This window comes from Xenopus laevis, chromosome 7L (genome assembly GCF_017654675.1).
Source record: "Xenopus laevis strain J_2021 chromosome 7L, Xenopus_laevis_v10.1, whole genome shotgun sequence".
Lineage (NCBI taxonomy): Eukaryota > Metazoa > Chordata > Amphibia > Anura > Pipidae > Xenopus > Xenopus laevis.
Genome location: NC_054383.1, coordinates 28702426 through 28774514, shown reverse-complemented (window position 1 = coordinate 28774514; position 72089 = coordinate 28702426). Strand labels below are relative to the sequence as shown.

The 72089-nt window shown below is 38.3% G+C and overlaps 2 protein-coding genes across 2 annotated transcripts in view; one reads left to right on the top strand and one right to left on the bottom strand.

Annotated features, from left to right (window-relative positions):
• Window positions 1-21547, bottom strand: part of XB5832479.L (provisional ortholog of cell division cycle 25C L homeolog) — a 22008-nt gene extending 461 nt beyond the window's left edge. The window contains exons 1-12 of the mRNA XM_018225258.2: window positions 21132-21547; window positions 16461-16567; window positions 14039-14090; window positions 11544-11574; window positions 11216-11284; window positions 9719-9874; window positions 7902-7973; window positions 6802-6864; window positions 5953-6051; window positions 4094-4218; window positions 2390-2501; window positions 1-493 (exon numbers count right to left, since the gene is read on the bottom strand). The exon at window positions 1-493 is cut by the window's left edge and continues 461 nt beyond it. Of these exons, the coding sequence (XP_018080747.1) occupies window positions 320-493; window positions 2390-2501; window positions 4094-4218; window positions 5953-6051; window positions 6802-6864; window positions 7902-7973; window positions 9719-9874; window positions 11216-11284; window positions 11544-11574; window positions 14039-14090; window positions 16461-16567; window positions 21132-21316 (1245 nt within the window). The 5' untranslated portion in view covers window positions 21317-21547 and the 3' untranslated portion in view covers window positions 1-319. The remainder of the gene's footprint in view (window positions 494-2389; window positions 2502-4093; window positions 4219-5952; window positions 6052-6801; window positions 6865-7901; window positions 7974-9718; window positions 9875-11215; window positions 11285-11543; window positions 11575-14038; window positions 14091-16460; window positions 16568-21131) is intronic.
• Window positions 21548-32390: 10843 nt separating this feature from the next.
• On the top strand, window positions 32391-68449 carry LOC108695759 (RRP12-like protein). Its single transcript, XM_018224730.2, is given in 30 exon segments — window positions 32391-32775; window positions 34504-34688; window positions 34690-34737; window positions 35797-35880; window positions 36191-36267; window positions 36747-36852; window positions 37005-37121; window positions 37268-37406; window positions 38261-38388; window positions 38580-38614; window positions 39205-39326; window positions 41117-41181; window positions 42302-42531; window positions 42709-42730; window positions 43838-43905; window positions 44956-45049; window positions 45136-45294; window positions 49784-49864; window positions 51594-51699; window positions 52060-52167; window positions 54801-54958; window positions 56799-56890; window positions 57897-58055; window positions 58194-58360; window positions 59678-59788; window positions 60074-60126; window positions 63755-63830; window positions 65598-65665; window positions 67567-67649; window positions 68084-68449. Coding segments are annotated over 30 exon segments (3180 nt in total). The 5' UTR covers window positions 32391-32636; the 3' UTR covers window positions 68184-68449.
• The last annotated feature ends 3640 nt before the right edge of the window (window positions 68450-72089 follow it).

Here is a 72089-nt window from a genome sequence, read left to right as displayed (position 1 = left end):
TTCCTTGCCAGCATTTTGCTGGTTAACATTTCCAGAAACTTTTCCCTTGCATTATTATTATTATTTATAATTCTTGTCCCTCGTTTTTCCGTCCACATAAAAATGAATCCTTCAGCTACTGCCCATGAAGGTAGCCACTACCATCGTCTCTTGTGTCACAAAGCTGCTTTTGTTCCAATAAGTCCAAATTATGTACCATCGCTTGAAGATGAATGTCTGCTATTATATCTGCTAATATTTATATTTAAGCGATGCTTTTATTTACAGCACTCTGTCCTCCTTTGTCTCTGTAGGATTCCTTGAGTGACATCATTTTCTCCTAGTCTTTTGCTGGATCTTTTTTTAAGACAGTACATTTGTTTGAATACAAAGGCTTAAACAGCTCTTTCCGGACAGTACGGACGTGGCAAGTTTTGTTCTGATGGTATTGCCTTAGCTGATCACTAAAGTCCTTATGTAACATATTCACATATCCTTGTGGTTCACAGAGACCCTGAGGAAAAAAAAGCAAACATGCAGGGGGTTATGTACTAATCTCCGAATTCAAAAATCCCAAAATATTTGTGATTTTTTTTAGTATAAAATCTGACTTTTAAAAAATCACGAATTTTTCGGAATTTATTATACCCCGCGGATGGAAAAAGTCAGAATCAGAAAATCCGGCATCTCAGACCTGTCGAGGTTGCATATAAGTCAATGGGAGAAGTGCCAAATTTTTTTTAATGTGTGCTGGGTTTCGAGCAATACCCCGAAGTTTTCGGGCAAAAAGCATAAGATATCTGAGTTTTCAAGTGAAAAATACAATAAAATCGTGAAAATCTGATTTTTTCCCGCAAAGCAAATTTTCAGGAAAATGTAATAATAAATAAGCGTAAAAAACCAGAGCGGATTTGATTGGAGTTTGTAGCAGAAAATTTTGAGATAAAATCGGACTTTGATAAATAACCCCCCTCCCTTAACTCAGGAGTGCCCATACTTTACTGATGTGGGGGGGTCTACATTTTTAGTGATGTTGTCCCATTATGATCTACATCCATAAAATTATTGTTAGCATTGGTTCCATGAAAAATATTACTTAAATATTAGATTGATTTATGAGAAAATGTATATTGCTATATTTAACAGACAGCTATTTCTTATGTAACCGTAACAGAATAAATATCTGAATGAAAAGCATGAAACAGGAGGGTGATTTGGACAAGCTGTTTCTTGACAGTGTCTTGAGATCTTCTGAGCACCAGCAAAAGGTCTACTGGTAGATCCCAATCTACCTTTTGAGCACCCCTGCCTTAACTGCTTTTACAAGTCCGACTCCTAACCAATAAAGGGGTTAAATACTGAGTAGAAATAACATTGGTGGTTCATGTGTAGACTGAAGACAAAACAAAACCTTGGCATTTTAAGCTGTGGCTGTACTCCAGAATTTAAAGGGGACCTGTCACTCTAAGAAATTATTCCAAATCCTATGTTATGATGTTAGTCAAGCAAAATAAACTTCACTTACACTTTATAAACTATTTAAATCTTATTTCTTTTAGTCTTGGAATGAAAAAATTACATGAAGCAGGCAGGCGCCATTTTGTGAATATTGTTATTAAGGCAAGCTTTTCATCATGCCAAAATCTTGTTTATGCATCAGAATGGCGCACCTGATGTCCATTTTCTTGCACTGGCTAACCAATTAGATGGTGAGGAATGTGACGAGTGCAGTGACATCAAGGAAGTGCAGAATGGAAAGTGAAAGTAATTGCCTCTGGCATTCAGTATATGATTGACAGCTAAGATTTTTAAATGAGTTCATAACGGGTATGGATTTTTAAATATAAAAAAAGATTTTGGGTTTTATGCTTAATTTGAAAATTTATTATACAGCTTTTTATGTCTGGGTGATAGGTCCCCTTTAAGGGCCAGGGTGGGGGAACATGTTGAAATTAACCCTGTCTTTGTTTTGGGAAGTCTCCTAGGCCCTGGTGTAGTGGCTTAAAAGTAGCACACTCTACCCATTTATCCTGCTTTTATAATGCTGCCTATGGTATGGTTTCAGGAGGGGCCACTACAGTTGGATCATGCAGTGTAGAACAGCCTCTGCTGCTTCTTCCTACAGGGAACTTTGCATACTGCATCCTGCATTGTAATTGAGCCCTAATAAGTGACCTCTCATATCTCATCTTATCTACCTTATGGAGAGTCAGAAAAAGGGCTAATATAAAGCACATACACAGGTACAAGTTGAAATATAAAGGAGCCCAAGAACTTCAGAGGCAGCTAAAGGGACAAGAATAAAAGAGAAAACAGAATTGAATCCCAGACGGGGATGAAACATAAAGGAAGGGGGCTATGCACAGGTAAGCGAGAAAGGGGAACATGGGGATTAGTGTCAAGGTTGTACCTTAAACTTTTCAAAGAATTCCTTGTATCCTCCCTTTAAAATATATAGTTCTGGATAGTGTAGGTGAGGATATCTGTTTGCATTTCTGTCCAAATTTCTTAGTAAGCGGCACCTTTAAAGACAAAGAAAGCAAATGGCTTAAAAAATATATGGTCAGCATTCAGAGGATGTACATTTTAAATACTATATGCAAACAGAGGAATAATGCAACCTGTGTATATAACTCTTACTTTAAAGTAGAAAAGGTACCCTGCTACTCTGCAGTAGGCTGGCACAAGCCTGGACCCACAAAATAGTAGATCCGGAGTCAGATTGTAAAAGGTTAAAATGCTTACATATTATTCTCCATAATTAAGAACCAGGGCCTGACGCATTTCATGTCTAGCGACACTTAGGGCCTGACGCATTTCATGTCTAGCGACACTTAGTCACAAATGCTCTGTAAGGCTACATCCACATTTATTGTTATTGTTACTTTTTAATATTCATCGTTCTATTCAGACCCTCTCATATTAATAGTTATCTTATTCAAATCAATGCATAGTTGCTAGGGTAATTTTGACCCTGGCAACCCGAATGCTCAAACTACAAACCGAAGAGCTGCTGAAGAAAAAGCTAAATAACTAAAAAAAAAAAAACACCAATAAAAAAAAATGAAAACCAATTGAAAATTGCCTCAGAATATCACTCTCTACATCATAAGTTAATTTAAAGGTGAACAACTCTTTAAAGGGGTTGTTCACCTTTGTGTTAACTGTTGGTTTGATGTAGAGAGGGATATTCTGAGACTAATTGCAATTGGTTTTCATTTTTTATTATTTGTGTTTTTTGAGTTATTTAGCTTTTTATTCTGCAGCTCTCTAGTTTGCAATTTCAACAGTCTGGTTGCTAGGTTGCAAATTCCCCTAGCAACCATACACAGATTTGAATAAGAGACTGGGATATGAATAGGAGAGGCCTGAATAGAAAGATTAGTAATAGAAGTAGCAATAAACAATAAATGCGTGGCATTACAGAGCATTTGTCTCTTAGATGGGTCAGTGATCCCCATTTGAAAACTGGAAAGAATCAGAAGAAAAAGGCAAATAATTCCAAAACTATAAAAAAATAAAATAATGAAGACCAATTGAAAAGTTGCTTTGAATTGGCCATTCTATAACATACTAAAAGTCAATTTGAAGGTGAACCACCCCTTTAATTTGATAAAAATACTGGCAAGATTAAGAGAGATTTTAAAAGTTACAGGGTAATTTATTACAGGGCATTTATTGAAACATTGATAACAGGCATATGTAATGAAAGGTTTGCTAGATGTCATCATCTATTGCACGTAACATACAGACAGTTTGCTATTGTCCCTTTATTGATTTTGAAACTTTCACTTTCACTGATTTTTATTTACCCAAGCAACCAGGCTATGGTTTAAATAGCAGATTGGAAAATGAATAGCAAAGGAATTGAATAGAGTAATAAGTGATTTATATGAAGGATGTAAAAGGAGGAATAATCTCGTTTCTGGGGTCAGTGACCCCCGACATCCAGATATGAATTTTTGGATGAATTATGGCAAATTAAAAAGAATAAAATGGAAAGTAGTTAAAAAACAAAAAAAGAAAATCACACGGCAGCAAACAGTTTCATGATTACAGTAAGCAAAGGGATATACAGTATTTTATTTTAGAAAAATGTATCTAGTTTACACACAGTTTTGGAGCTCTCTCGGAAGAGAATTCACAGTGAAAGATCAGGAGGGTCGTGCTTTTGGGAAGAGTGTCATTCTTCAGAAAGGTGTTGGATATATGATCTTCTTTGTGCAAATTGAAGGCTCCCTGCGAAAGATACAGAAATGAAATCAGGTTTTTGCAGAAGGTAATGAAGGATGGGTACATTACAATATTGTTGCTATTCATACTCAATACTTATGTCTATGTTTATATACAAATACTGTGACTGGCAGTAGTTAGTGCAAGGTAAAAGATAAGTACCTTTGTGATTCCTGCGTATAAGTTACCATGTGAACACTATAGGGCTGATTGACTTACACTTGTATCTTTTTGTTTCCCTGAATCAAACTTTTTTGCACTAAAAATCATGTATTTAACTCTAATTACTCTAAACCATGAAAAATTCTATATTTATTAAGTGTAAAACCCACAATAAATTCTAAAACAAAACTTCTCCATCTAAAAGCTGGTGGTGCACATTTACTAAGGGGCGAAGTGACTAACGCTGGTAATGATTCGCCAGCGTGATGTCATTTCATTACTTCGCCGATTAACTAACGGGCGCAGTCGTCACTTCGTTAACCAAGGAGATAGACCCTAACTTTACTTCGCACTCCAAGCCAGGTGAATTTTTGCTCTGGCGAATGGATGTAACTCTGCAAATTCAGTAAGATGGGGATTTTACTGAACATTACTTCTTTCGCCAGACTTGCCTTCACCAGTTCAGACCAAGCGTTTTTGGGACCGCCGGCGACCGTTAGTAAATCGGGGAAGTTCCGAAATGACGCCACGCTGGTGAATTTTCGCCAGTGTTAGTCACTTCTCCCTTTAGTAAATTTGCCCCTATGAGAGGTGTCCTTTGCAAATTTTAAAATATTTCTCTGCTTTAAGCTTTTAGGCTTTTTTTCTTGTTTGCAATCACACGAAAATTCTTATGAAAACAAGGATTTTGAGGTTTTCATATTCTTAATCATATTGCTTCTATGATTTTATTTGTTCAAGCTTTTTATATTTGGATCTTTTTTAACTCTTTTTTTTATTGATGTTTTAATACAAGTAAAATCATAAGCAAGTTAATTAAAGGAAAAGAAAAAGAACAAAAGCATGGAAAAAATGATGCAGTGCAATGGAAAATTGCAAAGTAACACAGGATTAGTGATGGGTGTTTTTCTTCGTCAGCCATGGATTTGCGGCGAATTCGCCACAAAATTGTCACGCCACAAAATTATTCGGATGGCTATTGCCTTTAATGCATTTGGACAAAAGAGTTGTGCCTATAAAAATTGTCGCTTGCCTCAAAATTGTCACGCGTCAAAATTATTTTGATGCCCATTGACTTCAATGTGTTTTGCTCAAGTTCAGGCTAGTAATGCAACTTTTGCTAAAACAGCATTTATGAAGCTAATTTGGACATTTCTATTCTCTGTTGTCACTGAACAGTTAAGGATCCATTTTGTACTACATACATTTTATTGTCTTCCTTAGCTTTTGCTGTACTTTTAATTCCGTTTTTCGGAAACCTGTTATCCAGAAAGCTCTGAATTATGGAAGTATATCTCCCATAGACTCCATTATAATCAAATAACTCATATTTAAAAAAAAAATATTACTGTAATAATAAAACAGTAGATTGTACTTGAGCCCAACTCAGGTTTTATTAATCCTTATTGGAGGCAAAACAATTTTATTGGGATTATTTAATGTTTAAATTATTTTTAAGTAGACAAGGTATGGAGATCCAAATAACGGAAAGATCCCTTATCCAGAAAACCCCAGGTCCCGAGCATTCTGGATAACCGGCCCTATACCTGTAATATAATAACTGTACTTATTATATACCTTAATGTGCCCTCCAGCATATTCATATGGATATCGACAATCCACAATATGGTATTGCTGCACCGCATCTTGATATCCACCTCTGAGAAGCTGGGCAAGCTGATGGTAGGGCAGTAAAGGCAAGAGTTACAATAGAGATATTCAAAGCTGCATCTTGGGATAAATATATTTTTTTTAAAGCTGTAATCACAATTTATTTCTTGAACTAATATTGATACAATTATTTATACATAATGGAGTTATCAAACAGGAATAAGAATAAAGCACTGAGGTTCGGGTACATTGCCTTGCAATGTAACACAAAATTATTGGGGGTTAGAAAAGAAGATACAAATATTTGATCGGTAAAATGGAAGAACAAATATATGAATTGGAACACTGCCTGTTCCCAAACATCGGTGCCTGAGCTCACTAATACTTTTGTGGCTAAGTGGAATCAAATCCCAGCACCAATATTCAAACATCTAGTGGAAAGCTTTTCCAGAAAAATAGAGGCTTTTATAGCTGCAAAAAGTGGACCAAATTCATATGAATATTCTTGATTTCAGATTGAGATGATGGAGAGGAAGATATCCACATTCATTTGGTAATATAGTGCATTGAGTGCTCTGTGATCTGCACACAAGAACATCTCACCATCAGTTACCCATAAAGCAGTATTGGTCAAAAGTCATAAACAGACCAGTTTTGTTTATGTTTATAACTTAATTAAAAGTGATAGTTTTAAATCAAAATATTGAGCAGATAAAGAGTGACAACGTGCAATATACAGTGATGAGTATGGGAAATATGGCTACCATGGTATTTGCTTATTAATAGAATGTGAATATCATGGCAGCTTTTACTTACAGTGGTGCAGCTAATATATTTAAGGTCCTGGTGTTTTCCTGTTTCCAAAGGTAAGCAATAAGCCTAGAAGGAGTTACAAAATCAAAAAACACAAGATATATAAATATATCTATAGATACAGAGATTTAATATAATCAAGAAAACTTGTAAGAACTTCAGTCCATTCATCCCTCGGCCTGACTGTTTGCCTTTTAACCCTTTGCATTATCATACTTCCCATTATTCACTGCTATTGTAGCATGCCTCTTAATTGCATTAAAGGGATGATTCTAAAGCTGGCAATACACATACCCATAATATGTTAGAATCTGAATTCTTGCCTGATTTTTGGGTATGCGTGGTGGCCCAACAATCCCGACTGACATCCATGTACTATGGAAAATGGCCAGTTCATGGATCAGCCATGTTTAATTTTCTAATCTGGCAGTGAACCATATCTGGCAGTGTATGGTGTATCGGCAGATTAGAAACTGAAGCCCTTTGTCATTTCCTGCTGTTCTGTTCAAACAGTCTGCCAAAATGATTGATGCTGTGCATTCCTCCTCATAATGTAAGCATTTGGTGGGATATCAATAAATATGGGAAGGATAAAGAATAGTAGGGCAGATGTTAGAAATATCTTTTCATATTTATCAGACTATCTCTGAGTGCCACTGTGCCCTTCCCTCTTAGGGGCAGATTTATCAAAATGTGAGTTTAGAGATTAATAAATAATAACATACCCATGTTCTAATCATTCCTATGGGATTTTTTGAACCTTATTTCTCAAATTGTGAGTTGTAACTTTTACCCATTGGTAAATACATTTAAAAAATGTTGGATACGTTTTTATTTAGTAAGTCTGTCCCCAAGTGTGGCTGCAAACTGCATTTGTGCACTGCAACTGTACATTCCATCTGGCTGTGTCAAACAGATTAAAGAGGTTTATTAACAGTTGTAAACATGCAGGCACTGCTCCTTGTATTTCAAATAAAACAAAGTTACTTTCGTAAGGAGAGTCTGGGCAGCAGTCCAGTCTGGTTCATGATCCATTCTGATCCATGTGTTTTATTCATACTAAGCATGTTTTTAACCTAATGTTTTTTAATTGGTTAACGTACTTTAGAAAAGTCTCCAATAAGATGTTCATCTTCAATTTCAGCAGCATGAAACTGAGGGCTAATACCATTCACCTAAATTAAGCAGAATTACAAATTATGTCACCATATCCACATATATAACAGCAATAAGGAAAAAGTTTGTATTTATCATTGTTGTAAGACAATGGCATCAATTTCACTTTCCTCACATTTGATTAAAAAGGTACTTTGTCTAGAAGTCTGATAGTTAGGGGGTTATTTATTAAAGGTCGAATTTTAGAGTTTTTTTTATACCTTGAATTAACTCACAACTCAAATGGTATCTAATTTAAGAAAAAACTCGGATGGAAAAAACTCAAATCAGCAAGATGGAGGTTAACAACCCGAAAACTCAATTAAGTTTTCAGCAAAAAAAATTTTTAAGACCCTGAAAATAGCTAGAATCTGAAAAATAGCTAGATCTGAAAATACACCATCTAAAACCTCTCAAGGTCATGTAGAAGTCAATGGCAGAGGTCCCTTGAAGATTTGAAAATGTTAATAGTCTTCATGATGTTTGAGCTTTTTTTAGGAGGTTTTGCCTGAAAACTCCATCAATTGAAGCAATTTGAGTTTTTTTTTTACTCCAAATAACCTCGAAAACTTGATTTTTTTTCGTGGAAAACACAACTCGAATCTTAATAAATCTGCCCCTTAGAGTTAACTCACACGTGTTAATGATACTCTTATTCTCAGGGGCGATCCTGGCCCCTCCGCCACCTGAGGCAGCAGCAGTTGCTGCTGCCCCCTCTCCCCCGGAAATTCGCTTTTAAAGTACCAGGAGCAGCATTTTTGCTGCCCCTGGTACCTAGTGGGGCACTGCCGCCTGAGGCGACAGCCTCAACTCGCCTCATTGGTGGAGCACCCCTGCTTATTCTAATGTTACTGTGGGACCTATATATAAATTAGAATTCCCATTCTTACAAAATGTTGACAGTATTTCTCCCAAGGGACATGACTTTAAGATGCACTTTAAGTAACAAAAAATACCACCTTTAAATTAAACAAACGTTAGAAACGCGTAGAAAGGCTAATTTTAAGCAACTTTTCAATTGGTCTTAATTTTTTCTTTTTTATATTTTTTGAATTATTTGCCTTCTTCTTCTGACTCTTTCCAGCTTTCAAATGGGGGGTCACTGACCCCATCTAAAAACAAATGCTCTGTAAGAATACAAATTTATTGTTACTGCTACTTTTCATTACTCATCTTACTATTAAGGCCCTCTGCTATTCATATTCCAGTCTCTTATTTAAATCTATGCATGGTTGCTAGGGAAATTTGTACCCTAGCATCCAAATTGCTGAAATAAACGGAAGAGCTGATAAATAGCTCAAAAAACACAAAAAAATAAAACCAATTGCAAATATTACTCTCTACTTTATAATAAGTCAATTTAAATGCCCCCCCCACTGCACATGGAGCAGGGTATCAAAGGCAGTAGTGATAGTAATAAATAAAATGCAAATGACACAATGAGATTATGAGAGCACTCCAAAGATAACTGAAACATGGAGGTGTCATTGAAATGCTGCTGTTCTGCATAAACTTGCACAAAAAGTGGTTTGGTCCCATCTTCCTAAACTGTTTACATGCATCCTTGTCAAAACAAATACTTTGCATAGGCCTACTGCCCAAGGAACATGCTTTACTATGACCAGCTTTCACTCTGAGTCTCTTCCCCCTTAGTTATATTGTAATACAGCAGCATAAGCAGAAGAGGCAGGTAGATTACTTATTAAATAGGGCCCCTCTGGTATGATAACACGGTAGGTAAATTCTGAAATCCTTCTCTACTTACAAACGGTCTCTTGTTTTCTGGTCCTTTCTTCCCTTGTCTTTTGTCGTTGCCCTGCTTGGCTAATTGCTTCACTTTGGCTTTCTCAGTCCGTTGCCTGGGTTGCTCAATAATGTGTTCCACTCTATCAAACAGGTCTGAGAGCTTCATCCGGGATTTCTTTTTGGGATTGAAACAGAAATAGAAGCAGTTCTACAGGATTCTTGTGTAATTACTAAGGCATTGCATCCTATGAAATAAATGTATCCAACGTAATATACTGGAGGATCCTAGATTAAAAACAGAAAATGTACATTTGCCATTACTGTTAGTACAGGTATGGGGGCTGTAATCCAGAATCCTCGGGACTTGGGGTTTTCCGGATAAGGGGTCTTTCCGTAATTTGGATTTCCTTTAAATCTATTAAACAAATCATTTAAACATTTGTGAGGTTTTTTCTACCTCGAATAAACTCACAACTCGAATGTTTGCTTATTTATGAAAGAACTCAATGAATGCAATCGGGGAGGGGGAAACTTGAATACTCTATGGGGCACATTTACTAATGGTCGAATATCGAGGGTTAATTAACCCTCGATATTCGACCGTCGAAGTGAAATCCTTCAAATATCGAAGTATTTACCACATTTCCTGCGATCGATTGATCAAAGGAAAAATCCATCGATCGAACGATTTTCCTTCGATCAGAAATTTGTTACAAAGCCTATCGGGACCTTCCCCATAGGCTAACATTCATGCTCGGTAGGTTTTAGGTGGCGAAGTAGGGGGTCCAAGTTTTTTTTAAAGAGACAGTACTTTGACTATCGAATGGTCGAATAGTCGAACGATTTTTAGTTCGAATCGTTTGATTCGAAGTCGAAGGTCGAAGTAGCCAATTCGATGGTCGAAGTAGCCAAAAAAATACTTCGAAATTCAAAGTATTTTTTATTCTAATCCATCACTCGAGCTAAGTAAATGTGCTCCTAATTGATCGAGTTGTCTGCAAAAATACCTCGAAATACCTTGAATTGATTGAGTTTTCAAAGGCAAACCAACAAAAAAAAACCCCCCCCCCCAAAAATGATGAAGGCTAAAAACATCTTCAAATGGTTCAAAGGACCTCTGCCATTGACTTCTACATGACCTCGACAGGTTTTAACTGGAGTATTTTCGGATTCAAGCTTTTTGCAGCTTCAGGGGCATAATAAATCATGAAAAATGTAAATTTTTTAACCCAGTTTTTACTGAAACTACCCTCAAAAATTAAAATTTTCAAGAAAAACACAACTCAACCTTTAATAAATAAACCTCTAAAACAATAGGACTGGTTTGCTTCTAATAAAGTTTAATTATCTATTAGTTAGGATCAATTACAGAGAAAAAAGGAAGTCATTTTTAAAAATCTGAATTGTTGGATTAAAATGGAGTCCATGGGAGACGGCCTTCCTGTTATTCTGATCTTATATTAAACAGGAAGAAAACCACACATCAGCTCTTTCCATTATATTATAAATACTTTACCTTCTGTATTCCTGGCTGAGATGCATTTTCCTCACGTTCTCTCATTTGTAATCTTCTAGTTGATTTTTTCTTAAACCCAAAAAAATGCATTCGATTATACGTTTTTTGTTTTTAAAAAGCCCCCAAACAGATATGAATTGCCATATTGCATAAACTTCCTTAATTTTTTTTATCTATTCCCATAGTTGCAAATGATTCATATATGCAACAAAATGTATCTCATAGTAGAAATAGCATTATAGTCATTGGACTCCTTTGCCTGTTGCAGTTCAACAACATCTGAAAGTTGTAAGGTAGCCTTTATGTTATACAGTTTGGGGGCACTCACCAGCCGGATCCTCGCTCCGTAGGATGACTCACTGTAGAAAAAAAGAGAATTATTTAAGAAGTAACATAGTGCCAATATGGTAAAGACATGGATTTTTGATGTACTGATTTTTATTGTTTATTTAGTAAAGTCTTTGTTATGTTATAGAACTATGTTTTCTTAACTTATGAACCTAGGGGGTTATTTACTAAATTCCGAATGCAAAAACCCTGAAAAATTTGTGATTTTTTTAGTATAAAATCTGACTTTTAAAAAAATCACGAGTTTATTATACCCAGAGGATGAAAAAAGTCGGAATCAGAAAATCCGGCATCTCAGACCTGTCGAGATTTGGATTTTTTTCCCACAAACCACATTTTTGGGAAAATCTAATAATAAATAAGCGGAAAAAACCTGTGCGGATGTAATCAGAGTTTTTGGCAGAACATGTTGAGATAAATCCGGACTTTGATAAATAACCCCCCTAGGGTCACAAAATGAGTGTACTTCATTCATCACTATGTGCTAAACTGCATCAAGATTTAGGGGCAAATTTACTAAAGGGCGAAGTGACTAACGCTAGTGAAAATTCGCCAGCGTGACGTCATTTCGGTACTTCGCCAATTTACTAACGGTTGCTGTCGTAACTTCACTAGCGAAGGAGATAGACTCTAGCGGCACTTCGCTCCCTAACACCTGGCGAATTTGCGCTCTGGCGAATGGACCTAACTATGCAAATTCACTAAGATGTGGATTTTACTGAACGTTACCTCTTGCGCCAGACTTGCCTTCGCCACCTCAGACCATGCGAAGTGCAATACAGTAGATAGGAGTTCCTCAAAAAATAGTTGAAAATTTGAAAGTCCCAAAAACACTGGCGACTTTTAATTTTTCAGGGTGATAGGCTGCAAAAGATCGTAATTTTTTTCTGGGGTACCCGGCTTCCCCCCCTGCATTTCCTAACATATGGCACATAAACTATACAGTGGGCTCATGTGTAGGGCAATATAACAACTCTATTTTATTTTATTAAGGTTTCCCGGGCTTGTGTAGTGTAATGTATTTGCTGCAACATATACGTCCATTCAACTGTAACTTTCCGCCGTATGCAAATTAACCAACGCTAGCGTAACTTCGCCATTGTTCGGTGCCCTGGACACTTCTTTGGATTTTAGTGAATTAGCTTTGTCCTGGCGAATCTACGCCTGGCGAAGTGTTGCTATGTGAGCGAATTTTCGGAGGTTAGTAAATTTGCCCCTTAGTAAATATTGCCTCCATTGTCCCGATGCAATGGAAATGTTTGTAATGTTATTTATCAAAGGTTGAGTCTTAGAGCTTTTTTTTACCTCGAATAAACTCGAAACTCGAATGGTTTCTTATTTAAGAAAAAACTCGTATGGCGAAAACCCAATTCTGCGAGTCCCGCAACCAGAACACTTGAATTAATCGAGTTTTCTGCGCAAAAAACCTTGAATCCTCCAAAAAATATTTTGGATTCAAGCTATTTCCAGGGTCAAGGTAAAATAAATCTTGAATATTTGAGTTTTTTTTAACCTGAAAATGTGAGTTTTGGCAAAAAACAAAACATGAAAACTCGAATTTTCAACTTGAACCCTAATAAATAACCCCCTTAATGGGATATTTTATCAACGTGGAGATGGGTTTGACTTTAAAAAATTATTGCTCAAATAAAAATAATTTTAATTACTTTTATACAGCACTGATATATAGATGTGTAACCATCTAGGTCTGTGTGGATAAGAGTTAATGACACCAATATGGCAGCATCAAAGCCTCTTTATAGATGCACGAGATGTCCTTCTACTCCCCCTCATAGGAAATACCTATAAGCTTTAGGGAATATTTGTAAAATAATAAACCACAGTCCACCAGAGCAGTTTTGTTACCCTCTTTTCTCTTGTATGGGAGTATGGGGCATTTATCACTATGAGATTGAGACCATATTAGTGAATAGAAAGTGGTGAAATTTCACTCCAGATGTATTTACTGATTCACCTTTATATAACAATCCTCTTTGGTTTGGTTTCACAACAGCATGACAATTAAATAGAACAGCAGCAGATATAAATAGCACATATTGTAAAGATTTTGCCTGAAATAGTTCTAGGAATCTATCATGGCCCACAGGGATCTTGAAACTGAGACAAAACACCAGGATCAGTTTTAGGGCAGGAAAAAGGCAATTGCTTTGAACCTACAGCCTTGGCTAGAAAATACTTGATCTTGAATGTGGTCTGCCGAGGAGTTTTTGCATTCCATACACACATTAATATTAAAGGAAAACTAAACCCTAACAGCGAAAATGGCTATAAAAAATCCCATACTTTACATACTGAATTTATTTCACTAGCCTAGAGAGTTGCACTGTGCCAGGAAAAACAAACCCCTGCTCTTTAGAATATAGAGTATGACATAAATCCATCTTACCATGGGATAATTATATTGCTTTGCAATAAATAATGACAAAGGATTGCTTTCACAAATCAATATATTACCTTGATTGAACAATGCTTTGATCCAGCCTTGGTGTAGATAAATTAAGAGGGCCTTTAAATGTATAAAACAAATGATTTATAAAGTTAATCATGCTGGAGGTGGTAGCGACACACATAAATAATTTGGTTTTGGAAATTGTTAGCAAGGACATATTGTACCCAATGACAGTCACAAGAACCATAGTACAATTCACAATAACATATACCAGTGATGCCCAACACATGGCCGGGCCAAGCCGACAGAGCATCCCCTGGACTGCCCGTCCACATAGGTGCTACTAAATAGCCAATCACAGCCCTTATTTGGCACTCCAGGAACTTGTTTCTTGCTTGTGTTGCTCGCCAGCTCTTTTTACATCTGAATGTTGCTCACGGGTGAAAAAGTTTGGGGACCCCTGACATATACTGTATCAACTCAATTATTTCCCAACTTTTCCATTATGCGGGCCGGCCCGATACCCTTGGGTCGGGCGGGTTCGGGCCAACCACACTGATCCTCTTGTGGGTCACGAGTTGAGCACTTCTGTCTGCTCTCCCCGCCTGCGACCTTAGACTGCCGGCTCCCAACATCTGGCTTCCTGTTTTATAGACTTGCTCCTGCCCCGCCCCATTTGTGACATCATTGGAGGGGCAGGTCTATAAATGGAGGGGGGAAGGAGGGTGTGGGCAGGTCTGGATCGGGTCGAGATTTTCTTGACCAGGCCCCGACTGGCAATCTGTGGATTCTGGCAAATGCCAGAGGGGCTGCTGTAAATTGCCACAGACAATTACTATTTATTGGGCTGGTAAGGAGCAGTTCGGGCCTCTGTGTGGGCCTCAGTGTACCTAAAATGCCAGGGACCACCCTTTAATTTACACCTGCGTGTCTTGCCTATTAACACTCCTACTGGTGCCAGCTCAGTCCTGTGCAAACACTGTTATTGATGCCACAATATTAATGACTAATATTTAGGTGGTGGACATTTTGAACCTGACCAACTTCGTGCAATTGTTTGCACCAATGCAATTATGCTTGAATATTGGGTGAGAACATTGCATTGTGTGTAAAAAATGGCAACTTGCTCTGGATTTAGCAATTCTCACAAAATATTCCTATGGATTGCAATTTAAATATTAGTGAATTAGTGTTTGCAGTAACATAATTAGTGCCCCAAGGGCACCCCTATGCACTAGACCCCATTCTTTTTACTGACCAGTTTGCCAGCTTGCAGTACTGCAGGTGCACTGAGGGCAGAACCTGTGAGAGGGCACCCTCTTCTCCTCATCACCCTCCTAGTCACCCACTGAGCATTTGTGAAACATATCTTACATCGCCCTAAGGACCCTTTCTGTCTAGGGCATGGGTTAATAGTAGGTTGTAGGAATGCACCGAATCCAGGATTTGGTTCGGGATTCAGCTTTTTTCAGCAGCAATCAGCAGAATCCTTCTGCCTGGCCGAACCGAATCCAAATTCTAATTTGGATATGCAAATTAGGGGTGGGAGGGAAATTGCATGACTTTTTGTCACAAAACAAGGAAGGGAAAAAAGCTTCCCTCCTTTCCACCCCTAATTTGCATATGCAAATTAGGATTCGGTTCAGTATTCGGCTGGATTTTTCGCAAAGGATTAGGGGGTTTGGTTCGGCCGAAACCAAAATAGTGGATTCGGTGCATCCCTAGTAGGTTGTTGACAACTTTGAATACTAATCGTCCTCTATAAGCTTTATTGTGGAGCAAAGACATGGAATATTTTGTGGTGCCTGGTCTACAATAGAAAATAGAAAGTGGAAATGCTTTAGATGGCATTGGTGGAGGGTAAATATGTTGAATGAATGAATGAAGTCCCAATGTATACTGCGTTTTTCAGATTGGAATTAATCTTATTTGGCTTTAGTGTAGGGAATAAGCAGATAATCAATCATATTATTATTTCAATATTGGGAGCGTTTTAAAAGACTAAACATGGAAGCGCATTTAGTGGGAAAAAATGCCAATTTTAGAGTTAATATGGGTATGGGACCTGTTATCCAGAATGCTTGGGACCTGGGGGTTTCGGGATAACAGATCTTTCCATAATTTGGATCTTCATATCTTACGTCTACTAGAAAATCATATAAACATTAAATAGTGATAAAATAGACTGGTTTTGCTTCCAATAAGAATTACTTATCTTAGTTTGGATCAAGTACAAGGTTCTGTTTTACTATTACAGAGAAATTGGAAATCGTTTTTAAAAATGTGGATTATTTGGATAAAATGGCCGTCCTTTCCATAATTCAGTGCATACTGGATAACAAGTTTCCAGATAATGGATCCCATCCCTGTATAGTTAATAAAATAGTTAATATCTGCTGATTTGCAATTGTGGATAGGGGTTCACACTTGTAAGAGGGTTTTCTTAATAACCCTTAAACCTGATTTAGAAGAAGAGTTTGTCCTGACCTGTAAAACTCTTTGATTCCATGGAGGCTTGAGTCTGGTTGGTTGGTTCTGTGGGGCTTGGACTCTGAGAGTCAGGAGACAGCTTCAACCTTCGTCTTGGTGTGATTCTGGAGAGCATATAATGAATCATTTATAAATTCTCTTGGCTGGGAGATATAAATGCGCTGATGGTGTTTGTCATTCACATGGTGGTTACTGACTTCTATTGTTACGCTAATCAATTTTGTTATTTATAAAGCAAATCTGAGACTTTTTGTAATTATAATCAAAAAAGTTACATAAAGGTTTTGCTTAATATAAAAGATTGAATTTGCAACAAATACCATTTAAAGGACCATTTATTTACACAAAATTCAGAAAATACAGAAACTGATAATTGCTTTGGAAATAACAATAGCTCCCAATCAAACATATGTGGTTTACAAAAACAGTAGCAAATAAAAATACATGAAATATTTTCCACCAATCCGTTCTCTCTATATATATATATTGTATAACAGAACAATATGCATACAGCAAATCACCAAACTTTCCCAACTTATTATAAAGGGTCATTTATGACCAAGTGCGATGTGCAAAGTGCAACTCCAAAAGCAAATTGCCATGTATTCTACACATAGAGGCCCATTTATCAAAGTCCGAATTTATCTCAATATTTTCTGAAAAAAACTCTGACCAAATCCACATGGATTTTTTTGCCTTATTTAATACACTTTGCCGAAAAATTGTATGCGGGAAAAAATCATGAAAAGCACAAACCGTATAAATTTTGCGTATTTTCCACCCAAAAACTCTGATTTTCTGATTTTTGCCCGAAAACCACAAAATCTTCGGTTTATTGCATGAAACCCAACCCAGCCCAGATTAAAATGCTACCTCGCAAGGTATGAGATGCCGGATTTTCAGATTTGGACTTTTTGTATATGGCCACCTTGTCGAGGTGCATCACCCGGTATCCTGTGTTAAAATGGTGCCTGCATCTGATTCGGCACAAATGTATTATGCCTTTTGGGGCAGCCCACTGTGGAAGCCTTGGAATTACTGCTGCATTAAGGGGGTGGTTCACCTTTAGGTTCACTTTTAGTATGTTATAGGATGGCCAATTCTAAGCAATGTTACAATTGGTCTTCATTATTTATTTTTTATAGTTTTTATTTATTTGCCTTTTTCTTGTCTCTTTCCAGCTTTCAGATGGGGGTCACTGACCCCATCTAAAAAACAATTGCTCTGTAAGTCTACAAATGTACTGTTATACTCCAATACATATTCTATTATTCAAATAAATGTATGGTTGCTATGTTAATTTGAACCCTAGCAACCAGATAGCTGAATTTGCAAACTGGAGAGCTGCTGAGTTAAAAGCCAACTAACTCAAAAACCATAAATAATAAAACATGAAAAGCAGTTGCAAATTGTCTCAGAATATCACTCTCTACACTTTACTAAGGGGCACATTTACTTAGCTCGAGTGAAGGAATAGAAAAAAAATACTTTGGATTTCGAATGTTTTTTTTCGGGAGTGCCTTTTTATATGGTCGTGAAACTCCTCGGTAACTTATAATATCCTTATAATTTACAAGAGGGGGTACTTTATTCAAAAAAAAAAAAAATAAAAAAAAAAATATATATATATATATATATATCATCTAAAAAGACCAGCAACAGCAGGATTTTAGTAAAAAAACAAAACATTGTATTTATGTGTGCATATACATATATACTGTATATACAGGTATGGGATCCATTATCCGGAAACCCATTATCCATAATGCTCAGAATTATGGGAAATCCGTCTTCCTTAGACTCCGTTATAACCAAATACTTTTTCTCTGTAATAATAAAACAGTCCATTGTGCTTGATCCAAACTAAGAAATCATACATCCTTATTGGAGGCTGACTGATGCTTATATCATTTTTTAGTAGACTTAAGGGTTGGAGATCCAAATTACGGAAAGACCCCTTATCCGAAAACCCCCAGGTCCCGAGCATTCTGGATAACAGGTCCCATACCAAAGTATAACCAATATACATTGATGAGAAAACAATTGAATGAATTACTGGTTAACATTTTGTGTAGCTTTTATACTAGGGATTAAGTGGTGTGTGGGATGTGTTTATTCGCTGTACATTTTCTCCGCAGCAATCTGGTTGCCCTGCATATGGCTCTGCTGTTGTGTCGATAGGGCTGCTGGCTTCCAGCTCCCTGTTGTGTTTCTCTTATTGTATCATGGCTTCTATAGCAACAAGCTTTGTCTGATGCTCATCGCTGTGTGCCATCACTGGTCTTCCAACAAGCCTGCTAGTACATTCCCTTAAAGAGGTTGTTCACCTTTAAATTAACTTTTTGTATGATGTAGAGCAGGGATTCCCAAACTTTTGAACCCGTGAGCAACATTCAGAAGTAAAAAGAGTTGGGGAGCAACACAAGCATGAAAAATGTTCTTGGGGTGCCAAATAAGTGCTGTGATTGACCATTTGGTGGCCCCTATGTGGATTGTCAACCTACATTGAGGCTCTGTTTGGCAGTGCACCTGGTTTTTATACAACCAGAACTTGCCTCCAAGCCAGGAATTAAAAAATAATCACCTGCTTTGAGGCCACCAGGAGCAACATCCAAGGGGTTGGAGAGCAACATGTTGCTCACGAGCTACTGGTTGGGGATCACTGATGTAGAGAGTAATATTCTGAGACAATTTGCAATTGGTTTACATTTTTTATTATTTGTGGATTTTGAGTTATTTAGCTTTATATTCAACAGCTCTCCAGTTTGCAGTCAGCAACCTGGTTGCTAGGCTTCAAATCACCCTAGCAACCATGCTTTGATTGAGACTGGAATCTGAATAGGAGAGGAACTGAATAGAAAGATGAGTTATAAAAGGTAGCATTAAAATTTTGTAGTCTTACAGAGAGCATTGTTTTTTATTTTTTTGTGACCCTCATTTGAAAGGGAAAAAAAAGTCAGAAGAAGGCAAATAATTCAAACACTATTCAAAAACTATAAAAAATAAATAATGAAGACCAATTGAAAAGTTACAACTTATATTTGGCCAATCTATAACATATAACATACTAAAAGTGATTTACCTTTAAGTAAATTTTTAGGATGTTATTGAATGGACAATTCTTAGCAGCTTTTCAGCTGGTCTGATTTTTTTATAGTTAAATTATTTGTCATTTTCTTATGACTCTTTCCAGCTTTCAAATGGGGGGTCACTGACCCCATCTAAAAAAACATGCTCTTTAAAGCTACAAATGTATTGTTATTGCTATTTTATATTACTTGTCTTTTTATTCAGTCCCTCTCTTATTCATATTCCAGTCTCTTATTCAAATCAATGCATGGTTGCTATAGTAATTTGGACCCTAACAACCAGATATATATATATATAATATATATAAATAAAACTTAGCAGGTAAAACTTAGTCCCTTTGTAAAATGTATACATAGGACTGGCCAGATATGGGATGACTTTGACGTAGTTGGCCAGCTTAAATATATTGCAATATATGGACAAACAATCCCTGTTTTGTTTAAAGGGTAAGGCCTTTTTCAGTAGCAGTATGCACAAAATGTCTCTGTCTTAAATATATTGATAATGGGTTGAGTGCAGAGGACTCTTGTATTTGTCTATATGTATTTTGTGGTCACAGCCTCATTGCACCCCCGCCTAATGGTTTTAAAAATTAGTGGTGAGCACAACTTTCCCTTATTATATATATATATATATATATATATATATATATATATATATATATATATATATATATAGTAAATAAAGTACCACTTTTTGTAAATTATAAGGCTATAATAAGTTACCAAGGAGTTTCATGACCATATATATATGTTTATTTTTATACAGGTCATGGAACTCCAAGGTAACTTCTAATATCCTCATATTTTGCAACATGGGGTACTTTATTTATTATAATAAACAAGTTTTAGTGAGTCATGTGACAAAAATGACATCACTACTCACCGTTTATAACTGATGACATCACTACTCACCATTTATATAGTGAATAAAGTAGCCCCTCTTCTAAAATATGAGGATATTATAAGTTACCGAGGAGTTTCATGACCATATAAAAACACGAGGCCGAAGGCCTCGGAATTCCGAGGTAAATTCTAATATCCTCATATTTTACAACTGGGGGTACTTTATTTATTATAATACACAATTTTCAGTGAGTCATGTGACAGAAGTGACATCAGAACTCACCGTTTATAACTGATGACATCAGAACTCACCATTTATAAGGATCTAATTTCCAGGATATTCATGGCTTTTGTGTATTTTATATATATATATATATATATATATATATATATATATATATATATATATATATATATATATATATATAAATAATTACAATGCTTTGCTGCATCACAGCAACTTAGAACATCACACGTTTCGATCCACCGGGGACCAGTGTCAGGATATATGTAAATAAAGGGCCCTTTCCCGCCTTGAATTAAAAAAAAAAGCAAAAGCAGTAATAATACTAATGAAATTATACTCCATTAATTCTATGAAAACTCTTATTTCAGAATATGTAACAGTTACTACCTTTCCTTTCTGACAGTAGCATCCTGCATCACCCACGTCATCAGTACTGTGGATAATATAATATCTAATATAATATAAACAGGGGAGAGAATGGGTTACCTGTGCTCACAGTTCAGAAGTCCCATGCTACCAGATAAAGAGGAGACCGGTGACAGGCCGAGGTCTGGGGAGAACGTAAGCACTTCGTCCAGGCTGCTATCTGAGTTCTCATTCTCGTTTCTCCAGCTGATATATTCGGGGTTACCCTCATTAACCAACTCTGGGGCTCCCACAAAACACGACATGCTGCTGCTGCCAATTCTGCTTAATGTTAGTGGCTAAATTGTTTCATTCAGATGCACCATTATAATTAGTCCTGTGTGTGTTTAGAGCTGCATCCGTCCACAGGCTTTGATTTACTCCTATTTGAAAGTCCCTCTCTGACAGCTCCCAGTCCTGCCCATGGTGACAGTAGCCACAACAAGCAGTGCAGGGAACAGCTGATTAGCCACAAGGCTGGATACCAGGTCGCTTGCTGAAGCTCAAAGCCTTGTTCAGCCTGTTTGGGGGAGGGGATTAAGGAGACTATAACGGTACTATGGCATCATGGAATCAATAGCGTCCCTACTCCTGCTCTCTCTCTCTCTCTCTCTCTGGGGAAGTTTTTAAACATAGGAATCCCTGGGACTGTGTTCCTATAGTTATTTAAACATTTCCTACATTGGGGACAACAAACAAGCAGCCCTCCACCTGCAGGGCAGGTACAAGTATGGGACCTGTTATCCAGAATGCTTGGGACCTGGGGCTTTCCGGATAATGTCTCTTTCTGTAATTTGGATCTTAAAGGGGGTAGTTCACCTTTAAGGTAATTTTTAGTATGTTATAGAATGTCCAATTCTAAGCAACTCTTCAATTGGTTCAGAGTATTTATTTTTTATAGTTTTATAATTATTTGCCTTTTTCTTCTGACTCTTTGCAGCTTTCAAATGGGCTGACCCTTTCTAAAAAGCAAATGCTCTGTAAGGCTACACATGTATTGTTATTGCTAATTTTTATTTCTCATCTTTCTATTCAGGCCCACTACTATTCATATTCCTGTCTCTTATTCAAGTGCGCGGTTGCTAGGATAATTTGAACCCTAGCAACCACAATGCTGAAATTGCAAACTGAAGAGCTGCTGAATAAAAAGCTAAATAACTCAAAAACCACAAATAAAAAAATAATAATAAAATAACTCAAATAAATCGGATCGGGAAAAACCCCAATAAAATCCATCAAAAATCTGAATAGTACAGTATAGTTTTTCTGACTTTTTCCCGAATCCTTCATTTATTTCAGGTTTTATCGGATTATAGGGTTAAACCCAGTGAAAACAGTAATAACTTTCAATTGGAATAGGTTTCTCTCCCATTGACTTATACAGAATGTCGACAGGTCTGAGATGACGTATTTTTGGATTCTGGATTTTTGCAGCATCGGGGTATAATAAATCTGGAAATCATTGAATTTTCGCTGTGAAAAATCTACGTTTTTCGAATTATAGGACGACAACCCCAACTTTATCGGACGAAAACCCCAGAGAAGATCAAAATAAACAACTTCAGGGACATCTGCCATTGACTTCTACATGACCTCGACAGGTTTGAGATGGAGTGTTTTCATTTTGGATTTTTAGCAGCTTTGGGGTATAATAAATCTCAAAAAATTTCCTGGAAATTTGAGGTTTAATAAATGGGCTTCTAAAAGCCTGAATTGATTAAAAACAGTCCAATAGGATCAGGGCAGCTCACACTGACTTCTAAGGGACCTCAACAGCTTTTACTTGGCAAAGTTTTGGATTAGAGTTTTTCGTGTTTTTTGCACTTCATAAATCATGAATTTTTAGAATTTTAGAGAAATAAAAAGAGGAATTAGAGGAAAAATATAATTCATGAAAACAAATAGATATCCGACTTTTAGTAAATTGGCCCCTTAGTTAAGATAAAGTATCTACATCAATAGCACTACATCTTAACAGTTAAGGTGGCCATAGACGCACAGATAATATCGTATAAAAAAATTTCGTACAATATTCGGTGCGTGTACGGTGGGAAAAGAGGCGTCCGATATCGGCAGAAGACTTGAATATCGCTCGGCTCATTGATGGGCTGGATGGAAAATTTTGATCGGGTGCCTTTGAAGGCATCGGTCATTGTTAGTGCTGAATCGTCAGGTAGAATTCGGATACAGGTAGAATTCTATTGTTTCTACCGGTTTATCTACCTGTATATCTGACGATTCAGCTCTACACGTGTGTATTGAAACAAACAATCTTTCTTGGAAAGATCTTTTCCAAGAAAGATCGTAATTGTTCCAGCTATGGCCACTTTTAGAGAGGAGAACATGGACAATACTGCACTACCTAAGTAGGCATCCCTGTGACACAAAGTGCCATGTTGTGCGTGCTTGTGTTGGTTTCCAGGTTCCTCTGCCCTTTTGCATAATGAATATTCCCATTGGTGGAACTAGATATAACTGGGCCCCACCGGAATTTTTTTTCTAGGCACCCCAAAATGTCTAGAGATTTTTACCAATATGTACTGAAATTGTATATGAATAAGGACCACACAGGGCCCCTATACCTCCTGGGCCCCCGTGCAGCCACAGGGTCTGCTTCCTCCATAGTTACACCCCTTACTATTCACTTCTGGAGCACCTGTAGCTGCTTATCATGGCACCATGCACAGCTTCGGACTTACCATGTTATTGGCACAGCTTCCCCCCAGATAAATTGTATTGCTTATAAAAATATTAGTAATGAAATAACACATCATATTATTTTATTGACTTTATTTGTATTAAATATTGAACAGTTTTGCAAGTAGCTAAATCAATGCATCCACTGCATCTGGCTGACTTCTTCTTATAACATTGGCAGTACTAGCCGTAATCTGTCAAAGAATAAAAAAAGGAATAATTTAATTCAGAATAAGTCAGTGTCAGACATGCGCTTTTAATGGTTCCTGTAGCCCACAAAACTGCCTGCAGATTTGTATCCTAAGGCATTGAAAGGTTTTTATTTGCTCGTCTGTGCCAGTCTATAAAGTGTAATTTGCGAATGCAGCTGAAAGTGCCATCACGTGAATGCATAATATTGTGCATGTTGATGCTATTCATTCCAGAATTTAGTAACATGTATACAGTAGTGATGTGCGGGTCAGGAAAAACTCAACCCACACCAGACCTTAACCTGCAAAACCTTAACCTGCACCCAACCCTAACCTGCAAATGTTGCCAGTGTAGGACCCACTCCCAACCCATGCCCATACATTCTCGCTCTTTACGCTACTTCTGTGTGCACCTCTGGTTCCTTCAGGTGCAATGTAGGAGTGTACTTCCCCAGCCTGACCCACATCCAACCCTAATCCAATGGGTAGCCAAATTTTAACCTGAACAGTGGTCAACCTGTGGGTCATGGTGGGTTTCAGCGTTATGATCCCATGGTGTAAGTCATGTTCTAATGCACCTACCTGCTTTGTAGCATATCGCTTGAGGCAATAGCTTCATTTACAATGGACTTGTGTTAGCATCACTCCAAAATGATCCCCAAAAGTACATTATGTTGTTTAACCCTCGTGCCCACCCACATAACCGCCCCTCTCACCCAGCTGTACCTTTGAATGGGTTGGGTTAGAGGGGTCATTGCAATGCAACTATAGACTTGAGCAATGTTCACATTTGGACCAGATCCTATTGGTGCATTGCACAGCCTAGTATAACAAGGGCACATGGAGCTTTTAAACACTAGACTGAGTGGAGGTTTGGGAGGGTTTTCAAAAAACACAATTACACTTCGGGGGATTAGTGATACTAAACTGACTTTAGTATCAGGATCCATCATGGAGGCCAGCCTCTTCTGCTTCTTAGCTGGTCTTAAGAAGTTGAGATTCCATTGTCTTTTTTACTGCTTATTTTTTCAACACTATGAGGTTTTTTGGCATGGTTTTGTCATTTTTTTTCAACAGGTTTAAATGTCTCATGGTAGAAACAGCGAACAATCAAAGTCTTCAAACACCTTTGGGAATGATTTCAAAGGCTCTAAGCATCCTTCTTCTGTCATTTCAATCCGTTTTTTTACGTTGTGAAAGATCCTTCTAAAACATCCTGGTGTTTTCTTTTTGGGAATGTATGGGGGTTCTATCTTTTTTTTGCCAGGGCATCAAAATCCATGTCCTTTAAAAATCAGATGCAAATGTAAAAAATATTACTATTTTGTAAATGTAAAATTATTATTCATGGCTTTAATTAAAGAACAACCAAACTGACAAAAGGGCATCTGCAATATTCTCCGTAGATAAAAAATATATAGGTTTTAGTATCCCAAAGGAAATAGATTATATCTGTAGAGAAATAACTTTTTAGAAATAAAGTAAAAAAAAAATATTCTACTACACGTCTTTGTAGCCTAAAAATCCTAATATATGGAGCCTATTATCCAGAAACCCCTTACCCAGAAAGCACAAAAATATGGCATTCCCATCTCCCATAGTGTGCTATATAAGCAAGCAATTCTTTATTTTTATTATGCTTTTTCTCTGTAACAGACCGTTTAATGTTCTTAATGATAATTTAGTAAGAATAAATCCAGAAAAAAGAATTGATTGCTTAAAATAAATTAAAATGGACTTCCTGAATTTCAGAGCTTATATCTGTATATACGTCATATGCACAAAAGTGTGGGTGTAGAAAAAAATTATCTGTATTCTTGATAAAGGACCAGTACTCTAAATACTAAATAAATGTGTATATTTATACTTATATACAGGTATGGGACCTACTATCCAGAATGCTCAGTACCTGGGGTTTTCTAGATTAAGGATCTTTCTGTAATTTGGATCTCCATACCTTAAATCTACTAGGAAATCATGTAAACATTAAACAAACCCAATAGGATTGTTTTTCCTCTAAAAAGAATTAATAACATCTTAGTTGGGATCAATTATAGGATCCCTTATCCGAAAAACCCAATATCCAGAAAGCTCTGAATTACGGAATGGCTGTTTCTCATAGACTCCATTTTATCCAAATAATCCAAATTTTTAAAAATAATTTCCTTTTTCTCTGTAATAATAAAACAGTAGCTTGTACTTGATCCCAACTAAGATATAATTAATCCTTATTGGAAGCAAAACCAGCCTATTGGGTTTATTTAATGTTTAAATGAATTTCTAGTAGGCATGAAGACCCAAATTACAGAAATTAATTAATCCTTATTGGAAGCAAAACCAGCCTATTAAGATATACTTAATCCTTATTGGAAGCAAAACCAGCCTATTGGGTTTATTTAATGTTTAAATGAATTTCTAGTAGGCATGAAGACCCAAATTACAGAAAGATCCTAGGTCCCGATCATTCTGCATAACAGGTCCCATACCTGTACAAAGGTACTGTTTTGTTATTACAGAGATGAAGAAAAATCAATTATAAAAATCTGAATTATCTGAATAAAATATAGTCCATGAGAGACTGTCTTTCTATATTTCAAAGCTTTCTGGATAATGGGATTCTGGATATTGCATCCCATACCTGTACAAACTTGATGACATTATACTGTGTGATTATAGCACAATTTAAAAACTGTGGTGCTCAATCAATTACGAACACTTTAAAAAAAATTTAAGGTGGCCCAGGATGTGCTTTCTATTGCTTATTTACAGATTCTACACTCCCCAGTCTGATGGTTTATCTCTTATAATTCGGTATATTCTATACTGATTCATAAGCAGAGCTATTATAGTTTATAAAAACATACCTTATAGAAAGAACATTTCTTCACATCCTCCGCATCTTCATAAGTTGACCCAAGTCGCATTTCAGGGTTTTTATTCAAGAGCTGTAAATATATATATAGCGTCGTTACTGATCAATCCTGTGTCGTTATTGTGCATGCACGTGAAGGGTTACCTTTCTTATTTCTTGTTCTATCCTGCGTTATGGTCTGCAACTGTTCTTAGTTTTTGCTGACCCAGACATCTTGTCTTTCTGTTACGCTATATTCTTGCACAATATGAGTACGTGCAGTACTTAGCATAAACGTGTTTTTCACAGCTGCATATCCAAGGTTATATTACTCGCATGTAGCACATCAATATTTTGGAATATTCTTTGTCCTTGAGTTTCATATAAGTTGTTGTAATACTAACAATAAACTGAACTTGTTATGAGTCTCACTGCCTGCTAGTGTCTCTCTGTACAAGCTCCCGGATCCGAGGTCGTACGGACGTGCTGTGAAGGTGACCCCGGGCGTCAGTAGCCGGTTACCCCAACAATCTGGTGTCAGAAGTGGGATTACAGCAAGTGGCACGGACGGTAGGTAAAAATCTGTCTTATTGACGATCTTTTCCTTGCCACCCGTATATGCTTAATGCTGTATCTCTAAGTTTAGTGTTGGGGTACTAATAGCTCTGGTGGCTATTAGATAAAGAGGATCCCTGACGAGGGACCTAATAGGAATTTTAGGTTAAATTCCAAGGAGTCGTGGTGGACTCACAAAGAGTTTTTGGTAAAGCTCAAGAGTTTGTAGTAAACTCAGGTTTTGCTACTTGAGACGGGTGACCCTGTAAGTTTGCAGCGCTTCCGTACTGTTCTTTACATGTTGTGCATGTCATAATTGTTATACCAGTAAGTGTTTTTGTAATTAATTGCATCCTAAATATTTTGCAAGATTACGGATTACCGCTGAACTAAGGTGTCAGGTTTTGTCAGGACCTCCGACCCCAAAACAGCCTACCCTTACTAAGCTTTCTTGCACTATATTTACCAAGTATCTAAATTTGTTGCAATATTAAGACTTATCTCGGAAATAGATAAAAGTTTTGTCGGGACCCCTGATCTCAAGATCTAGCTCCTGATTCATTGCAACCTATTTATACTATAATTCTGTGAAATTTTCCCATCATGGGAAGTAAAGTTCTAAAGGTCTACGGTGAAATGTGTAAACAATATGTGTATAGGTGTAGCCCCACAGGGGGATTTTATGTAGACCCATAGGTAGATAAAATAGCGGGATGGGGAGAAGCTTTTTCTATACTGAACATCTTGTGTCAGTGTAGGTCTTCAGGTGTACACCCAAAATCTAATTAGGACGGGAATAGATATCCTCAGGACTGTTTGTGTCCTTATCAATTTTGGTGCCCAAAGTGGGGCTGCAGGTTCTGACTGCTCATCAGCCGATACAAAGGACACAGGTCGACCAATAGAGGACGGAACGGACACTGATCACCACCGGGACACGGGAAGACCTATTTTTTTAGTTTCTTACTCGTGTCAAACCTGCTATTATTGTTCATACCTGTTGTCTAAATCGACTCCTGGCAGCTAGCTAAAACAGGTATTTTCTTGCCTGCAGCTCTTTATTGAACCTGTATAGAGCTATCTATTACCCGGCTTGTGTTTTGTGATATTCTCTTTCCAAGAAAGTAGAATTAGATGATGAATGCGTGTAGTATCCGGACGTCGATAGGACGCTGATACAACTCTGTCTCTGTACATCATAATGATAAGGGTCTTGTAGAGACCGCTGAAACATGGTTCAAAGTTGCTACATGCTTACACAAAGAATTTTGGTCCGAACAAAGAATAATCGAATCAAATGGGAAAGTTAGAAGCTCTAGCCCTACAAGAGTTGAGTGGTTGTAACTCATATGGCATACATAGAGCCATCAACTCCCTATGCTAGGAATGTTTCCCGTAATAAGAGCAGGGGAGAGCAAGAATCAGAATGTGCAGTAGATGAAGGTAAAGTAAGTGACATAGAAGAAGGTCAGGAAAGTGCCGCAGAATCAGAGGAAGCTAGAAAGCAAAGAGAGGAACAAGAAAAGCTGCTAGTAGAAGGGTTAAGTTAGAAATAGAGAATAGTGAGAAGAGACAATTTATCTTTCAGTGCTGAAAACAGCAGCACTGATACAGGCAGTTCTCAGCCCCGCAGCCAAGCTCTACCCCGCCTGTAGAGAAAAGGGGGGGGGGGAGGGAGTCCCTAAAGCACGTCTCATTAACACAGACAGAAAGCTCATTTCATGGACAGCACCAAATCTTAGAAGGATTTTTCAAGACGTTCCACAGCCCCGTACTAATCCACACAAATTTGGACAGGAACTCTTGTTTATCCATAGTGCCCATAACCCTAATTGGACTGATATGTTAGTTGTAATCACACATGTGTGTGGTCCAGCGGATTACCAACATCTGCTAGCTAAAATGAATTGGGACACTAACCCTGCTGACTCAGCCTAAGTAGGGGTCCCGTATCTACATAAGCTGCCTTTCTTATCAGTGCCCCCATCCCTGACAGTTTCATAGGTAGGGACATCCTTTGTAAACTAGGGTGCACCATATACTGCATTCCGGATGGAGTGTTTGTGTCTGTCCCACCCCAGTAAGTGTCTGAGATGACTAATGCCCCAGATACAACAAATCTTCTGTCACTAAAAGAAATGTCTAAGGAGGAACCTACCTCCTGAATTACAATGTGTCCCAAGTGATTTGTGGACTTCCTCACTGACATATCTAGTTGATGTCATCCATCTTGACTACCTGTGTCCAAACAAGTAGACCCAAGGGCACCCCCCTGCCCAAAATCTCACAGCACCCACTGTCCAGGGTGCAAGTAGAGGGGATTCGCCCAGTCATTCAAGGGTTACTTGACAGGGGAGTGTTAATTCATAAGATCAGCCCATCTTGCCAATTAAAAAGCCCGGCAAGAATGAGTGGCGTTTTGTTCAGGATCTCACAGCAGTTAAAGTTGTTATTGCATCCCATCCGGTAGTGCCTAATGTGACTACCAAAGCAGGTTGCAAATCTCCAGAAGGTGATGTTTCTTTTAGGCGATTGCCCTGTCGCACCCCGTGCTCTGTTACCATATTTGGTTGCTGCCTCACATGGTCTCACGTACATTTCAAAAAGGGGGGGGTGTGATGCAGTATCAAGAGTGTGGTTTGCCCTGGGTTCTCATCTATCGCAGCCAAATATGTACAATCAATGTACCCATTTGAGATATCGCAGATAGATTACATACAGCTACCTAAGTGTTGTACTTATGAATATGTACTCGGTTGTGTTGACACATTCTCTGGGTGGCCAGAAGTCTGGCCCATTTCAAAAGCTTTGGCTACAGCTACAGCTAAAAAGCTGAGTGCAGAGATTGTGTGCAGATATGCCTGAGGTATTATCCTCTGACCAAGGTACACATTCCACTGGACTGGTAATGCAACAAATCTGTAAAGACATTGGGATACATTAAATGCTTCACACACCCTGACAAAGTGAGGTACATGGGTTTGATAATGTAAAAGATGAACCTTTGTTAAATCCTTATTGTGAATTGTTTTTTGATGGTTCTCGCTACTGTACTGAGGATGCTTAATATCATATGCTGTTGTAACATTTGTCTGATGTTTTAGTTCAGCAGACAGGGGTGCTTCGCCAATGAGGCAAGTTGAGGCTGTCGCCTCAGGTGGCAGCGCCCCGCTAGGTACCAGGGGCAGCAAAAATGCTGCTCCTGGTACTTTAAGAGCGAATTTCCGGGGGAGGGGGGGGCAGCAGCAACTGCTGCTGCCTCAGGCGGCGGAGGGGCCAGGATCGCCCCTGTCAGCAGAATCTACCTCCACACATGTCAGCTCAAGAAGCTGAGCAACAAGCACTCACCACATCATGCACACTAGCGGAAGGTCAAAGGGTGAACATCTTTTCTGATAGCAGGTACTGTATTGGTATTTGTCTCGACTATCTTCTGATTTGGAGGGCCAGAAATTTTATGATGTCATCAGGTACTCCAAATAAGAGTACAAATACAAATTTAGTATAACAGCTATTGTTAGCATTACAGCTTCCAACTGAAGTAGCCATTCTTAAAGTACAAGCTTCAAACTCCAGAACTTTAAAAGGAAATGCAAAAGCTGATGAGAGAGACAAGTCAGCTGCCCTCTTGCCTATAATGACAGTGAGTTGCATCCAGAAAGACCACAAAGGGCCGTTGGACATGGATATCCTGGCTACAATACAGGACTAGGCCCCTGAGATGGAAAAAGGAAAGTGGTCGAAGCTGGGAGCCTCCAAGGATGACATGGGTCTATGGAGAAATGGTCTATTATACTGTGTATCAAAAGCAGTGCATGCTATGATGGCACACCTAACTCATGGACTTGCGCACTCAGGTAAGAATGCAATGGCTGCTTCAGTTCAGAATAGTTGGATATCACCTGGGTTTCCAGCATTTGTTGCAAAAATATGTTTTTTCTTGTGTTACCTGTTTACGTCATAATCCTGGTCAGGTAGTCAAATCTCCGAGACAGCACTTTGCTAAACCAGAATAACCCTTCAACAGCAATGCTAATTAACATTCTTAATAACATTCTTATTTTGATTGATTTGCTTTTTTTTTTGTATCTGTAATAATATGAAAGGCGAGTACCTTAGTATTTAAATGCTTTCCATGTACAGTATTGGGCAGATTACGGTTTGTGTTTCATAAGGCTGAAAACCGAACAGAAAGTTCAGAACAGGCCTTAAAAAAACAGAACTGTTCGGCTCAAAACCGGCCAGGTGGCAACTCTATCTATAACATACTATAAAGTAACTATTAGGCCAATCAGGCCCGGACTGGTATTCTGTGGGTTCTGGCAAATGCCAGAGGGGCTGCTGTAAGTTGCCATGGGCCTCTGTGTACTTGAAATGCTTGGGCCTATTTTGAGTCCCAGTCCAGACCTGAGGTGAACCCCACTTTAATATGTGCAAGATCTATATATCATACCCCCCAACCGTCCTGTTTTTCGCGGGACAGTCCCGCTTTTGACCTCCCATCCCGCTGTCCCGGGTTGGGCAGTTGAATGTCCCACTGCGACGTTTTGAGCAACTAATATAAGAGACAGCGCGACTACAACAGCATGAAGAGAGTTTATATTAGATGAATACTTGTGACTGCACAGCCGCCGCCGTCCGCTGGCAGGCTCTTCTTCCCTGCCAGCGGCGGCTGTGCAGTCACAAGTATTCATCTAATATAAACTCTCTTCATGCTGTTGTAGTCGCGCTGTCTCTTATATTAGTTGCTCAAAACGTCGCAGCGGGACATTCAACTGCCCAACCCGGGACAGTGGGATGGGAGGTCAAAAACTCTATCTATAACATACTATAAGGTAACTATTAGGCGAATCAGGCCCGGACTGGTATTCTGTGGGTTCTGGCAAATGCCGTTTTTCGCGGGACAGTCCCGCTTTTGACCTCCCATCCTGCTGTCCAGTTGCATGTCCCGCTGGGGTGTGTTTTTGTGAAATGGGTGTGGTTTATGGGGAGTGGCTATAAATGGGCGTGGCCAAAAATTTTGCCCGGCATACAATGAAACCCTGCTGTGCCCTGACATAAATGACTTTTCAGATGTAACTCCTATACTTGTTTAAACACGTCAGATCGCTTTCCCTTTGGAGCCACAATGTGACAGTGATGCCCACAGTGCGCGGCATGTCCTAAAATGCTTTCCGTACGGCCAGCTCTACACAGCCCCATAGAGCTGCCGCGTCTGAGCTCTGGCCGGAAGTGACGTCGCTGTTTGAGGCTGCACGTGGGTGCAGGCGTGGCTGAACTGCACCAGGAGACATGGGGAAGGCAGGGAAATTGCGCTCCGGTATTGCCGGGAAAGCTAAACGTTGGAAGAAGGGACACAGTAGCGACTCTAACCCCGAGCTGCGGCGGCACAGAGAAGCTGCTAGAAGCCTATTCTTCAGCCGGCCTTCATGTAAATCTTCTTGCTCCTAGTAACGTGTTTAATTCAGAACTTTAGCCCTACTCGCGGTCAAGAATGTTGTGCACTAGCTCTACCCCTCCCCCTGTGTTTGTGCTCTAGGAATGTACAACTCTTGTGCCGGCTGAGGATGCTGGGAGTTGTAGTTCGTAGCCAACTGGTCCTGTATTTGTCATTCTTTTTACACACTGTAGAATCGCTCTCTTTGTAACGGGTAATGGATCTTCTTTAATATGCCAGTCATCTGAGATACAGACAAGATGTGTCAATGTGCCTTCACCCTAAGAACCAAGGGAATACACAGACAGTTGTGATACAGATGTGATGGATGTCAGTCTTTAACTCAGGGTGGCAAACATGACGAATTGGGACGCTTGTCATTATGTAGTAAGGATTTCTCATGTTAAAGGGCTGGTTCACCTTTAAGTCAACTTCTTGTGAGTTCTAGAATAAGCAACTGTGCAATTGGCCTTCATGTTTTCTAAATAAAGGTTTTTGAATTATTTACCTTCCTCTTCTGACTCTTTCCAGCTTTCAAATGGAGGGTCACTGACCCCATCTAAAAAACAAATTCTCTGTAAGGCTACAAATGTATTGTTATTGCTACTTTTTATTACAACTCTTTCCATCTGGCCTCTCCTGTGCATATTCCAGTCTTTTATTCTAATCCGTGCATGGTTGCTAGGGTCATTTGAACCTTGCATCTGGATTGTTATAATTGTAAACTGGAGAGCTGCTGCATAAAAAACAAAATTACTCAAAACCCACAAATAAATGAAAACGAATTGCAAATTGTCTCAGAATATCACTCTCTACATCATGTAGAACATAATGGTATTATCTGTTGTCTACTATTTAACTTGTGCTGTAAAGACTTTTCAATTTCCTCCATGGCTACACCTCAGCTTGTTTATATGAACTATAGTAGTGTTTCTGAAGCAAACACACCCGTTTTACCAGTTCAGGGCAACAGTTCATGATATTTCCATTACCTTAAAACACTTTCATTTTTTGTTGTTACTGTTCCTTTAGAGATGAACAACCCCTTTATTGTGTCAGTTAAGAAGATTCCTCTTAAGAAGATAAAGCACTGCGTAACCAGTCGGTGCTTTATAAATAAATGATGATAAATCCATACTCCATGTCATTGCACTGAAAAGACTTGTCATTTTTTATTTTTATAATATCAGCATATGCTGCAGATTATACATCATTCACATTTATTAGGAGCCAGTTAACCTGCTTGTACATTTTTGGAATGTGGCAGTAAACCCACGCGAGCATGAAAACGGGCCTAGGATCGCAGTAGTGAAATGAGACCACAGAGGTAGAGAACATAAAAGTACAATTTCCAATTTGTACTGTTTGGTAATGTAAACTAGCAGTTTCAATAGTTTTACATATGGCTATATATTTTTCTGTTGATCTGTCCAAACTACACCGGCATGTTGCTTCATAAACGAGCAACTTCTCTTCAACTATTGCAGATCAGTTTTTAGGCTATCAGAACAATTAGACCAGGAACATATATGTCTGTTATTGTGTGTTATTTACCTATTTGGCCCTCGGTCAGTTACCTTTACATTTCATACTAGAGTTTCTACTGCAATCTTCTGATATATCAACTTGTATTTCATTTCTGGTTTCCTATTATGTGGGTAGTGTTGATATTGTGGTCGTATGGAAACACTTATGTGCTAATTTATTTTATTCTTGTTCAAGGTAAAAGTGACCTCACGGTAGATGCTCTTAAGCTCCACAATGACCTCCAGTCAGACTCCCTGTCTGTGCAGAAAAAATCGGAGAAATCCGAAGCGCTTATGGAAGATGAGGATGAAATGGCGATAACTGAGAAATCTGGAGTTTCTTTCCTGAGCGGCCTGTCTGACTGCACTAATCTTACATTTGGGAAAAGTGCAGAGGTACTGGGAGTCCAACTCGGCTGCACATAAGGAGGTGTGTTACCTGTCACGGCTAGACACTGTGTTTAAGATGCTTATTAATGGGTGTGCCATCTAGGACTGGCACGAATTTTAATGATGATGATATAACTGCATAATTATTATTAATTGTACCTCATGAAATTCTATTATCAGGGGCATCATCATTTCACACAAATCTGTAAGCAAGGATTGGTACCTCATATAGAATAAGCTATAGATAGAATATACAAGATTATTATTATTAACTTTTAGTATGATGTAGAGAGTGATATTTTAAGACAATATGCAATTCTTTTTTTATTAAGCTTTTTTTTTTATTTAGCTTTTTATTCAGCAGATTTCCTGTTTGCGATTTCTGCAATCTGGTCGCTAGGGTCCGAATCACATTAGCAACCATGCAGTAATTTGAATCAGAGGCTGCAATATGAATAGTAGAGAGCATGAATAGAAATATTAATTAACAAAAGATAGCAATATATGTGTTGCCTAAAAAGGCAATGTAAGAAGAAGTCAAAAAGTTTAAGAGAGAAAAAATGAAAGGCAATTGAAAAGTCAAGGGACAATAAATTAATGCACATAATACATACAGCATTATTTTTACCAGAATTCCAGTGTCATTTTGGTTGCCAGGGGGCGATGCACTTGGCGCAGGTGCGCTGCACTTACTGCAATTGCAAAAATGAAAGCAACTGTGAGTGCGTGTGGTTGATGTTGTTACCTGTGTTCAGCATTGCAAAAGACATTCAAATTTTATTCTAACACAAAACAAACCAGTTTTGATTTTCAGTTCTTTGGAAAAATAGCCTTATTTTAATGTAAGATTTTTTATTCCATATTAGTAACAGAATTGGTCATGGTCAATTGGAAATGTTTGGAATGCCTGGTTTGTATATTGTAATGGTATTCCTGATGTCTTGTCAGAGATAATGACTTGTGGGACAAGCGTTACTCATTCTAGTCAATGGGAAGAGAGCCACAGAGATTCCCATTGTTTTGATTATTTTAATGGACTCCCTGTGAGCCAGAGACCTAACACTCTATAGGTGTTTAAACTATTGTGATTGCATTTCAGATCTGTGCTGTGCTGGCTGCTGTTACTGAAGTTATTCGCTCTCAGGGAGGGACTGAGTCAGAGACTGAATACTTTGCTGCTCTGGTGAGATTTTAGGCCTTTCTTTAACAATATAATTTTACAATATAATCTGCTTCTGCAAGACTCCGTGCATTTATCCCCTCCCCCCGCCCGAAAGATATATTTGTATATATAAAATCGACGATGTATAAATCCGTTATCTGCACCATGTGAACTAATAGTTTCAAGTTGCTCCTGTATTTTATTATTTGTGTGATGACTACATTTGTTTAGCATTTTATTTAATAAATGGACGCCTGTGCATGTCATGTTCTAGATGTCTGATTGTGTGCATTAATGATTTAATTCTTGCAATTTTTCTCTTTCAATTCAGATGACTACTCTAGAAGCTGTAGAGTCCCCTGAGTCGTTGGCTGCAGTTACATATCTGCTTAATCTGGTTCTCAAGAGGTTTGTGAGTTTTTTCCCTCCATGTATAATTACAGTTTCTTACCTTTTTGTATACCCTCATCCTACTATAATTCCTGAAAACAAGCTAGTGCGGGAAAAAAAACATGAAAAATTATTGAAAAAATTTGAAACGTACAAATTTTTCGGATTTTTCCGCATGATAACTCCGACTTTTTCCGATTTTAGCCTGAAAACCACGAAATCTTTGGATTATTGCTTGAAACCCAGCGCAGATCAGGATATCTTCGGAACTTCTCCCATTGATTTAAATTCAATCTCAGCAGTTTTAAAATGCCTAATTATCGGTTTCTGACGTTTTCCATCCTTGGGGTATAATAAATCCGAAAAATTCTTTTTTTTGTTTCCCCACTAAAAATTCAGAGTTTATAATAAAAAAAAACAAACTTTTTTTTTTTTGGAGTTTTTGGCATTCGGAACTTCTTGATAAATAATCCCCTATATATTTTTCTTGTATTTAGGGTTCCTGGACCTGTTCTTATCAAGAAGTTTTCTGACACATCCAAGGCCCTTATGGATATTATGGCTTCCCAAGCAAGCAGCAGCAACACCTCCGCTATGAGATGGGTATGTTGTAATATTGATGGTAGCAGACTGCTAAAATAAATCTTTCTGTTATCATGCCCCATTCAATATACTGTAGCTTTAATAATTTATACTTTTACAATTTTAATTGCGCTTTCATCTAAAATGTTTTCTATATATCCTGTACCTCACAGATTGTCTCTTGTCTGGCAGTCCTGCTTCGCAAGCAGGATCTTCTCACATGGACCTACCCCTCAACCGTCCAAGTCTACCATGGACTGCTCAGCTTCACTGTCCATACAAAACCTAAAGTGAGTGAGACACAGCTGCTGCACACAGCATTTGCTTACCTTGTATTTGTGTGTAGTGCATCTGGCTTATTTTATAACATTAACAATTGCTGTTTTTTTACACTCATGCGTATTTTCATTTGGTTTATGAATCATTTTGCTTTTAGATCCGCAAGGCGGCCCAGCTAGGAGTGTGTTCCATCCTAAAGGGCAGTGAGTTCATGTTCAGTGAATCGGCACCTAAACACCACCCAGCTGTACATACCACGGCTAAATTCTGTATCCAGGAAATAGAGAAGTCTGGAGGTATGGACTGTAAGAAACTGGCATGAAGTAGGTTTAAGGCACTGCATGGAATCAGTAATACACTAGAGTCTTGTATTCCCAGTACGATCTAGAATAGTAAATTTACATAATTTTGATGCTTCCGTCACATTGAGTTTTACGTGCCTCCACTTTGAAAATATAGGAAGATTACTATGGAGTTATATTAACTTTATTAAAAATCTTGGCCTCAAACCTTTATTCAGTGATTGAAATACTTGTGACGACTAATATCCTTAAACAATGCAGTGGGTGTGTGTGTTTTTTTTTTGGAAAAACGTTGAATCGAATTTGGTCGAATGCACCATTACTTAGTTTCCTACGATTTGAATTTGACCTACGGACCTATTTGGCCAAAAAAACCTTAGATTTAATTTTGGTTGGTCTTTTTGAATTCAAATTTCGAAGTTTTTCAAATTCAAAATTTGACCCTTGATATATCTGCCCCTTAGCATAGACTTTTCTGCCTACATATTTCTCCATTCTCTTTACCCTGCACACAATAGGATACTTGTATCTTTTTTTTCTTTTTCTTATACATCTTTTTAGTAGAATATTTCACAGAACATATCTATCTGTAGAGAGTCTCTAAACCTGTACCGTTAAACTGCTAAACTTGCAGCCACAAGAGAGCGCTCTCTTAAAATGATTAGTACATTAAATACGTTCTATTAAAATAAACTGCGTAGTGCCCATTTGTCACAGTAGGTTTTCATCAATATAAGTGTTGAAGTAGGTGAATAAGACCACCCACTGTAATGAAGGGTTTCAGTTACCCTCCGAATAACTGGAAAAACGCTAAGCATGTTGGGACATCTTTATTTTACTCACATCAGGTAGTAAAGAAGCCACTACAACCTTGCATATGCTGACTTTGCTAAAGGAACTGCTGCCCTGTTTCCCTGTCGGTATGGGGAAATCTTGCTGTGAGACCCTGCTAAAGGTCATGACGCTAAGCAATGTGGTAAGTAAATAAACTAGTTGGAGCAAACACTCCCATAAGGGGATATTCACACCCACTTATCTTAAATGTATGGGGATTCCCTCTAGTGTTGGACATACTTTGTGCTACGAGCCACAGATGGCAATTTTCATCACAATGTGTGTAGTAGAGTGTGGAAATTGCACCCAATGTCAACTCCTATTTGACCTGAGCTCATTGAATTAAATCTATATCCAGGACTTCCACTGTAGGAGTTTCTCCCAAAAAAATAAGGGGTTTTTATTATAAACTTTAGTAAATAAACTTTTACACTATGCCTAAAATTTACTTTTGATAACTAAGCTGCATGAATCCATATTGGTGGCAAAAAATCCTGTTGGACTTCATGTTTAAATAATTTTTTAGAAGACTTCAGGTATAAAGATTTAAATAATGGAAAGATCTCTTATCCGAAAAACCCCTAGGGCATGAGCATTACAGACGCATGTGAGGTCAGTAATCCTACAGGGGACACAATTCTGGGGTTCCGCTTAGCAGGGAGGGGGGCCAGTGGGGACTTATCACAGTGGGGGGTTTAGTTCTCCTTTAAAGGGAAATGTAAACTTGCCCAAGTAAGCTGTTGAAAAAAGCGGAGGAGCAAAAACTGGAGTGACTGTACATCCATAGATATGACTACAGAATGAACACGAGAGGCACATTCCTCTGACAGGTGCCATATTTGCTTCATAGTAGTAATCCAAACTAACAATAATTGTATTACAGTGGATTCAAGTTTTGCTTTGCCAAACCAACCCATGTTTTGAGAAGAAAAATATAATTTTCCTAAATTTTTTTAAGGGACTCTTATGACTTCCCTCGAAGCTGGCTAATCCCGGTGATACGCGACCATGTGAAGAACACGGAGCTCGGTTTCTTTACCAAGTACTTCCTGCCTCTGGCTGCCAAATTAAAGACTCGCGGTAATATGTTCACTTTTTAGCATTAGCGTTGTCCCGAGTAGGCCTGTCACAATATGTATAAGTATAAGGGTTATTAGGTATTTTACATCCATAAAGGAAAAAGCTTTATCTGCTGTTCAGGTTACTTCTGGGACCATAAGGAAATAGGCTATTGTGTGATTCCTAGTGTTGATCTCTTCCAAGAATAGAGTTGCATTGTTCTGCCCTCTTTAAAGGAGAAGGAAAGGTTAAAACTAAGTAAGCCTTATCAGAAAGGTCCATCTAAATATACCAGTAAACCCCCAAACTAATGTTGCTCTGAGTCCCCTGTCAAAAGAAACACTGCATTTCTTTCCTTCTATTGTGTACACATGGGCTTCTGTATCAGACTTCCTGTTTTCATCTTAAACCTCATTGCCCTGGGCAAGAGCATGCTCAGTTTGCTCCTCTTCCCCCCCCTCCCTTCTCTACTGTAATCTGAGCCCAGAGCAGGGAAAGACTCAGGCAGGAAGTGATGTCACACCACATTAATACTGCAGCTCCTATTCTAAACAAACAGAGAGTTTCTAGAGCTTTTTACTCAGGTATGGTAAAACATTCTACAGAATAAATATAGCATTCTAGCTTGCACTATTGCAGCTAATCTATTGCCAATAAAATGCCTCCGTAGCTTTCCTTCTCCTTTAATGTTATTCTGGGAGGAGAAGGACATTTTTTTTATACTGGTGGTTAACAAAAAGCAAGACCCTTATAACTGAGATTGAGTGATGGCAACTGAAGGGCCATTAGATGCAACATGCTTGTCAGCAGCTCCTGCTGTTATGACTTGAAATAATGTATTTTAAAGTTTTGCATAAAGTGTTTTCTCCATCAGCAGAATAAACCCTGATGCAGTTTAGCCTCAAAAGCAGCCAAGTGTGACGTTATCATTAAAGGGATTCTGTCATCGGAAAACATGTTTTTTTCAAAACGCATCAGTTAATATTGCTGCTCCAGCAGAATTCTGCACTGAAATCCATTTCTCAAAAGAGCAAACAGATTTTTTTATATTCAACTTTGAAATCTGACATGGGGCTAGACGTTTTGTCAATTTCCCAGCTGCCCCTGGTCATGTGACTTGTGCCTGCACTTTAGGAGAGAAATGCTTTCTGGCAGGCTGCTGTTTTTCATTCTCAATGTAACTGAATGTGTCTCAGTGGGACATGGGTTTTTACTATTGAGTGTTGTTCTTAGATCTACCAGGCAGCTGTTATCTTGTGTTAGGGAGCTGCTATCTGGTTACCTTCCCATTGTTCTTTTGTTTGGCTGCTGGGGGATGGGAAAGGGAGGGGGTGATATCACTCCAACTTGCAGTACAGCAGTAAAGAGTGATTGATATTTATCAGAGCACAAGTCACATGACTTGGGGCAGCTGGGAAATTGACAAAATGTCTAGCCCCATGTCAGATTTCAAAATTGAATATAAAAAAAATCTGTTTGCTCTTTTGAGAAATGGATTTCAGTGCAGAATTCTGCTGGAGCAGCACTATTAACTGATTCATTTTGAAACCTTTTACAGAAATGTTCCCGCTGGGAATTTAGGTTGGTGGTATTGTGGGGCTGAGCTCTTGTTTTTGCATTCACCACTTGATTCGATCATTGTTTATTTACTGAAAAATATCTTTTAAAAATGTCACCCTTCCATATTCATAAGAACATATACCTAAACCTTTATTCTGCATTATAAAACAAACCTATGTATGGAATATTGTTGTATAGTGTGTAAAGGTTTTGGCTGTGTTGATGGTACAACTGTCTGTCTTTATTTCCAGCTGCTGAATTATCTCAAGAAGGACGAAATCTTGAATCAAAAATTTATGAAACCCTCCAGTGGCAAGTAAGCAGAAGTACCATCTGATAAGTTAAAGGGGGTGTTCCCCTACATATTGGAGCTTGCTATATTATAGCTGGACCTTTTACAAAATTACTAGTCCTAAACTCTGAATTACATTTGTTTTTTGTTTTTTTCCGCTTTCCCAATTGTTGCCTGGTTACTAATATATTAAAACCCTAGTAACCAGATAGCAGCTTGAAACTGCAGCCCTTTGAGTTGCAGAATAAAAAGTGTAAAATATTTAAAAAAATGAAGTAATTGCAAAGTTTCTGAATACTGATGTTGACATCATACAAAGTTATATTTTAAGGTAAATAATCCATATAATCAATAAATATTTGTTTTTTAGAATTTTTTTATTTATTTTTTAAACGAAGGTAGAAACAAACAAGATTTCTTTGACAATTTTTAAAATATTTGATTTTTTTATACTTTTTATTTATTGCCACTTTCAATTTATACCTATTCAATAATCCGAATTAAGTGGAAAGAGCACAGATTTGGCCAGGACTTCTGTGAAATACCCACTTGTATAAGACATTTATGACTGACCTAACAATTTGCCTCTTGCAGTTTATTGTGCTTGTTGCTCCATCCACCCCAGTGCCTGATTTGATCAGAGACTTTTCAATTAATTTTTAGAGGAATTGTGATGGCAGTTGTGAGTGCTCAAGGAGCATGTGTTTGCTAAACTGCTCCAAATATGGAACAGTGATGTAACAATGTTCACAATTCTAGAACAAACAACAAATCGCAATCTCCTTCCATTAGCTCAGATACTACAGAACCCGTTGGAACCCACTGTAACTGGCCAGTGATTGAGTTAAATATATGTCTCTGATCAAATCAGGCACTGGGGTGGATGGAGCAACAAGCACAATAATCTGCAAGAGGCAAATTGTTATGGCATACATCTGTTGCTTTTCATTGTGGCAAGATTAAATGCTCATTTATGACTGAAAGCTTTGATTTTTGATAAATCCATTGATTCCTTTAGGGCATTTTGTGGTGTTTCTTGTCCCTAAACAACTGTTGTAATTGATGGTGTCAATAAGCACATATTAGCATTGTTTTTTTGGTTGTAGGTGTAAGTTTCCATACAAAACATTCGCTTTGATTTCAGATCTGGACAATGTTACCCGGATTTTGCACCAAACCCACAGATGTTGTAGATTCCTTCAAAGGAATTGCACGCACCCTGGGAATGGCAATCAGTGATCGTCCAGACCTCAAACTTACGGTCTGCCAAGCTCTGCGCTCACTTATCAACAAGGGGTACGAAGCAGGTAAACCCATCTAAAGTGATGTTAATTTAAGTCTGCGGCACAAACTGTAGTGCTGTGTAAAACTGTAGTGCTCTGCCTCTCAAGTGCTTTTAGAATTGTGAGCCTAAATCTAAATGTCACTTGTTGCTGGACCTATTTCTATTCTTGTGGTTATCTGAACACCCTTCTGATTGTGGTATTTGGTCATACGGCTCATGATACAAATATAGATGGGAATTTACCAATCGGAATTGTTTTTCATAAGCCTTTCGTTAGCCAACCCAGAGGTAAATACCGATTGATTGCTATGGGTTACAAATCCAGAGTATTTTTTAGGGATGCACTGAATCCACTATTTTGGATTCGGCTGAACCCCCGAATCCTTTGGGAAGGATTCGGCTGAATACCGGACCGAATCCGAACCCTAATTTGCATATGCAAATTAGGGGTGGGAAGGGGAAACATCTTTTACTTCCTTGTTTTGTGACAAAAAGTCTCGTGATTTCCCTCCCCACCCCTAATTTGCATATACAAATTCGAATTCGGTTCGGCCAGGCAGAAGGATTCGGCCGAATCCTGCTGAAAAAGGCAGAATCCCGAACCGAATCCTGGATTCGGTGCATCCCTAGTATTTTTGCTTCAGTTTGAATATGAATGACCGCAAAATGTAGTGAAATGTGAGCTTGTTGCTGCTGATACAGGTATGGGATCCATTATCCGGAAACCTGTTATCCAGAAAGATACCAATTACACAAAGCCGATCTCCCATAGACTAAATTTTATCCAATTAATGCAATTTTTTACAAATTATTTCCTTCTTTTCTGTCTAATAAAACAGTAGCTCGTACTTGATCCAAACTAAGATATAATTAATCTTTATTGGAAGCAGAACCAGCCTATTGGAGTTATTTAATGTTGACATGATTTTCTAGTAGATGTAAGGTATGAGGATCCAAATTATGGAAAGATCCTTTTTCCAGAAAGCCCCAGGTCCCGAGCATTCTGGTTAACAGGTCCTATACTGTACTAGATGCTTCACTAACCTGTGCATGATCACAAGTGGGAACCATATATATATATATATATATATATATATATATATATATATATATATATATATATATATATATATATATATATATATATATATATATATATATATATATCCAGCAAAGAGGTCCGCACTCTCAGGACTTACAAATAAAATAAAAATGTTTTATTGAAAATAAAGACTAACGTTTCGGCCTCTCCGAGGCCTTTCTCAAAAAGATATATATATATATATATATATATATATATATATATATAGTTAGTCCTGGTAAAGATTGTGTTTTATGGTTTAGGACAAGTTCTATAGTACAAAGACTGCAATCTAAGTCTAAATCATTTTGCAGATGGTCAGCGGGTTTTTGGATAAAGCATGTGTCAAACTTACAGAAGCTGAGACTTCCGAGCCCACAAGGTAAGACTTCATTTCAATGTTTTTTGTGATTGTGTTTTAAAAGGAGCTCTTAAATTACTTCTGGTTAAGTAATACTAAAGCTTGAAACACACCTACGATTTTCTTTATAACATTAAACCCATTTAATGACCCATTTTTCCCCTTGCAATTATTTTTATGTCTTTTGTTGAACGGTAAGCCTAAAACACACAATACAGTTATGTAAAAAGGCTGGCAGTGGCATTCACGTATGTAATCATACTTCACACAACTGCTAGGAGGACAGTATAGAATCTTCAGTCCATCCTGCTTGGGTATAATTCCTGTTTGCTGGTCCGTTACAAACTTGCTCAATTTGGAGCTGTTAAAATAATCTGCTAAAATGTTCGGTATTTCGACATTTGTAACCCTGTTCTTTCTATTGAATGACTACACCTCAGACTCTGTAAGGGCAGGGACCCTACCTGTGTCAGTAAGAGTAGGGGCTTTTGTAACCAATCTTTCTTACTTGGCATCTGAAGATGCCTACAGTGAAGTTTTCTATAGACAACTTGAGGGAGAAGGTGGAAACTGGAGGGATTGTGGGCCTGGAATAGTTCTAGGGGCTGATAAAGAAACTGGATGGAGTACTGGGGTGGTGAAAAATGTATAATCAGAGAGTAACACTGGGGAGAGAGTAGTACTGGGGAAAAATTGGTTAACTAGAGGATGAAGTGCTGGGGAGGGATATTTAACTAGAGACTGGTGGTGTTAAGAGTTTCCCCGCAATATAGTAATGTAACAGAGTATCCAAGGCAACGGATTTAAGGAGAGATTGATAAATAATGGCAAACCCGGTGCTAACAAGTGGGAAACTGCTGGGTCAGTCTTTGGGAAAGATTAGGAAAAATAAACAGAAGGATAGGCAGACTCAATGACGGCATCTTAAAGGTAGCTTCGTTGTGGCACCTGAGGTTCTATGTTTCAGGGATGGTTTATTCGCAATGCATGACCCAGTAAAAACAAAAATTGTTACAGAAAGGGTTAAAAGCTGTGCAAGCTATATAATTTTACCCCATGTTTGTTGTGCAGGTTATATATGCTGGACCTGATCATTGCCATGGCCCCGTATGCAGATGAACCCTCCATGACTAAGGTCTACGACACTATATTGCCATATCTGGAGGTAGGCACCAAATAGACCGTGAACCTCAAGAAGCAGTATTTATATTTGGGCAGTTGTAATAAAGCTTTATTTCACTGATTTGACAGGACAAAAATCACAGTTTACAGAAGAAAGCCTATAGAGTCTTGGAGGAAATATGTGGAGGGGAACAGCCTCCATGCAAAGAATTAGTAAATAACAATCTTGAAAAGCTAAAGAATACACTCTTGACTTCCCTAAAAAGTGCCTCATCCCCAGCTAAAAGGGTAAGTATACATGGTGGTGGGGTGGCAGGAAACTTTGTGACAGTGGGCACAACTCAGAGCCAACATCTGACTCAAGCAGATGAGCTTTTATTTAGGCCCCTCCTTGCATACAGTGTTCATCTTGATGTACAATCTATTGGAAAACCAAATAATGCTTGCTTTACAAAGACAATAGCCTTTGATAAAGTAATTCCCTTGACAGATATGTATTATTTATCAACAATTAAGGTTGTCATCATGAGGGTATGTTGTAAGATGATGTATATGGAGACCAGATTTAAGACCTTGCACTTATTTTGATATTTTTCCATTTTATAAAATCTACAGATATAATGTATAGGTTTACCGTGTCTCAATCTTATAATTTGTGTTTGGTTATTTTTCTTTAATGTAGAGATTGTTTGTTATTGTGGTGCTCTTAGTATTATAATTGTAAGCCTGTAAGCCACATCTGTGGTAGGACAGCTTTTTATATTATGCAAAATAGATCTTGCCAGGCTAATCTATTTGCCTTCTATAAGGAGGTGAGCAGGAAGCAAGACTCTGGTGGCAGTGGATGTGATCTAATTAGACTTTGCTAAAGTATTTGATACAGTGCCTACCACACAGAAGGTTGCTGAATGAAGAAAGAAATACTGGCCTGGAACATAGTTGTAATTAGATAGAGAAATGGCTGATAGATACATTACAAGGGGTGGTGGTAAATGGAACATACTACTGTTGGACTACTGTTGTTAGTGGAGTACCGCATGGGTTTCTTCATTTTTTTTTTTTGTTTTGTTTTTAAGGAAATGTAAACTCCCTCCACAAAATGTAATCGGTGAACAGCCTCTTTGAAATCTTTAGATAACTGTTGTTAAAATGTTAACAGTAAGGCTGCAGCATCCCCTTAATCACTTAGAAATCCTTCTACTCCTCTAACCCACTCAGCCCCCTCCCTCAGGAATTTGCTTTTGGTGTTGATTTAGAAGCAGGCTCAGTTTTTCTCAGCTCAGATTACTTAACACACCCTGCAGTCAGCAGCAGCCAACTAAGAGATAGCATTACTGGTTCCCATAGAAACTATAGCTGTCTGATCCTTTTTTCCTCCTAACCTCCTCTCCTGAGCTCAGCTTAACCATTACAGTGCTCAACCCCAGCAGAATGTTGTTTCTGTGTAAACCTGTATTCTGCATTGCATGAACTTTACAGCTCACATGTCTCAATGTTACTTATGATGTGTTAGAGGGAAAATGGCCGCTGAGTGAAAGCTGCAATTTGTTTTAGGAAAATGTGATGGTGCTGGCTGATGTAGGGGGTATATGCAGTACAAATCATTTGGCTTGGGTGGGGAAGATATGCCCAACTTATATACATGATAGGAAAATGTAGGCTTTACATGCCCTTTAAATGGCAAATGAGGTTCAGTATTAATAAATGCATGGTTGTGCACTTGGGTAAGAAGAGCATAAATGCAAGTTATACATTAAATGAAGTGTGTTGGTGGCCTTCTTAATTGAGAAGGATTTGGGCTTTTTGTGGATAAAACACGGTGTAGCTCTAGGCAGTCAGTGGCCACTAAAGCCATAATACAGGCATAATACAACTGGTTTGACTGTGAGGTTGTTAAATTATAAGATGGGTGATGGGCACATTTGTAGACTTTATGTGTTAATTTATTTACTCATTTTCTCACATCTGTAATTCACTCAGCCTCTCGGTATATAGTAACGCTCAAAACAGACAAAGATTCCAGGAAATGCTAGTTAGCAGAGTCGCAGCCCTCTAGAGCAGGAGTGCTCATACTTTACTAATGTGAGGTCTACTTTTAGTGATGTTGTCCCAATATGGTCTACATCCATAAAAGCATTGTTGGTATTTTGTTCCATGTGAAATATTACTTAAATATTGATTAATAAATATCTGAATGAAATAGGAGGGTGACTTAGACAAGCTGTCTCTTAAGTGTCTTAAGATCTACTGAACTCCAGCTAAAGGACTACTGGTAGATCCCGATCTACTTTTTGGGCACACCTGCTCTAGAGATTTATGTGTCAGTATGTAGCTGCCTTCAACCTACACACTGCTGCAGTTTCATAAAGGGAAAAAATGAGCGATAAATATTCCTTGCAAGCATAATTGTAAATGCCTGTCACTCTCATTTATTTATCTATCTGCTAATTTTTCTCTTTCTTTTCTGGACAGTATAAACCTACTTCTAGATGAGATATTTCTGGTTTGCCAGATCTGCAAAGAGCAGTGCTCTCTGGGCTTTATACCTCTGCTCACAGATTGCTTTTTTTTCTGTTGCCATATTCCTCCGATGGGCTTCTTGTAAAGAATTAATTTTCCTCCGTGCATATGTGCAGACGCTTTGCCTTGTGCCCTTACTGTGATTTTTAGACTTCTTCTAATAAGAAAATAACGTATTAATTGCTCTTCAATGGATGGAAATATACTTCAGTCAGTAGTCTTTTTGTGTCCATTTGCCAGCTGGTGGAAGAATGGAACTTTTTTTCCCCCCAATCCCCATATACCTGAATAGAGAATTGCAAGTTTTTTCCCCCCAACAGTGTGCAGTGCAAAGGTTCCTCTGTGATAGACAGAACTATGGGTGAATGCTTAATAGACTGTAATGGTTTCCTATATACAGAAATTCTTCTAACATTTGATGATTCGGACGATTAAAAGTAAATAAATCTCTTTGAAATTAAGTGATTCCTAAATGTATTTTTATTACAGATATGGTTATCTGTTATCTAGAATGCTTGGGACCTAGGGTTTTCTGGATAATGGATCTTTCCCTAAGTTGGATCTTCTTAGGGATGCACAGAATCCACTATTTTGGATTCGGCCGAACCCCTGAATCCTTTGTGAAAGATTCGGCCGAATACCAAACCAAATCTTAATTTGCGTATATGAAAATTAGGAGTGGGAAAACATTTTTTACTTTTTTGTTTTGGGACAAAAAGTCCCTCCCCACCCCTAATTTTCATATGCAAATTAGGATTTGGATTCGGCCTGGCAGAAGGATTCGGCCGAATCTGAATCCTGCTGAAAAAGGTCGAATCCCGAACCGAATCCTGGATTTGGTGCATCCCTAATCTTCATACCTTCTGCTATAAAATCATTTTAACATTAAATAAACTCAATAGGTTGGATTTGCTTCCAATAAGGATAAACTACATCTCGATTTGGATCAAGTACAACATACTGTGTAATTAAAACATTTAAAAATTAAATCATTTACTGAAATATTGGATAAAATGGAGTGTATGGGAGACGGCCTTTACTTAATTCATAGCTTACTGGATAACTGGATTCCGGATAAGGGATCCCGTACCTGTACCATATATTTAGACTGATCAGCTACATTTTTATAAAGAGAATGCTTTAACTTGTAGATGGTATTAAACTCCTTGTTGCCCTTTTAATTGCAAGGCACAGGTACCATTGGGAAGTACGTGGCCTGGTTCTTGCCGGATGACTGACCGGAGTGTTAAAGGAGAACTAAACCCTAAAAACGAATATAGCTAAAAATGCCATATTTTATATACTGAACTTATTGCACCAGCCTATAGTTTCAGCTTCTCAATAGCAGCAATGATCCAGAACTTCAGACTTGTCACAGGGGGTCACCATCTTGGAAAGTGTCTGTGACACTCACATGCTCAGTGGGCTCTGAGCAGCTGTTGAGAAGCTAAGCTTAGGGGTCGTCACAAATTATCAAGCAGAAAATGAGGTTGGCCTTTAATATAAGCTGATGCTACAGGGCTGAATATTAAATTCTGATGCTAATTGCACTGGTTTCTGTGCTGCCATGTAGTAATTATCTGTATTAGTTACTAATCAGCCTTATATTGTGACATTTCTATTCTATGTGTACTGTATATTATGAGTAGGTCCCTAAGCTCAGTAAGTGACAACAGCACAGAGCATGCGCAGTGAATCGGCAGAAAAGAAGATGGGGAGCTACTGGGGCATCTTTGGAGACACGGATCTTCCCTGCTAAAGGGATGTGCTTGCCTTGGGCTGGTACAGAAACCCAAAACATAATTAGAACATTTCTAGCCTACTTCTTTAGTTAAGCTTTACTTCCCCTTTAATGCCAAGATCAGACGAGACTGGTTCCTAAGCTATTTTGTCAGCTGACATTTATATACCTTGCTCTGTATACATTATTGCTCACATTTTGAGCATCTGTCTTTTTGATGCTTAGATTGAGCCAATATTAATAAATTCTTGTCTTTTTATTTGATGCCTTTTAAGAAATGGGCCCCAGTGGGTCTATTGCGTGTATCATATTCTGAATCTCACCGCCAGGGTAGCCATGATATCTTATCCAATGAATATTGTGTCTGTACTCATGTTGGGGGGGGGTGTGGGTGTGTGTGTGTGGGTGTGTGTGTGTGTGTGTGTGACCTAACTGACCTTGTAATCTGTTAAAAGTAGCCAGTCTGATGCAGAACTTAACCCCACTGAACTGTCCATTTTTCTTTTCCCTTGGTAGCCTCGCTTGAAGTGTCTGATCCATATTGTGAAACAACTGGCTGCGGATCATGACGAATTTATAACATCCCTTATTCCCGAGGTGAGAGCTCGCATCGCTTTGATAGGTTGGCGTAAATATCCCCTAAATAAGCTCTTAAAACCCAGGGGTCCTACTAAGCTTTTCAAAGCCCCTCAGTGTTCAGAAGGCATTAAATGACTTTTTGAGAACTGAATGCCATTACAATGGCACAGGCACAAATGAACTTTGTTACATGGATTTATAGGGACGGCTGCCTGCTAGGCTTGCACTGGTTTTCTGTTTTGCAGGTTGGACTATGCCAGTGAAATGGTTAATTTTAGTTATGATTAATACAGATTTTTATGTGCAACAGTTGCTTATTCCTAGAAGACGAGAGATGCCTGCTGCCTTGAAAATGTTTTTAATTACTGTCTTCAACACACTGCGGCTTTGGTTAATTTCCTGTGACTTAATTATGCCCCCTGGTTTCTATTTGCATTTCCCACCTTGCTCTGTTATACAACATGCAGCCAACTTATTACAGTAGTATGTCATGCACTTTATTAAATTCCTGTGAATTTACACTTATCTTCCACTTTGAAAACCCGTATTACTCACATTGCTAATTAAATATCCATGCACTGTGAAGCCCCAATATTGCTGCAAAAAATATATATTTATTTATCCAGGTATAACTGCAGTCACATGGATGGGGCATTTAGTCAGCCCAAATTGATGGAGTTGTGGCTCTGCCCAACCAACCGCATAGATGGAGCTAAGTAAAGATTATGGAGAATTAATAAACTGGATGATATTAGAGTTTGTTCAGCTTTAAATCAACTTTTGGAAACATGTAGAGAGTGATATTCTGAAACAATATGCAGTTTGATTAAATTTTTTATTATTTTGAGCTATTTTGCATTTTATTCAGCAGCTCTCGCAGTTTCAGCAATCTGGTTGCTACGGTCTACATTACCATAGCAACCATGCACTGATTCGAATAAGAGACTGGAATATGAATAGGAGAGGGACTGAATAGGAAGATGAGTGATAAAAAGTAGCAATAACAATACATTTGTAGCCTTACAGAGTGACTCCCATTTGAAAGCAGAAAAGAGTCCGAAGAAGAAGGCAAATAATGAAAAAACTATAAAGAATTAAAAATGAAGGCAATTGAAAAGTTGCTTAGAATTAGCCATTCAATAACATATTAAAAATGAACGTTAAGGTGAACTACTCCTTTAATACACAATGGAGTGCAAATCTGGAGTTTAAATAATAAGCTCTTTGTGCATTTTTGTAATCATCGCTGATGCTTCATTAATTCTGCCTTTAGGGATGCAGTCATTTATAGTGATGGCGAATTTATTCGACAGGCGCAAATTCGATGCGCAATTTGCCGCCAGCGAATAAATGCGCGAAACGCCACGAAGATTCGCCCAAAAAAATTCACCGGCGTCGAAAAAAACGGGCGACGACGTCAAAAACGAGACGCAAATTCGCCCATCACTAGTCATTTAGTTAGAGGAAGGCTGTACAGTAACTAGAGGTGTTCTGTATTTTGGGGGGGGAGCATACAAGGAGCTCCCTATAATTGTCATATGATCCGTGAGAAGGGAGCTTTGTTTAAATCCAGATTTACCCTTGGAGTGCAGTGGAATTTTCATAAGGGTTTTCTGATTGAATTGGATGTAGCTTGTAGTTCTCAAGTGACTTTTTAATGGAGCAGTTAACCTGAAGAAATATCCTATATATTGATGGCTATGCAAGTACTATATATAATGGTTGCTTTTGTACCTTTATCTGACAGGTGATGATTTGTACCAGAGAAGTGTCCGTTGGAGCACGCAAGAATGCATATACGTTACTGGCAGAGATTGGATACGCTTTCCTGCGCTTCAACTATGATCAGAAAGGTGACCCAGATATTGATCATATATTTATTTTTAAAAGTCCTGCTTCTCAACAGCACAGTGTTATCTGGGAGACCTTACATATTTACATACAGTACACAAATATGGCTTTATGCCATTAGAAGATTAATAAGAAACAAATGTTGCTGCAGATGGGAACAGACCAATATATTTGCTTGGAGATGCACCATCTGAAAGCTGCACTGTTTTCTTGGGACATGATGATACAAATTATGTTTTCATTGGATGTGTTGCTTCCTTTTTAGAGTCTATTGGAATTAAAATAAAATTTAATTTTAGAGTCTATTGGAATTAAAATAAAAGGCGGAACACTGTTTAAATGTTGTTGTGTTGCACTTTCAGAGGCTATGGAGCAGTACTTGGCTGTTGTCTATGCAGGACTGACTGGTTCCGTCACCATGATCAGCTGCTCCGTGCTGACACTCACACGGCTCTTGTTTGAATTCAAAGGTAAGTAAGACCAAAAAACTTTGGTAATGTAATATAAATAGCAAAACATTGCTCCAGTATGGTGACCCATAACAACCACTCAGATATTTGCTTTCAAATTGAGCCTGGCAACTGATTATTATGAATTATTAGACCTATAACAAACTTTGCAATATTGAATTACTGATTAATGATATAATGTCACAATTATAAAGGCAAGGGTCAGTTTAAAAGACCAGTAATGACAAAAAGTGAAAATATATACTACTATTTCTTGGCAACAAGTGTTCTATTTTATACAAGAGAGAATGTCTTTCCATTGTTCTGTAGAGAGCCATGAGGCAGTTTGACCCCTGGTTATCTTCTGTGTAAGAAATAAGGCCATTGTATTCTACACAGTTCTATCTGTTATCGCTGTTTACACATGAGACTTTTGCCCTATACCGCTTGTGTAGGGCAACTGTTTATTTTATATATATATATATATATATATATATATATATATATATATATATATATATATATATATACATATTTTACTGTTGGTATGATGTTCTTTTTCTAAAATGCTGTGTTACTTTTACGCCAGATGTAACGGGACGTGCACCTTCCAAAAAGTTCAACTTTTGTCTCGTCGGTCCACAAGTTATTTTCCCAAAAGTCTTGGCAATCATTGAGATGTTTTTTAGCAAAATTGAGACGAGTCTTAATGTTCTTTTTGCTTAAAAGTGGTTTGCGCCTTGGAAATCTGCCATGCAGGCCGTTTTTGCCCAGTCTCTTTCTTATGGTGGAGTCGTGAACACTGACCTTAATTGAGGCAAGTGAGGCCTGCAGTTCTTTAGATGTTGTCCTGGGGTCTTTTGTGGCCTCTCGGATGAGTTGTCTCTGCGCTCTTGGGGTAATTTTGGTCGGCCGGCCACTCCTGGGAAGGTTCACCACTGTTCCATGTTTTTGCCATTTGTGGATAATGGCTCTCACTGTGGTTCGCTGGAGTCCCAAACCTTTAGAAATGGCTTTATAACCTTTACCAGACTGATAGATCTCAATTACTTTTGTTCTCATTTGTTCCTGAATTTCTTTGGATCTTGGCATGATGTCTAGCTTTTGAGGTGCTTTTGGTCTACTTCTCTGTGTCAGGTAGCTCCTATTTAAGTGATTTCTTGATTGAAACAGGTGTGGCAGTAATCAGGCCTGGGGGTGAGTACAGAAATTGAACTCAGGTGTGATAAACCACAGTTAAGTTATTTTTTAACAAGGGGGGCAATCAGTTTTTCACACAGGCCCAAGTAGATTTGGAGTTTTTTTTCCTCCCTTAATTACGTAAACCTTCATTTAAAAACTGCATTTTGTGTTCAATTATGTTATCTTTGACTAATAGTTAAATGTTAAGTGTGACAAACATGCAAAAGAATAAGAAATCAGGAAGGGGGCAAATAGTTTTTCACACCACTGTGTGTGTGTGTGTGTGTGTGTGTGTGTGTGTATATATATATATATATATATATATATATATATATATATATATATATATATATATTAAAGCATATAAAACACTTTATTATTTGGTGTTACTTGTCCTTTAAACAGTCACAAAAGCATGCACATGCTCAGTTGGCTCTGAGCAGCTAAGTTGGCTGTTGAGAAGCTAAGTTTAGGGGTCGTCACAGATCATCAAGCAGAAAATTAAGTTTGCCTGGCACATAAGCTGATGCTACAGGGCTGATTGTTCAATTCTGATGCTAATTGTGCTGGTTTAGCTGTTGTGTAACAATAATCTGAATTATGTATTAATCGGCCTTATATTGTGACATTTATATTCTGTATATACAGTATATTTTTTGTCGGCCCCTAAGCTCCGTAAGTGACCACAGCATAGAGCATGTGCAGTAAATAAAAGAAGATGGGGAGCTACAGGGGGATCTTCAGAGACAGATCTTTACTACTAAAGGGATGTGGTACAGAACATATAGTCAACTACAAGAAGTCCTCTGCACTCAACCCATTATCAATATATTTAAGACAGCGACATTTTGTGCATACTGCTACTAAAAAAGGCCTTACCCTTTAAACAACACAGGGATTGTTTGTCCATATATTGCAATATATTTAAGCTGGCCAACTACGTCAAAGTCATCCCATATCTGGCCAGTCCTACGCTCAATTTTCATCTGATTCATTAAGAATTCTATTGCTTCATTATACATTTTACAAAGGGATTAATTTTACCTGCAACTTACTAGCTGCTTTCAAAGTAAAACTCCCAAACTTGGCTGCCCTTTTATTAGCCACCAGTGGGATCACCTGACTATAGCTGGGAAGGGTGGGAGCTACAACATGGAGCTGGTCACTGCTCCTGTATAACTATAACAAACAAGGGAAAGTTGTGCTCACCACTATTTTTTTTTAAATAGCAGCCTAAATATATTGCAATATATGGACAAACAATCCCTGTGTTGTTTAAAGGGTAAGGCATTTTTTAGTAGCAGTATGCACAAAATATCGCTGTCTTAAATATATTGATAATGGGTTGAGTGCAGAGGACCTCTTGTAGTTGACTATATGTATTTTGTGGTCACACCCTCATTGCACCCCCGCCTAGTGGTTTTAAAAAATAGTGGTGAGCACTAATCTAATTAGGAAACTGTTTCTCACAGATCAGATGGGCCTGGATGTGATTGAGCAGTTGTTGGAGAACGTCTGCCTCCTCTTAGGATCCAGAACACGGGAAGTTATTAAAGCTGCGCTGGGTTTCATCAAAGTCATAATCTTCATTATGGACATAAAAGTTCTGTCCAACCAGCTGCAAATGATGGTGAGTAAAGTCCATCTTTGTTTAAAAAATGATTGCTCTGCAGTCATTGTTCCCTTACTGGAAACGTTACACTAGAGGTCCATAGTCTGCCAATAAACTAAAGGAAAGTATTTTCTTGTGCCCCCATTGACTTTATGCAGTGTACAATAAATACCACTGTTATTGTAAGACCCACAGTACATCAGCCATTTATTGTACAGCCTCATGTTCCTACTAGTGGATCCATCAGCAAATGAGTCCTTAATTGAGAATACCCTCTTGCTAATAGTGGTCCTCATCCTAGTTTATGCCAACTATATTCTGTGCATTATTGTTGACCTGATTCTGGCAGTAAGCTACTTCTGTTAAAAGCTTTTCGTTGCTGAGGTTATTGCACAGGTAGTCATGAGACCTACGAGACATATGCTGTGAAATAAAACTTGTGATGAACTAACACTGTTTTAGAATAGGGATGCACTGAATCTCTATTTTAGGATTCAGCCGAATCCCGAAAAGTTTGTGAAAGATTTGGCCAAATAGCGAATCGAATACAAACCCTAATTTGCATATGTAAATTAGTGGCAAAATGTGGTAAGAGAACCAATCATGCAGCACACTGTTAAGAAATGTTTGCATTTCTTGTTTGTGTGAAAGTTTTTTAGATTCGTTTCAGCCAGGCACTTGGATTTGCCCAAATCCTGCTGAAAGAAGGCATAATTTTGGCTGAATCCTGGATTCTTTAATGTGCAGGTTTAAATATGCTTGTAAGGTGTATGGCACGCATGCAACAATTGTGCATTTGAGGCGCATTGGTTTTCATTCATTTCTGAAAGCTGGAATACACCCACGAGAAGAGGTTATGTGTACCATAGGCCTTACTGTGCATCCCTTGCCTGAACATCTGATTTTTCAGCAAGGCAGTGTTTATCCTTTATGTGCAAGATACTCTGTACTAACAGTCTGAATACAGCTGTATCTGAGCAAACCATTGATTCCTCCAATCAGAGCTGAGTACTGTCTGTAATGTGCTGCCAAAAAAAAAAAATCTTCACCTTACACTTGTTAACCCATCAGAGAACACCGATTTTATATATATATATATATATATCTATATCTATATCTATATCTATATCTATATATATCTATATATCTATATATCTATATATCTATATATCTATATATCTATATATATATATCTATATATATCTGTAGACGTTTTAGAAGTTGAAGGTGTCGGGATTACTTAAAGGAGAACTAAACTCTTAGAATCAATGTGGCTAAAAATGCCATATTTTATATACTGAATTTATTGCACCAGCCTAAAGTTGCAGCCTCTCAGTAGCAGTAATGATCCAGGACTTCAAACTTGTCACAGGGGGTCACCATCTTGGAAAGTGTCTGTGACACTCACATGATCAGTGGGTTCTGAGCGGCTGTTGAGAAGCTGAGCTTAGGGGTCGTCACTAATTATCCATAAAATGAGGTTGGTCTGTAATCTAAGCTCTGATGCTAGTTGCACTGGTTTCTGTGCTGCCATGTAGTAATTATCTGTATTAATTACTAATCAGCCTTATATTGTGACATTTCTATAGTTACAGCAGCACAGAGCATGTGCAGTGAATCAGCAGAAAATAAGATGGGGAGCTACTGGGGCATCTTTGGAGACACAGATCTTTACTGCTAAAGGGCTGTGGTTCACTTGGGCTGGTACAGAAGCACAAAACATAATTTACAGCATTTCTAGCCTACTTCTTTAGTTAAGCTTTAGTTCTCCTTTAAGGCCAATGCAAACGAATGAAGTTTTAGCAACAATTAGCCAGTGACTAATAGATTTATCATTACAATTTAATTTGCTTTTTAGATGGAAGCTATAGGAAATATCAACAGTGACATGAGGCGCTTCTTCCGAGTGAAGCTGAAAAACATATTCACCAAGTTTATTCGAAAGTTTGGGTAAGCTATCAGAGCACTTAAATCTTAAATACTAATGCACAAAAATGGTCACAATCTATCCCTCTAACTGGATGCAATCCAGAACCCTTTTTTGCTTGCTGTATATGCTGTGAAGAAATGGTTTGCTTTTAATTCTAAAGTTTGATTTATTTAGAGGAAATATCTTTATAGTACTTGTATAAATCTAATTTGACCCATTATCCACAATGCTGTTTGTCATAGTCATGGAACCCTTAGCCGGTCTAATAAGGGAAACACCAAGTATAACAGGCCTGCTCAAAGGTCCCCAAACTGAGAAACTGTTTCTCATTGCCGATGACACCCTTCTCTTTTTGGCAAAACCAACATCTGGTCTGGAAGCAGCCCTTCGTGTTAGAAATAAATGTCATTTGATAAAAGGTAATGAAACGTAAAATCTTTTTTTTTTATCCTCTTCCTATATAATTCTTTATATGTTTTCACCTATGGGTGGGTGGCATATAATGCACTTCACCTGTTATTTTCATCCACTGTGAGTCAGGGCCTAGCTGCTGCTGCATTGTTTATCTGCTTTTATTAAGATGGCAGTGCACTGGCTGATAAATGCTGCAGGCTCTGTAATTCCAGGCCAAGTAAGAAGCTTATTGGCACACATATGGGGCCTTCAGAGGGGCCTAGCCCACAGATTCTGAACTGAAAATCACCCAATATCTATGGGGCTCATTTAAAAATCTCTTTAGGCTTCGACTGCATCACTGTGTTGATGTGGTCTTCAGAGTCTCAATAGGTTCACTGTACGATCTGATAATTAGCCCCCCATGCCAGCTAACAGTTTGTGGGTAGTGAAATCGGACAGAGATCTTTCCATTTGGTGATCTGGCCAAATGAAGGGAACTCAACATTTTTGGCCAGCTTTTACACTTGAAAAGTTCAAATTTTTTTTATTTGCAGCTTCCAAGAAGTCTTGAGTATTTTTTCCTGTGTGTTTTCCTGCATTATCACCCTCATTTATTCTCCCTAATTCCAGGTTTGAGCTGGTAAAATCTATGCTGCCTGAGGATTACCATAAAGTCCTAGTAAACATCCGCAAGACTGAAGCAAGAAATAAGAAACAGAAAGCATTAAAACAAGCTGCAGCAGAGGGAGAGGAGGATGATCGAGAAACCAGAAAACTGAAGGGAGATAGGTAAGAGGATTGCTACAGACCCCCTCATTCATCAGTGTAGCAGATCTCTGACCTAGATGGTTGGAAAACTGAAGCTTAGTTGTCTGTGCACTAAAACTCCCATAGCTGCTTGTAACACTGTCTTGATTTTGTTTTTAGCATAGAAGACATTTTGGCTGATTCTGATGAAGAAGAGGAGGAGGAAGAGAAACCAAACAAACAGCAAAAGAAACAGGCCCGGCAGAAGAGCAAAGCTTGGCTCAAAGAAGGAGAAGAAGATGAACCTCTAAATTTCCTTGATCCTAAAGCTGCACAGTGTGTACTGGGTAAGGATACAGATCCTATGCTATATAGATCCTTGGACCATTTGAGTGAAAGCCCCCCTCCCCCTGTTTATGGTGTTTGTGTTTATATTGATTTTGTCATGATTTTTATGGTGGTCTATTTTATTTCTAAATTACACTGTTTACATTAGAAATAATTCACTCTACCATATAATAATTTATTCCCGCCAGCCGTTCACAATGGAACTGCTTTCAGATAAGCTATTGTTTGTCCTACTCAACGTAACTAAAGGAGTCGCGACTTGGCTTAGCCGGACTCGAATTTTTACTATTGTGTGCTGTTCTCATATCTACCACTAGGTGAGGCATGGGAGCATTTTTAGCAATGCAGGTGTGAGATTTTTCATTTTTATATATAACTTGGACTCCATTTTCAGTAAACAGTAAGTCTCTCCTGATTTTTGATTTACCCTGTGCAATGATGTATAACTCTTGGACTGGGGGTACTCTGGGATGTGACTAGGGATGCACCGAATCCAGGATTCGGTTTTTCAGCAGGATTCGGATTCGGCCGAATCCTTCTGCCCAGCCGTACCGAATCTGAACCGAATCCCAACCCTAATTTGCATATGCAAATTAGGAGCAGCAAGGGAAATCGCGTAACTTTTTGTCACAAAACAAGGAAGTAAAAAAATGTTTCCCCTTCCCATCCCTAATTTGCATATGCAGATTCGGTTTTCGTGATGGATTCAGGGGTTTGGCCGAATCCAAAATAGTGGATTTGGTGCATCCCTAGATGTGACCACTGTGTATAACTTATTTGACTTTATTGAACAAAAAACTTTTGAACCCAATTGGATTTTATACTGTTGCCTAAAAAGTAGGAGTACACACCCCAGCAATACTATGTATTTATGCAGGTGTGAGGGAGCTGCTATCTGGTACCTTCCCATTGTTATGCTGATGGACTGCTGGGGTGGGGGAGGGAGAGAGAGAATAACAGTACAGCAATAAAGAAAAAGAGCAGAAGTCACATGACTGAGGGAAATGGGAAATGAACAACATGTCTAGATTATATAATTCAACCATAACTATTAAAAAAATCTGTGAGCTCCAAGTAAAATAGCACCCAAGTGTTGAATAGATCATCATGATCCCATTTCATTTTCTGCTACTCCAAAATAAAAAAAAAAGTTATATAGGCCATCCTAATAAAAGCTGATTCTTGAATCGTTCTAATTTAAATAATGGGTCATAAAGTAGACTCCAGAAATATTTATCCAAAAAGTGTAAGAAATCTTGGTTGTATTGGATTTATATGTTTCTGTCCTGAAGTTGTGTGATCGGCTTGCACCATAGCTACAAGGCCAAATGCAAAGAACACCAAGCTCAAGCACGACTTCAAGACTTCGTCGGACGGGCGTCTCATAATCCAAGATGATGAAGTAAAAGAAAAAAAAAATCCGACTGGTAGATTGAAGTGAGCTTGGCTACTTTGCTTGTTTGTTACTTGAACTTCACAAAAATTTTATATATTTGCCAAAAAAGCAGCATTCCTGAGCATATTTAGATATTATTGTCAATGAAAGTATCGAACTGGTGATGTAGTGGTTATGTATTCTCTCCGGGGAGATGGAGCAAATTGCTTTGGCTGATAATTCATCATTGGACCCTGTATAATTTCATGTATTTTCTAAACTTGTCAGATTCTGGTTGCTAGCATACTCACTGTATAAAAATGATTTTATCCTTTAGCAGCTGTTGATGAAGAAATGGCAGATCTCATGCAGGAAGTGGGAATTCGAAGTGTAAGTCTTTGTATTTGGATAGTTGTTTTTATTTCAAACTAGGGAGCGCTTTAATGCATAGAAATGCGGGATTAATATTATTTATTTCCCCAGATTCTTCTCTGGATAAAACGTATCCGTTAACATAACTTAATTGGATGAGCTTATCTAAATACTTATAAATAACGATTTAGGTGCGCTATTTTACATTTACATGCTCCAAAGAGTGATATTTGCATGCATGCTTGGGGACAAAGTGTCTTATGCTGTAATGAATTACCAATTACACATAATTTATAATTCAAGGATTGAGCAACTGGCCAATCAGAGATGCAAAATAAGCATTAGTATTCGTGACTTATTTTTCTCTTCAGCTGCAATAAGGAGAAAGGCATTAGGGGCTAAGTGTTTATAGTAACGCAAGGCTTCTGTATTGGGAACTGAATACCAGTATGTGAACAGATGCATCACCAGGGAAGATAGAACTTTGTCTCTGCCACCATATATTTTATCTGGATTAAAGGGATCCTGTCATCGGAAATTTTTTTTCAAAACACATCAGTTAATTGTGCTACTCCAGCAGAATTCTGCACTGAAATCCATTTCTCAAAAGAGCAAACAGATTTTTTATATTCAATCTTGAAATCTGACATGGGGCTAGACATTTTGTCAATTTCCCAGCTGCCCCTGGTCATGTGACTTGTGCCTGCACTTTAGGAGAGAAATGCTTTCTGGCAGGCTGCTGTTTTTCCTTCTCAGTGTAACTGAATGTGTCTCAGTGGGACATGGGTTTTTACTATTGAGTGTTGTTCTTAGATCTGCCAGGCAGCTGTTATCTTGTGTTAGGGAGCTGCTATATGGTTACCTTCCCATTGTTCTTTTGTTTGGCTGCTGGGGGGGAAAAGGGAGGGGGTGATATCACTCCAACTTGCAGTACAGCAGTAAAGAGTGATTGAAGTTTATCAGAGCACAAGTTACATGACTTGGGGCAGCTGGGAAATTGACAAAATGTCTAGCCCCATGTCGGATTTCAAAACTGAATATAAAAAAATCTGTTTGCTCTTTTGAGAAATGGATTTCAGTGCAGAATTCTGTTGGAGCAGCACTATTAACTGATTCATTTTGAAAAAATTTTTTTTTCCCATGACAGTATCCCTTTAAAGTAATCCGCCGGGAATTGGGAGCCAATACAGGCAGTAAATAGATGGGTTCTTCTAACCTGACCATTCTTTGTCTCCCCGCCAACTTCTGTTGTTGTATTGTCTTATTTACTCTGGCCCTGTTATTTAGGCAGGTGTTCTACAAGTCATTCAATACATTGCCTGTTTAAACAAAATAATATTGGACAGTTTTATTGAATCGCTTCTCTAGGTGATCCAAGATAAAATGATTATTCTGTCTATGGTCAGATTGCAGTCTGTGTTTCATAAATGCTTGCCCCAGTCACTCCTTAAATCTCCACTTATGTTCTTATGTCTTAAATGCCAGATTTCAGGGATTTTCTTAAGCCTAGCTGAGATTATCTGCATTTCAGTGTTTGTGCAGCTGGGAGCTATTCAAACCTTATTTCCTGGCCTCTGGGCTGTGCTCTTATTGGCTCTGATACATGTTTGGCTCTCAGTGTATTACAAATTATTACATGTTACAAGTATCCAATTTCATCCAAGTGAAAGCAAATGAAGCTTCAGATTTCTCATCGTATCTTTGTCCCCATTTATCAGATCATTACTACCATATATGACCACCCATATCAGTGGCCCAAATACTTGTACTATACCAGACTGTTCAGCTGCCGCAAGATTTTAGAACAAAAAATGACAAGATTACCCTGTTTATTACAAATAATAATTTTTTTTCTTTTATTACCATCTTTATACAATACAGGGTTAAAATATATTTGTGGGTTACACGATTGCCCATTATTTTATTGAGCTGAGCTACCACTTCAACAAATGCTTGGTTCAGTTAAAGTCAAGCAAGCATTCTGCCATCTCTTATCAGTTTAAGACAGAAATATATAAGGTAAATGTTAGTATGTCCCTCTGCTGATCTTTATAGGCAGGGGCAAACGGGCAGATTCGGGGGGATTTAGTCACCTGTCGACTAATCGCCTCTTCTTCGTGGCGACAATCTCCCCGAACTACCTTCCTCCTGCTATAATGAGAAAACGCCAGCGCAATGGCACTCGCGGTGCTTCGATTTCCGAAGTCGCGCAAGTTGCCTCACGAGGAAAAGACACATTCTCTCTGTATGCAGCAGTTGGGTGTCAGATATTCATTGACAGTTACATCCAATCTAACTCAAATCCTGCATGTAGAGAGACATGATGTCTGGTGATTTTAAAAGAGTGAGCTCTAATACATCTTCTAGGCAAAAGGAGCCCCCCTATAAGATATTCATTGACAGTTAGATCCAATATATCTGACACCCAACTCCTGCATAAAGCAGAGAAACAGATGCTAAGAGATGGATAGTGAAGATAAACCGTAATTATTTCTTAACGGTACAGAATATTGAATTGAATTTATTGTACTTAGAAAGTTTCTTATTTCAGTGCGCTGAAGCTTATATTAAATTTTCATTTTCGCGATAGTTCCCCGTTAAGCTTTTTGGAGTAAATGTCTGCATAGTCTATATCCACCTACACTCCTCTTGTTCCTTACTAGATCACCACCCTGCCCATTCCGTGTGACTATTGTAATACCCCAAAAACTTTCTATTTTATTAACCCTTTCTCTTGATTCTATTTAATATCCTGCCTCATAACCCCTCTGTCTAAATCTAAAATTCAGTTGCTGTTGTAGAACTTCAGGATCCAAGCAATTTTTCTTTGTCTAGAAAATTACCCAAATGGTATGCAGGTATGGGATCAGTTATCCAGAAAGCTCCAAATTACAGAAAGGCCGTTTCCCATAGACTCCATTATAATCAAATTATCCAAATTTGTAAAAAGTATTCCTTTTTTCTCTGTAATAATAAAACAGTAGCTTGTACTTGATCCCAACTAATATATAATTAATCCTTATTGGAGGCAAAACCAGCCTATTAGGGTCTTTTTAATGACATGATTTTCTAGTAGACTTAAGGTATGTAGATCCAAATTATGGAAAGATCTGTTATCTGGAAAACCTCCGGTCCCGCGCATTCTTTATAACTGGTTCCATACCTGTATTATTAACCCTTGGTGGGTAAAGACGTAATTGCATACGTCTACAAGTTTGAAGTTAGTTTTAGATTTAAAAAGTTCCTCTTTAGTATAAATTTCCAAATCTAGAAAGTTTATATTAATTTTGCTATAATTTAATGTACATTCTATCAATTTTGCCACTGGAGGGCACTTTAATTATAGCCCTTAGCGGTTATTTTCTACATGTAAATCCTCCTTGGTCTATTTTTCCTTGACAATTATTCGTTCGCATGTAGCCTGTTCCTTATCCAGGTAGCCCCTTTGTTCTTGTTTACTGAACTGAAAGGTGAAAGTTGTTTCTTATTTGTACAGTTGCTTTTAGGTTTGCTGTTCTGTGATTCATGAAACATTTCAAATGGTCCGTACAGTCCTTGCATAGTAATAAAAGTGCCTGACCTTGGGCTTTTGTTCAATCACTTGCATTTTAGCCATTATCAAACTTTTTTCTTTCCTATACTACAGAAAAAAGCTCAGAAGAAGAGATTTCGAGAAGATGACGATGATGATGACGCCACGGACAAAAAACCACAGTATAAATGTATGCTAATGCTTATTATTGTGTTGGCTGAGTAGTTCAGCTCCCTTTTATTGAGTCGATGTATGTTCTTTTATGTGTAGGTTTTAAATAGAGAATGTCTCAGGCCACATCATACTGCTCATTATATACTTCCTCTGTATTCGTCTTATTGTAGATGAGTGTCTCTGGCACAGTTGCTCTTCAATAATAGTCGAGATTGTTCAGTGCTGCTTTTAAAGGGCAATCACTGTGGGTTTGGTTTTTTGTTTTTAATGATGTTCATTTGTTGTATTGCTATTTTACCTAGGCAGTCAATTATAGACACTTTTTTTTCATTAAAGGGGTGGTTCAGCTTCAAATAACTAGTTGGTTTCAGATAGATCACCAGAAATAACGACTTTTTTCAATTACTTCCTATTTTCTATTTGTGACCGTTTTTCTAATATTGAAGTGTAAAGTGTCGTTTTTCACCTTCTGAAGCAGCTTTGGAAGGAGGTCGTTGACCCTGTAAACTGCTCTAAATGGATACAGTTACTTGATACATTTCTTATCTTTGTCCCTGCTGAGCAGAATCTCTGGGTTTCATTAAAGGCATCTGTTAGAATTGATACAATAGTTGCTAATACTCCAGAGATGCTGCTGAGAAATATATTAACTAAATGTTGTAGAATTGTAACAGTATAGAGTCAGCACCTGAATTACTGATCTGCCAGATTGTAACGCCAGAGACAGGAACATTCAACTTAAAACTTAAGCGTTTGGAAAAACCGTAAAAAAGAAATAATGGAAAGAAATTGAAAAAAAGTCGACCAGATGTCGATCGGATAGGACTAAAAATTCCGTCGGATCGCGGCCGCATCTGTTCGTTGATGCGGTCCCGCAACCCGCCTGCCCGTTACCCATTGTTAGGATCCGATCGTTGGGCATTAGGGCCCATGATCGGATCAGCCCGATATTGGGCATATCAGTGAGAGATCTGCTCGTTTGGAGACATAGCCAAACGAGCGGATCTCTCCGTGTATGGCCACCTTAAGAACTAAACCCATATTCTACAGTGTTTATCTGTTATTTGAATCGTTACCCCATAGCTACACAGCAGACTTATATAAACTAGTGGTATTTGTAAAGCATACTTGGGATTTTTACCAGTGCAGGGCAATCATACATTATAGTTCAGTGCAAATAAAACATTTACATTTTGTTGTTGTTACTGGTCCTTTAAACCAAGAAGTTAAAGAAATGCTCGGAAGGGCTCTCTTCACGGCAAACACTGTAATTTGTTGCCGTAATGTCTTTTACTGCATTCCTTCTTTCTGTTCAGCTGAAAGTTACTCTTTCTATAGATTTCACTACTCAAAGCACATTTATTTCTTGGTAAAAATGATTTAGAGATTTAATTGTTGGCTTCCTGTTGTTGCAACTCTCACAGTTTACATGCTTAGTTTAGCAGCAAAGTAAAGGGAAAAGCAAGCGATCCAGCAATTATGTGGCACTGCAGAGAGTAGGCGTTTGGTTTACATATTGACAAAACTGTTTTATTCACAATCCGGTACTTTATGGTCATCCTTTAACGTGTGATGCTTTGTGCAAATTGAGCATTAGTAATACTGTGTAGGGCTGGATAAGCGCATGGTGACAGGTGTCTGCTTCTTTTTGCATCCGGAATTTCTCCTACACATGTTTTTCTATTTGCTATTCAGAAAATTGGGTAAAAATGTACCTAATTTGCATTGAGCGAAGCCACTGACTAGCATTCATCCTAACTTGATTTTTGTGTCTTATTGACAGCTGGAGGCTCGGGAATACACAGACCATTCTCCAGAAAACCAGAAATTGGAGCAAACTACAAACCTAAGGTATTAAGATTATACTATACCTATACCGTATACCACACGCTCTGAGCCGAACAATGCGTAAACCCATTTTTTCCTTAATAAAATGCAGATTAGCTCAGCAGGATTTGCTGGCTCACATCTCTGGCCTCTTGACATCCTTTTCCCAAATTTCTGGCAGTCTCCAGGAGCATAGGCAGTTGCAGTCAGTATCAGATTTGCTTTAAAGGTAAACTTAACCCACAAAATGAATACTGAAGCATCAGATATCAAATTAAGCGGCATATTAAAGAATCTTACCAAACTGGTATATATATTTATGTAAATATTGCCCTTTTACATCTCTTGCCTTGAACCACCATTTCTCTTTGCTACCTCAGAGATCACCTGACCAGAAATACTGCAGCTCTAACTGTAACAGGAAGAAGTGTGGAAGCAAAAGACACAACTCTGTCTGTTAATTGGCTCATGTGACCTAACATGTATGGTTTGTTTGTGTGCACCGTGAATCCTACGATCCGAGGGGACCGCCCTTATTTTTTAAAATGGCAATTTTCTATTTCTGATTATCGAATAGCACATACTACTAGAAAAGTATATTATTATGAAAATGGTTTATTTACATGAAGCAGGGTTTTAAATATAAGCTGTTTTGTGAAATGTTTTTATTGAGACCTACATGGTTAGGAGGGGGTATAGTTTTCCTTTAACTGTGGATGCTGCAAGGTGGCAGAGAGATGGGCAAAAGAACTCGAGTAGGAAGAGTTGATGACTGCCAACCCTGCTGAACCACTCTGAATCACTCTGAATTTTATTAACAGGTTCTGGCAAACGGCAGTTTTAGGAGTCTTGCCTGTTGCCTTTCACAAGGGTGGGGATTCTATGTTATATAAATATATTTAATTGTCCTTATCTTTCTAGTTCCAGAGCTGAGGTGGGGAATACTGTTTCCTGACAAGAAAGCTACATATAAAAATAGACCAATTTCTAGGAGGTTGCAGCTTTTGACTATTTCTAGCTGTGCCCCTGAAAGCTTCAATAAAGGGCGGTCAAGAAGATTGTTTTAGGCAGGGGTCCCCAACTTTTTTTTTTTTTTTTACCCATGAGCCAAATTCAAATGTAAAAACAGTTGGGGAGCAATATAAGCATGCAAAAATGGCTATTTGGTAGCCTCTATGTGGACTGACCAGGAGGCTCTGGTTGGCAGTACACACGGTTTTTATGCAACCAAAACTTGGCTCCAAGCCAGGAATTCAAAAATAAGCACTTGCTTTGAGACCACTGGGTTGATGAGCAACATGTTGCTCACGAGCTACTGGTTGGGGATCACTGGTGTAAGAAGAGGGCAAGCAGTGTGTTGCTTTTTAACTTCTGATTAAGGATTGGTGCTGAGGCTTAAACACGACATATATCTGAGCCGCCTCCCTTACCTTAAGGTGGCCATGCACTGAGGGATTCGCTTGTTTCGTGATGTTACTAAACAAGCGGATCTCTCCCCGATATGCCCACATTGTGGGCGATATTGTGCTGATCCTATCATGGGCCCTAGGGCTCAAAGATCGGATCATAACAAAGGGTAAATGGGCAGTCGGATCACTGGACTGCATCAATGAACAGATACAGTCCGCGATCCAGTGGGATTTTTTTAGTCCTGTCCTGTCTTTTTTAGTCCTGACCTTCGGCCAGATATTGATTGGGAAAGCCAGTCTGTTGGCAGCTATATTCAACCCATATATGGCCACCTTTAGGCAACTATAGTTCTACCTCTCTGCCTTTATTCCATTTGCTGTTCCACCCCTTACTGGTTTACTAGCCACATCCATTAATATTAAACTAAAACAGAGGACTTTGATTGCATTACTGTGTAATGTTCTTCCTGTGGAAGGCTTTATCTATGGATGTCATTTTGTGTTTCTTCTATACAGAAAGGAAAAGGCGATGTGAAACAGAAAGGCAAGCACGATCCATATGCATACATCCCTCTAAACAAAGCCAACCTTAACCGGAGGTAATTCTACTGTCCCTTGCACTGGGGAGAGATACTTTATTACTGTTGAAGGGGCACAACTGTGCACTTGTTGTTCTATGTGAGAATTTGCTGCTGAACAGTATTTCTAGGAAAAAGCTGAGAAAAGGCTGTGACCTTTAATCATTTCCCTCATTTGTAATCCATCACATGTGTCGGAAATTCAGGGGCAGAGTTCCGTAGTATCCCTCCGTTCCTTCCTTTATTCTCTTTTTACTGCTGGTTGTTTTTCTCTCAGCTTTTTCTTTATGTTCCTTTTTCTAGTGCCTCTTCTGTCTTAATAGCCTTTGTCTTCTTGTACAGTATTCATTCCAAACACTGGAAAAGCATTTTAATAGTAACTGGTTTGACTGAAAAGTGGTACATTTTGGAACTCAAAGTAAAAGCATATGACACAACTTCATTTCTGTTTGCAGGAAGAAAGCAAAGATGCAAGGCCAATTTAAAGGCATGGTGAGAGCAGCACAAAGAGGAGCACAGAGTGGACTGAAAAAGAGAAAAGACAGAAAGCTTTAAGGTTTCATCTTCAAAGGGCAAGATTGTGTTTGAAGCAGTGTGCGTAATACAGAGCAGCCGACCTCTCTTGAACCGCTCACCCGCTAGGAAGAAGTGTGTCGCTCTGCCATGTTTATCTATCAGGACAAGACTTCCTAGGAAACTGCCTTTATAAGGCTTCAGAGAACAAGTTATTAATTTCCCGTTTACATCAATTACTGTCATACATAAACTGCAGTGGAAGCTCTGTAAACTACAACCCATTAAAATATATCATCTGTTTGTAATTTTCGAGTGACGCAAGTGAACTGATAGCCCCGGGCAATGCCATTTTTCCACTCGGCTTTTGTGCTCTTGATGCTGCGGTGAAATTTGCATAATCAGAAAAAGTCATTTCATGCCATGCAACAATAGCTGTGGTTTTTCAGAGATTCCAAGTTTTTTTTCTGATATGAGTCATGGAGCCTGATTTAAATCCAAGATGAGTGGGATGTTTAATGGAAACAGTTTTTCGAGACGATTGCCTTGCAAAATCTTTTTTTTTTTTTTTTTAGTCTTATTTCTAATGACACTGTTATTCAGGTGACACATGTATAACAATGACCAACACTTAATGGATGATTTGGTGCACCTCTCCCAACAGATTTAACATCTAAAGGTCCCCATAGACGCAAAGATAGCAATTATTGTGCGGTTAGTGGGATTTGAACAATCGTACATTTTACAATTTTTCGGCCGACATCTGTCAGAAAATTAATCGGCCAGGTTAAAAAATCTTTATCGGTCCCAGTGCAATCTATTTATGTTTGCAGGGACAAGCAGGCAGCTCCCCTTTGTTTTCCTGGCAAATTGGTCTTTTTAGTTGATGGACAATTCGTACGATCATTTCGAGATAATCATGGTCTCACGATGACGTTCGAATCTTTTAAAAATCTTTACATCTATGGCCAGCTTTAAGCCATATCTGTAACACTCACCTGCCCAAATGCCTTGCCAGTACTGAAAAGGTTAATGGACACTTGGGAGTGGAGCAGCCTCCTTATACCACTGTTGTGAAGTAAACAAATTATCATTGTACGACATCTGAAGATCCTTAAGTGTTCTCCCTGAAGAGGATGTTCTGCATTCTGCTATAATGTCCGACCATTAAGCCTCCTAATGAATTATGTGATCACGAGATTTTGATCCTGCAAGAAACCGCTTACAGCAGAAAAGTGGCCCCTTGTTTTCTGATATGACAAACATAATTGCTTGCTTTAATGCTGCTGCATTTAAAATCATTTTAAAACCCCGAAATCATAACCGCGTCATTGACATTTGACGCTGCAAAAATTTATTTGAGTTTTTTTGTTTGCTCTAAATTGAGGGCACAGGTTAGAAAAAGAAAAGAAAATATAATGTACTCTTGCCTTGCACTGGTAAAAACTGATCAGGAACACTACAATAGTCTTCTGTGTAGCAATGGAGGCAATTGAAATAAATGGCAGAAGATAAATAGCAGATACACAAAAAAGGTGGGTTGTGGGAGCACTAAGTTAAAATGTGTTTAAATACAATAGAAGTGCTACTGATTAGGCCAGTTAATCAATGCACATTCCCTGTTCCCCTGTTTCATAAGTAATTCAGTATAAATGCAAGTGTATGTGTTTACAAAAACAGGGGTTTTAGTTACAAAGTGATGATCATAAAGTTGATAAGCCACCGGTCACGTCAAGGTAAACCCCGTATGGTGGTCACTAACTATTTACTAGTCATAGTATAAAAAGGCTTCTACCTCTCTGCATAGTAGCATTACTTGTAATCAGTGTCTCCTGAACCTGGTTTAGTCTGGTGGCTTATTTGTTTTTGTAAACACATGCAGTTGCATATATACTGAATTACTTATGAGACAGGGACCAGGTAATGTGCATTGATTAATTGGCCAAATCAGTAGCACTTCCATTGTATTTAAACATATTTTAACTTAGCCTTTGAGTGCACCCACAACCCCTCTTTTTTATATTGTATTCGAGCCAGAAGCTGCAGGCTAAGCTTCATGTGGTTTATAGTACCCCATACCTACCCCTTTAAACAAATGGTGGCCCTATGCTTTTAAAAAATGGCCGTTGGTTTGGGTAATCTCTCTTAAAAGCCGCAAAAGCTAGTGGTGGGGGAGGTTCTAGCCCTCAGAAGACACTGATTATAAGTAATGCTACTATGCAGAGAGGTACAAGGCTTTTTATACTATGACCAGAGGTAACAAGTGAGGGACCACCGTACAGGGTTTACCTTGACGTATGGTGGCTTATCAACTTTGTAACGTTGTACCCCTGTTTTTGTAAACACATGCACTTGCATTTATACTGAATTACTTAAGAGACGGGATCAGGGAATGTGCATTGATTAATTGGCCAAATTAGTAGCACTTCTATTGTACTTACGGTAAACATATTTTAGCTTAGCCTTTGAGTGCTCTCACAACCCCCATTTTTTTATATTAAATAGCAGATATCAGATAAACTCTGTACAATATAATGGTGCTCTACAGAGCTAATGTCCTAGGCAACCTGACGCTAAGGACAGAGACACGCGTGGAGATTTGGGGAGATTTAGTCGCCCGGCGACAAATCGCCTCTTCTTCGACTGACTAATCTCCCTGAACTGCCTTTGGTACTTGGAGCGCTTCATTTTCGCCCGAAGTTTCCTTGTTATGCAACTTCAGAAAACAAATCGATCCGAGTGCCGTCCCATCCGCGCTTTAGATTCTAGCCGGCGGGAAGGCAGTTCGCCAAGATTAGTCGCCCGAAGAGGAGGTGATTTGTCGTCTGAATCTCCACATGTCTCTCTGCCCTTAATGTCTGCCCCCACAGCTATACAGCAGCGTATTTATATAACTATAGTAGTGCTTCTGAAGTACACACCCGTTTTTTTTTTATTTGTTTTTTTAGTGCAGGTGCAACAGTATATTATATTGTAATTACTTTAAAGTTTAAACCACTTTTATTTTTAAGTGTTGGTGTTCCTTTAAGGATAATTGCACATGGGGAATTTTGGCCCTGACTGTCGCACGCAGAGGTAACAGACCAACCTTCACACCACAATGCTTGAGAGTACATAGTTTGGCACCGCACTGTGTGCATCAATCACGGTGCTTATCATTAAAGAACATCAGTTGCAACTAACATTAAACTGCTCAAACACTCTGGGGTATATTATTATTATTATGCTGTGAAAATAACTTTGCCAGAAAAAACGGTGTAAAAAGCTGCGTAAAATAAATTGCAAATTTATCAAGGTGTGTTTTACACTATGGTAACGCCAGATTCCCCCCCCCCCCATTTTACATTGCTTCCAGCGGAAGTCACTCTTAAGGAAAAAAAACACGTAAAAAAATGTAGACCCCTTTTTTTTTTTTTTTTTTTTTTTTTTTATATATGGCGAAGCCTGGTTGTGTGGCGAATTATCCTGCAATTTTTTTACAAAACATAATAAGTTTGCCGCTCTGTTTGGCACCAACTGTAGGGCAATTGCAGTCAGGGCAGCTTCTATCCAATCAGAAGCCGCCCCTCTTTAAGTTCAATGTTAACTGCCTAAAACTGTTGTACTGGAAATCCTCTGCTTGAAAAGTGCATTTGTTTTTGGGCCAAGAATCCCCAATACAGGGCTTTTTATCCAGAATGCTCGGGACCTGGGTGTTTTCTATATAACGGATCTTTCTGTTATTTCATCCCTTAAAGGGATCCTGTCATTGGAAAACATGTTTTTTTCAAAACACATCAGTTAATTGTGCTACTCCAGCAGAATTCTGCACTGAAATCTATTTCTCAAAAGAGCAAACAGATATTTTATATTCAATTTTGAAATCTGACATGGGGCTAGACATTTTGTCAATTTCTCAGCTGCCCCTGGTCATGTGACTTGTGCCTGCACTTTAGGAGAGAAATGCTT